This window comes from Heloderma suspectum, chromosome 5, assembly GCF_057233095.1.
Source record: "Heloderma suspectum isolate Gila_16-S chromosome 5, 16-S_ref, whole genome shotgun sequence".
Taxonomy (NCBI): Eukaryota; Metazoa; Chordata; class Lepidosauria; order Squamata; family Helodermatidae; genus Heloderma; species Heloderma suspectum.
This window is the reverse complement of record NC_139462.1, coordinates 46,962,009-47,034,097: the sequence shown is the minus strand read 5'-3', so window position 1 is coordinate 47,034,097 and position 72,089 is coordinate 46,962,009. Positions and strand designations below refer to the sequence as shown.

General features: G+C 43.4%; 1 protein-coding gene across 1 annotated transcript; it reads left to right on the top strand.

Annotated features, from left to right (window-relative positions):
• The first annotated feature begins 14,172 nt into the window (after nucleotides 1-14,172).
• ANXA5 (annexin A5) lies at nucleotides 14,173-46,370 on the top strand. The gene is made up of 13 exons (XM_084855943.1): nucleotides 14,173-14,333; nucleotides 14,775-14,815; nucleotides 24,233-24,317; nucleotides 26,174-26,268; nucleotides 26,544-26,657; nucleotides 32,329-32,419; nucleotides 34,247-34,326; nucleotides 35,828-35,884; nucleotides 40,601-40,694; nucleotides 42,193-42,288; nucleotides 43,238-43,296; nucleotides 44,355-44,477; nucleotides 45,138-46,370. The coding sequence occupies exons 2-13, from the start codon at nucleotides 14,807-14,809 to the stop codon at nucleotides 45,198-45,200; spliced, it is 966 nt and encodes a 321-aa protein (XP_084712069.1). The 5' UTR covers nucleotides 14,173-14,333; nucleotides 14,775-14,806; the 3' UTR covers nucleotides 45,201-46,370.
• The last annotated feature ends 25,719 nt before the right edge of the window (nucleotides 46,371-72,089 follow it).

The following is a 72,089-nucleotide window of genomic DNA, read 5'->3' as shown; positions in this document are numbered from 1 at the left end:
AACCTTCCCATGTTTTCCCACTGTTTCTTCCAACTTTTTTCTTACCACAGAAAATCCATTAAGGAGAAAAAGATGGAATAGCTGTACAAAGCCTTCTAAGTTCTAGTTGGCAACACTAAGAGCCCTCCGTCCAGAACAGGGGTGGAAACCTCAGGGGGTCAAATCTGACTTGCTTCTGTGTCTAACCAGCACATTCAGCGAGTTTCTTTAGAGCAGGGGAAATGTGGCATTTAATTGTGAAAGCTAAGAAGGGGCAATTTCTTATGTATTCGCGCTATTCCATTATACTACTGTGCCACCTAGAGGTTATGTAGTGGAAAAGCAGGAAAGGAAAGCTCCTCATGTAGTGCTCAGATCTACATTCTGCAACGAAAAAGAAAGTAGAGTGGATTAACAGCAGATTAACAGCCTCGTGTAGAAAAGCTTGCACTGCTCACAAGAAACAGAAACACTGAGAGAGCCATTCCATGTAGGCCAAGTTTGGGGCATGTCCATTATGTTGTTGTTGTTCAGTCGTTAAGTCGTGTCCGACTCTTCGTGACCCCATGGACCCCTAATGTGTAAGAAATGCAGAGAACCAGGCAGAGGCAGCTGTCAGGAGCGCCCTAGCTGCCTCTTACAGTCCCCTCTAATAGCCAACTCAGGACACAGGTGATGAGGATTCTTTCCAAGGCTTTATTTCTTTATTACTTTATGACTCTTTCAGATACTAATCACTAGTGACTAAGCAAGGAACTGCACTGGGGATAGATAACAGAGTAGCCTAAGCTCCAGGTAAGGCAGTTGGTCCCTGTTTGAAGGAGAACCACAGGAAGACCCTGAACTTATGGGCTAGGGAGAGTTCCTCCCTCTTTCCCTTGGGTCCTTGGGACGCGACCGTTGTTTGCGCACCAAACGAGCGCTACGCCTCCTTTCCGCGCCCTCCATCTGTCGTCGCCCCCTGTGTCTGCGCTGAGCATCCAGCAAGCCCCCCCTCCAGTGCTCTCTCGCTGCCAGGGTCACTATCTCTCCCAGGAATGCTGGCAGGAGGAATCTCTGCCAGCTGCTGTGCTTGTGAGAGATGAGCGAGCTCCTCTCCCACAGATTGCTTTTCCTCCTCAGAATCAGAACTGCTCTGGGGCTCTATGGGCTCAGTTTCCACCCTGACAGCAGCAACCAAAGCCAACGGTACCCTATGGGGTGCTCTGCTAGAGCACAAATACACATGATTTGAGAGTAGCTGTTTTCAATCCCCCCATGGACAAATTATTTTTACCTCTCCCCCACACGCCGCCACTGTCCCATGGAGGAAACAGAACATACAACCATGGAGGAGTGATAAGGTGCATGGTGTGCTCTGCTAAAATACATACACTCCATGGGAGACTGGTTTGGACTCTCCCTGCCCATGGACAAAATATTTTTACATCCCCCACCTCACCCCAATGGAGAAAACACAACCGGGCAGCAACAAGCAAGAGAACCCTGCTATGCCCTGCTAATGCACCAAAATGTGATCAGTTTCCTTTGAAGTCAGTAGGGGGAAAATTTCCTGCACTAGGTTTGGTGCTGGTGTAAAGTTGTGCCATTGATGGGGGTCTGGTTGAAGGGAAACAGTATCTGGTGTAAACATTTTCCTCTCGTGTGCCACCCGTGTTCCACCCACGATTCTGAACTGTGTCAGGCATTCTGCTGCCACATCTTCACCAGAATGGTTCTACCAGTGGCTTCGTTGTGCTGGCGTAGCTGTCATGGTGGCAGTGAACGTGGCATTCCTCTAGAATAGCAGAGTTTCTGCTTATAGCCCCCTCAGCTGGTGAATCTTCAGTATAGGATTGTGTCCTTAGATTTGCTTATCTTTCTTGGGAAGATTTCTACAAATGGAACAACTATGGAAGTTTCATTGTGGTTTACTTGAAAATACAGATTCACTGATTTATCCAGGCTTCATCACACACAATTTAACAACTCCTTGCCTCTCTCCTTCCAACATGCCTCAATCTATTATTCATTCTTTCCAGGCCTCAACATATATCATTGATTCCGTTTTACTGAATTACTGTCATTATTTCGGGTGATTTTAAAAGCCTATTTTACTTCCCTTTTAAAAAAGCAGATAGCTGTGGAAAAAGAGAAAGAAAATGTATGAGGAATGGTACTTTTAACAAAATGTGCAGCAGGATTAAAATTATTTCTATTTGTTTGATGTGTACAGTCAAAACTGGAAGCTTCTTCTTTGACAAAGATAACTTGCATGTAGAACTGGTAACTTGGGAGATGGCCACTGCAGATTAAACCTCTGTAATGGCAGCTGTAATTTCCTATATGGAGGAAAATATATACCATATACCCAGACAAAAATGACACAGAAGCGAACGAAGTATTAAAGATGTCTTATTCAACATATCCAAAATCCAGCAAGATCTAGTGAAATGTGTAGTAACTACACCTAAAAGATCTCACCTATATCTCAATCTTACAAGTGGCTATTTAGTGTTAATTAATCACCACCCAGATATAAGTAATTTTGATGCAAATATAGAGGGATACATAGAATGAAAGAATATGGCTAGATGATAGCTGGCTGATTATTTCAATTGGGATTATTTGTATAGAGCTCCATCACATTTTAGAACATTCTCTTCCCCTACCTATGCTCATGCTATCTACAAGAGGCAAGGACTGGATATTTGTTGATCTATTATTATATACAGGATGAGAATTAGGTCAACACAAGGTCATGACACTGCAATCATAATCAATGGCTGGGATCATACATGACAATCCAAAATACAGATTGAGAATAGGTTGTTGCTGAATTAATTGTGGATTGTTGTGTTGTGTGAACCCAGCCATGCGAACACACCATGGTTTGATAACCATGAACAACCCATGAAAAGAATCCATGGTTTGTTGTTGGGTTGTGAACTCTGGGTTGTTTGTGGTTAACAAACAGTGGTTTGTTAGAGCAACTGGGTTCACACAACACAACGTAAGATTCAACAACAACCCACAGTTCAACAACAACCCATACTCAGGATTGTCATGTTGCGTGAACTAGGTCAGTGCTTGCATTATAGGGAAAGGGAGGGTAATGAAATCCACAACCCCTATACCTGACTCCCCCAAGCTTCAGTCAAATGAAGACCCTCAATAGTCTTCTTCAACATTTAGCTAAGGGGGCGTAACAAAAGTTAAGGGGGCCATGGCCCCTCTGCCTGCCCCCCAATAATTTGAGCACTGATTTCAATAGCAATGGATATGGTATCTACTACTATAGATAATACCTTACCGTCTGGTCATTATCCTTTCACTTGCTACAGTATTTTCCTTTGCATTTCCCTGATAAAGGGCCATGTTGTTCTGAGCTTACTTCTATTTCAGAACCTTGCTTCATGTTGTTCCTGTAATTTAATTTTTTTCAAGGGCCAGATCCAGTGACAGGGCGATTACAGAAAACATGAACGTTTCCCCAATAAGATACCAACAAGGTCAAGTCATTTGACTGTAGGGTTTTTTTGTTTGTTTCCATTAGCATTTGCTTTCAACACCAGGGATCACAAGAGAATTCAAGAATCTTCCAGTAACACTCATTTGTAATAAGCTGTGTGGCTGAAAAGGAACCTAAGTAGTAGTTTTTACTGGGACTCAGACTGGCATTGCCAGCTTTCAAATTAAGTGTGGGGGTGGGGAAGTAAACCCTCTTTCACTAACAAACATAATTAGTCTGGACAAGCTTTGAGTTCTGCTATATGGAATTTGATACAGGCATATCTTCTTTCTGCCTGTCATTCTAAAATGAACCTTTCTGATACATCTTAGTTCTCAGTGTGAAATAGCTATTCCTAGGGACTACTTCTGATTCCATAGAAATGAATGTAAAGAATTCCCATAATCTGGTAATGCTCCTTTTGTATATGGATTTCCCTGAGCAAATAACAAGCTATTCAATGTGAGAACATGTTTAGCAGCTCTGCATTTAATATGCATGACAATTCAGTGGAGAACTAAACACCCCTTCTAGTTAGAACCAAAAGTTCTCACCTTGAGGGAACTCGTTTTGGGTCCAATCCAAAGGGTTATTACATTTTATGAATGAATGTAACTTGGCTCATTCTACTCTGGCAAAGAAACAGCCACAGAGGTTAATATAAGGGTTTGACTGGCAGAATCCAATGAACGCTTCTTCTGTTAACATACCTCACAAAGCAAGAACAGGGAAGAGTGTGCATTCCTCACTGTATGCTTGCTTAATGACTGTATTTTGCATTTTGTCTGGTATGTTTTCTCTAACATTAGTGACACAGTGATTTTTCAATTATGGAAAACGGTGTTGTCAACAAGAATTTTTCAGAAGCCACCAAATGAGAGGTTATCTGATTGCTAGCATATTTATATATTCATTTATGTAGGAAATTTATATATGTATTTATTTACCATATTTATATGGCTGCCTTTACATGGGCAGCTTATGGAACTGAGAATAAAAATATAATACTAAGATATAATACAGTATTTAATACACCAAAAACTATAAAATGCAGCAACAAAACAAACCCGACAACCACCCGTCCCTTTTTTAGCAGTGGAAAAGTAAGACCAATCGGCAGTTCAGCCTTTGAAAGCTTTTTAAAAAGCAAGCTGCTTAAAAGTCCTGGGTAAATAAAAAGGTGGTGGAAGAGATGATAAAGAATGAGATAGGTGAGTATCTCTGGGGAGGCTCTTCTACAGCCATGGGGCAACCATGGGGAAGGTCCTCTGCTTAGAAGCCACCTACCACACTTCACTTGGCAGGGACATACATAGCAGAGGCTCTGGAGAGGATCTTAAGGTCTGGGTATCCAAATCATGGAACTAGAAACTGACAGCTGAAACAAGAGTCAGTAAACCAGTTTGGAACACAAAATACACACAGTAATAAATTGCTGCTAAGATTCTATATAGTTGACAGCAGCCAACAGAGACAAACCTATAAAAGAAATACAAAACAGAACATGCGTCAATATGGTGTAAGTAGATGAATACACTTGAATAAAATTGGAGAACCATATGTACCAATAAAGGACCTAGAAGGCCTGGCTGAGATGAAAGAAACTCCGTTCTGTCCCTGAATTATTCCACTTTTTGCTACCTGATCACTAGAGTACCACTGAAATGAATGAGGTTTATGTTGATGGAATGGTAGGAGGGCTGCAGACACGCTTAAGCAAATAAATGTTACAGAGAAGCTGAGCAGGGGATTCACACAACCCTTTGAACAGGAGAATCCTGAACTTCTGAATATTTAGCTGTGGATCCAAGCTTTGTACTTTTTTCCTCCCACCAAGAAAAAGTGTTACACAAATAGCCATAACATTATCCGTTGCATTCTTCTTCTCTCTTCTGCAAGGCTTCCTTTAGCAAGGGCCCAATAGGACTTTTAGTCCCAGAACCTATTTTCAGTGTTACCTGAGGCTATATAGAAGGTGTTCGGAAAATCACAGGCGGGGGAGGGGGGAGCCATTGTGGCTTCTCCCCCCGCTCTGTGCATGCTCCATGTGCTCCACTGTTTACATAATTACCCACACTGCAGCACAGGTTGGTGTCTCACCCCAACCTGGTGTGCAGTGCAGCTTTGTACCCACCCTACAACCCACAACTTGTAGTAGGGGTTGTAGGGTGGGTACAAAGCCACATCCATTGCACTGTGCACTGGGTTCAGATGACACGCCAGCCCACGCTGTAAATGACAGGCATGCATGTGGCACATACAAGGGTGGGGGGAGAAACCATGATGGCTTCTCCCCCGCCCCCCTGCCCATGATCATCTGAGCCTGTCTTTGAGCACGTACTGAATTTTGAAAAATATGATAAACCCAGGCCAGGGTTTGCCTGATAAAATTTTCCTATATTGCTTGAGCTATTGTTATAACTACATGAAGTGAAAACCCCAGGTAACCATGTACAAGCCAGTATGCTTGTTTTTGTGGCTCAGTCACTCCTGCTATCAGTGGGTACAGCTGAACAATCCATCCCTGGGTTGTTAAGCATAATATTTCTCCCCTGACAAGCCAGAGTTGGAACCCTGGATTACTGTAACATGCTCCGGGTGGGATTGCCTCTGAAGAGTGTTTGGAAACTTCAGCTGGTTCAAAGAGCTACTGCCAGACTGTTGACTGGGGCTGGCTACAGGGAGCATACAACTCCCCTGCTAAAACAGCTTCACTGGCTCCCAGTCTGTTTCCGGGCACAATTCAAAGTGCTGGTCATGACCTATAAAGCCCTATATGGCTCGGGTCCAGGTTATTTGAAAGATCATATTCTCCCCTATGAGCCTGCTTGTGCCCTGAGATCTTCAGGAGAGTCCCTTCTCACAGTCCTGCCACCATCACAGGCTTGCCTAGTGGGGATGCGGGAGAGGACCTTCTCGGTGGCTGCTCCAAGACTCTGGAACTCCCTGCCCAGGGAGGTGAGAGTGCCACCCTCCTTGGTATGTTTTTGCAGGCAGGTAAAAACCTTTTTGTTCTGGTGGGCCTTTGGGGACAGTTAGTCTGGACCTGTGAGAATATGATGGATTGATACTATGGTTTATATTGTTTGTTGTCTTTTAAAATTCTGATATTTTATACAATTTTAATATTATTAATGATTTAATTATATTTTAAACTTTTGTATATTTCTATTTATATGTTTTAACTGTACAAGTTTTTAATGTTGTAAAGCCGCCTTGAATCCCAGTATTGGGAAAAAGGCGGGATACAACAACAACAACCCAGTGGGATATATCCAGCTGTGTGAATGAGCACAATAGCTTGTTCATGGTAACCCAGAGTTTTTGTTTTTTTTAATGGAATTGTTGTGTCATGCAAACTGGACCACTGTATTGGTTAGAAACTTTTATACTATTGTATCAAAATACATTTATTCAGCCGGGCACTATGAGAGAACATGAATATTGGTCACTGCAAATTGGCTCAGCATAAATTTACAACTTAGCATACTTGTCTAGACAACGAATAGTGGTAGTGTGATAAATGACTGCATCACATGAGAGATATAAACTAGCAGACAATGTATTCTTAAAACAAGTTTGTTAAAATGAACTTAAAACAATTTGTATTACTTTCCCAGCTGGTACATTGGTAAGGATTCCTGGATAATGTATAAACTTGCTATTACAGCCAAGGCATAATGACATTCTAGGTCAATGTGAGGTTATATCTCTTCACACCTTGGTTTTTTTAGCAGGATCGTTCTTCTTTAATCACTGGTTTTCACTGGAGCTTTAAACAATGCTGCTGCTCTCCCACAACTTTCCTTCCCTCTTCTCGTGTTATCTGAGAATGGGGAAAACCCAGCATTTTCTGTGCTTGCGATTGAAATCACCATGTCCCCCCTGTGTATTTCCCCTTTAGCGCTTTGTCCTGTTTTGTCTTGCTGGGCAGTGTTGAGTAACATTGTCATGACAACAAATCGGTGGGAAGTGGGGGCAGGTCACTGACCACACTTCCAGTGACTGTTTCTGCCTCTCTCCCATTCCACTATGGGTGCTTGAACTGTAAAGTGGTTAAACATCCCAAATGCTTCTCTGAGATCCCCCTGAACACAGCAATGCTTACGTCTGAGCAAACTCATTTGCTGTAAGGCTTTTCTTTCCTGGGAGTAAGTGCCATTGAAATTTGTGTGGCTTGCGTCTGAGTAGGCATGCATAGGAGTGCATTGTAAGTCTACTTAGAGTAGCAGTCTTAAGGTATACCATCCCCTTCAGTGCATTTACTTCGAACTTCCCCCTCCCATTGACTTCACTGAGTGCTTCTTCTCCCTTTTGCTCACCAGATGGATAGGCTTTTTTCCTCCCAGGGTGGATGGGGGAGTCTCCCTTCTTGGCCACCCAGGAGAAAGGCTTGACAGTTAGGATTTCAACAGGTATTAAAAGTGCCTTTTCTCCTCTCCTGAATAAATTCATCATGCAGAGTTTGGAATGGTAATTTTTAATGGTTTCCTTTTTGGATGTGGAGTTGTTTTAGATAAGGCAGTAATGCTGAGGTGGTTTTCCATAGTACTCTGTTCGACCTAGCCAGCCACTATCTCTTCTCCTAGCCCACCTTGCAGGGTCGTTGGGAAGCCAGAATAAGGGGAAAGAGCTACAACAGCATCGGGGGTGGGCAGAAAGCCAGCCACTATCTCTTCTACTAGCCCACCTTGCAGGGTTGTTGGGAAGCCAGATTAAGGGTGAAGAGCAACTGCAGTGCAGGGGCAGGGGGAAGCAAGCTGGGTCTAATGAATTTGTCCCCGTGAAGGGGTCGCCTGCAAGGGGGGGGGGCTGCTGGGGATGGCTTGATGCACTGACTGTATAGAGGTCTGTTTGTGGATTTCTTACTTCTGTAGCTGGGAACACGGAAATTGGTATTCCCTTCAAACTCAAGCAATTTAATTCCATCACACACTGACATATTTAGCAGAGAAGGGCTAGCAGTGCCAGCAACCTCAGGGTAAGCCACGGAGAAGGTTCTCTTTCCCTCGGAGGAAGGAGGGGACCAAATCCCACAGCCCCCTATCCAGGTCACTAGAAGGGCTTCTGACTGTTCAACCCCCTCTCTGCCCACTGAAGCCCAGGTTTATAAACTATTTTCCTACAGTTATAGTTGTCTTATGATGTCAGGATACTACTGTGTAAAGCTTGTATCTGAACCAAGAGCCACATTCAGAATTCTAGGTAATTTTCTCAGTCTTCATCTCTGACCCAGTGGGTATGTCTGGGCAGATACTTCTCCATTCACACACTTGAGATGTGACAAAAAATAAATCATTTACTGAAGACATTTTGCTGCCTGTGGTGATGGACAAGATGGCACACCCTCCCATTCCATGTACAAAAGCCAACTGGTCTGGCAGTTAAATCTTCCTTCAACATTGGTGATGGGACAGCATCTTCCACTGCACCTCAAGGCAGCGAGCTGACTTAGAAAGCACATAGCAGGCTGCATGGCACTCAAGTCTTTCCTCCAATACCTGGCTGTTGTTTCCCAGCATCTGCCACCTGAGGCAACTGCTTCACTATGCCTAATGGTAGGGCCAGCCCTGCTTCTTCACATTATAAGAATTAACAGACAACTTTTCAGCAGCTCTAGAAAACCAAACCTTGTAACAATAACCTATCTTTAACCAGCTCTAACATTCAAACACCAGGACTCTTTTTTCTTGACTCAGTTCTTCAGAACCTGAACTGCCACATATACACACTATACCACTTAAGGTAGGGGTGAGTGATCATAGGCCAATATATAGTTTCTTCCGCTGATAGTTGAGGAATAGCTACAAACATTACAAACTTAATTCCAGTTTTAACAATGCTTTGTGTTGTCCCTGCATATCAAAACATCTCTGCAAGCAAACATGCAAGTAAGTCCCACCCAGCTATGCTAAATAAGGGTACAATCCTCTGCATGCTTAGACAGAAAAAACTCCTACAACTCCCAGTATGCATAGGATTGCACCTTAAGAATCCTTGCAGTCAGTTCTTCAGGTAGTATTTGCTTCCCACCTCTTAAGTGATTACCATTTTGAGGCTTACAATTTCCTAAAGGTTTACAACTAAGTCCTTCTGATATATAGTTTTTCCTCCCCCTTTCCAGGGATTCTGCCATATGAATCTGACTCATGACTATCTGACTAATTTTGCTCCACTCCACCAGATTTTCGTTCTGCCTCCTTTGTGCATGCAGTCATGCAAATATCCATGCTCAGTTCTGCCTTGGGGATTTAGCAAATGTTTTACTTGGCCAGCTTGGATTCTGTGTTAGATTTCCTCACTTTCAGTTATCAGGATGTTCACAGACTGATTGCAAAGCTAGAGAATCTTGAACAGCATCACAGATCATATTTTATCTGTTTGTGTTTTTATGATGTGGCTTGGGCACATATCTAGATTGATTTTGGCTTTTGAAATGGTCAACTTGAACTCTTTGGGTGTTTTTGGAAATAACAGTTTCACAATTTTTAACACACCACAAACCTCTGCTCTTATCATCTGGGGCTTCTGCACATGGAGCTTTTACCCTGCTATTGAGGGTAAAAGCTCCATGTGTATGTATAAGTTAAACATATGGAAGACTCAGATAATGGGGAGAAGGAGGAGGAAAGGGGAGGGGGGAAAGGAAGCACATGTAAAGGGAGTCCATTGTGATCCTGCATTTAAAACAGAAGCAGAAAGCCCTGTTTTAAATGCGGGATTTTAGGCTGGTGTAGAGATGCTCTTGATTTATGTGACTTCAGTTTGAATCATATTAATTTGTCTGGAACTATACATGATGAATCTGTATTTATTTTTAAGTATCAGTTTTTCTGTGATAATGCACAATGTGGCATGCAATAATTCAAACAATACATGGGTGTCAAAAACCCCCCTTTAAAATCAAACTACGAGATCAAAGCCTTGTGATATATAATTGAAATCAATTACAGCTACACTTCGAAGTTTAAATTTCACTATGGAGACTTCTTGTATTGGTGGAAAATTGTACTGAACAGCCATAATCCAAAACACATTTTGAATTCCATGGGCTTAAATATATTTAACTCTGTGTTGTACTGTGGCCTACGGGTTTTGACAGATATAGTGGGGTTTGTCAGGGTGTGTGTGAGCTCTCCTCTTGGAAGTACAGGAAATTCCTAAGAAATTAGGAACCTGTCCGGTCCAGGTCTAGTTTAAAGATAAAGAACCATAAGAAGGGAGAGCAGCAGGAGCAGTCAATTGCCTATCAACATTTAGCACCTGGACAGAAAACTACTGAGCAGGCACTCAGATCTTCTCCACTATGGTGAGATTGTATTTCTATTTAAATTGTAGTAAATATTCCTAAATTTGCATAACATATGCAAATTTTATGCAAATCTGTGTCCTCTTTTTTGGTGATGCATACATGATCACCCTATAATAAAGACCTCCCTGATCACTCTCTAGCCCCAGATTTTATGTAAGTATCCACCTCCTCCCCACCACACAATGTCCTAATTACTGGAAATGAACATGGCTATGAAGATCCTCACTTTTGTTGGCCAATATTGCTGGAGACCAGATGAATGAGTGTTGTATTAGGGCGCACTGCCTTGCTGCCTCTTTCACAGGCTGAATGCATACTTACACAGCACATCTGCCTTCCCTTGCTATCTATACGTGCAGCAGGGAGGTGAGCCTGTGGTGTTCCCCTGCCTGGCTGTGCTCCTGTGCTGCCAATCGCAGCTTCCCATGTAGGGATGTTGGAGAAATCTGCAATGGAACTAAATGGGTTCAGATTTTGATGCATCCGACTGGCAGATTCTTCAGTGGACCAGCTTTTCCCCTGTAGGGTGGAATCTGCTGACTTGTGGACTGTTTTTGAACTTTCACGATTTTGTGCAAATTTTGTCATCAAAAAAATGTGTTGTTGTTTTTTTACAAACCTGGCCAAAAATGCACATTTCCCCATAGGCTAAAATGTGAAAATGCACATTTTGGGGGATTTTATGCATTTTAGGGGAATTTGTGCATTTTTGCAGCTGCAAATTTGCACATTTTTGCAGCTGCAAATTTGCGCAAATGTGCTTTCCCGCAAATTCAGGAACCTCCCTCCCAATTCCATCGATGGGTGGACTGCGGAATGAAAGGCACCTGACAATCCATGAAACACAGATGGAACGGATTTTACACAGTCCATACAGCCCTATACCCATGCAACTCAAATTGCAGCAATTCTGATTTCTTCCTGTGGCTGCTATTTAAAGTAGAAACATTAAGCATGCAAGGTCAAACTATGCATGTAACATAACATGAAGACCATCTTTGGGTGCTCCCACCACCTGAGTTTAGGCTGCGGACTGGAGAAAGAACCTTTAGTTGTGGCATCCCATCTTGGGTGTGCTCCCTCCCCAGGGAAGCTTATCTAGTGCCAGATTTGATGACCTTCAAGTGCCAGGCAAAGACCTTTTGATTTGCCTAAGCCTTTTATCCATTTTTACCTTCTGCTGCTTGAACACACACACACACACACACACACACACACACGTACAAAGACCAGGGCAGATATTGTGGCCATGACAGCTACACTAACACTATCTTACCATTAAAAAACAACAACCCCCCAAATATTTATTTATTACATTTCTGTACTGCCCAATAGCCAAAATTCTCAGGGCAGTTCACAAAGCAAAACTTAAAATCATACAATACTATAACACAGTAAGACATAATATAAACACCTTATGTTTAAAATAGAATAAAATCAAAGTAAAAACCAGAGTAAAAGCCAGGGGCAGTGCCAAGATCTAAAAATGCACCAACACCATTTTTTAAATGGAAGGACTAAAAATCCTGGAAAAATAATAAAGTTCTTTGCCTGGTGCTGAAAAGACCGTAATGTAGGTGCTTGGTGAGCCTCTCTGGGAAAGGCATTCCACAACTAGGTGCCATCACTGAAAAAGCTTTATTTCACCAGCCTCACCTCATTTGGCAGGGGTAACCAGAGGAGGGCCTGCCTGGATTTTAGGGTCCAGGCAGGTATATATGGAAGGAGATGAAACAGCTACAAGCCATTAAGGGAGCAATCCTATGGCCGCTAGACAGTGGCTAGACGGCCAGAGGCTATGCTGATATGCACACGCTCCGAGGTCGGTTCCCAGAAAACTGACCTCCCCTCATGTCCGCGCTGGCTCCGAGGCCACGGGAGCAGCCCTGTCCTCCGCGCTTGGAAGAGGAGTGCGGAGGAGCCGAAAAGGGGCGGGGCTGGGGGCGCGGACCTGCCTGTACGACACATCCTATGTGTTGTACAGCAGCTTCCCCTCCCACTCCCCCCCGGCGGCTAGACAGCAGAAAACAGCTGTCTAGCAGAAAAAGCAGGGCAGGAGAGGCGCGGAGGGAACGATCCCCCCTGTGCTTCTCCTGCCTTGCTTTGGATAGGCAGTTGCCTATCCAGATAGAATTGAGCCCTTAAAGCTTTGTAGTTAAAGACCAGCATTTTGAATTGGGCCTGGAAATGGACTGGCAGCCAGTGCAGATCATTAAGCACTGGTGTAATATGATCAAGTTGGTCAGTCCTCGTTAACAATCTCACTGCCCTGTTTTGGACTAGCTGAAGTTTCCAGGCCATTTTCAAAGGCAGCTCCATTTTTAATACATTATTACAGTAATCCACACAAGAGGTTACCAAAGCATGGATAACTGTAGCTAGGCAATCTCTGCCCAGACAGGGTCCTAGTTGGTTTATCAGTCTAAACTAATAAAGGGTGCTTCATGCCACCAAGGCCACCTGTGCCTCCAGGTTGTAATACTGGATCCAAGAGCATCCCCAAACTACAGACTTGATCCTTTAGGGGGAATGCAACCCCCTCCAGAACAGGTTGAGTATCACTCAGCCAGGCAGAAGAGCCATCTAGTACCTCTGTCTTAATTGGATTCTCAGTTCATTGGCCCTCATCCAGTCCATTACTGCACCCAGGCACTGATTCAGAACACCCACTCCCTCATCTGGATTGATGAAAAGCAGAGATGGAGTTGGGTGTCACCTGCATATCAGTGACACCTCAGTCCACATCTCTGGATAACTTCTCCCAGTGGTTTCATGCCTACTAGTAGGAAGCGTGTCTGTTGTTGGGGTTTACTCACAAGTAAATCTCAATTCACAGCCTTGGTTTTAAAAGCTGGCATAGGATGTGCAATGAGATAAAGGAAGAGAAAGTATTTTGCCTACTAAGAAAGCCAGTGTGGTGCAGCGATTAGAGAGTTGGCCTGGGAGACCCAGGTTCTAGTCCCGACTCTGCCACGAAGCTCACTGGGATACTTTGGGCTAGTCGCTTGGGGCTGTATGCTCTCAGCCTAGCATACCTCACAGGGTTATTGCCAGGATAAAATGGAGAGGAGGAGGAGCGTGTATGCCACCTTGGGTTCTTTGCAAGAGGGAAAAAAGGCGGGATATTATTAATAATAACAATAATAATTGGATAGAATGAAATGGTTAGTAATGCTGCTGCTGATGATCCAGAGAGAAAGAAAGTAGTTTCGTGCCCGCGTTTCCATTATTAAAACTTAGCAAGAAACATATGGGCACACAAACCTCTCTGCTTACTCTAGTGATGAGGGAGCAGAGAAGGAACGCGCTGGCTGGGATTCAGACGGAAACAGAGCTGAGCTCCCCCGCCCTGCGCTGCCCTGCCCTGGCTGTAACGGAGAGTTACCGGGGTGTGGCTAGAGGCAGGAAAACGCGGGGTTGGCCTCGGCAGGCCGCCGGAGAGTAAGTCTGAGCCCAGGGCGTGGCGCGCAACAAGGGCGCTCGAATTTTCCTCGCCGTGGCATTCGTAGCGAGCGGCGTTCGCGTCTGCACTGCGTTAGTTCTAAAGCTCCGGTGAGTACGGGGGGCGGGGCGGGAATCGTGGCTTCTATGTTGATCCAGAACTACGTGGCTAGAGGCCACTAAAGCATCGAGTTTCTAGAAAAGCGGAGGCCATTGTGGGGTGCTCAAATTAAAAAAATAAAAATCCCACACTGTGTGTGTGTTTAAAATATATGTTGTGGTTGCGCTGGGGAAGATCTTGTCTGCCTGGGACCCTCCCCTGCGCTGCTAGTGCAAATTGAGGTGAAGCCGGAGGAAGGGCGACACGTTCCCCGGTTTGGGGCGTTGGTCCTCGACGGGCGTGTCCCGAAATCGCGAATGTGGTGCTCCGGGTTCTCGCGTTTATACGGCCGTTTCCTGGGAAGCCCCGGAATTTGCCGGTAACTTTTCTGCCTGCATTCTGAACGATCCGCCGCTCAACCCGAAACCCTTGTTATCTCTCCTCCCTTGCAGCTTGTTTTCCTCGCTGATCAGGCCCCGAAGCCATGGCAAAGGTGAGTCATATTTTGCTTTCTCGTCTTCTTACGTTTTAAAAATTAGGGGCGAAAAGGCAGCCAGCCAATTGTAACATTAGCGCCACTTTGCGGGAAATTTTTTGATGTGCATTTCTTCATTGATTGCACTTTTATCCCCGCGTTCTCCTTAAAGAGCTCAGAGCGGCATGCATGGTCTCCGCCGGGCACGTTTATCCTCACACCAACCCTGCGAGGTAGAGTAGTTTGCGAAACAGGCAACCAGTGTTCTTGCAATTGCAAAACAGAGTTTTTGAATTGTTCTTGTTTTAAAACGATACTTGTGGGAACATAAGCCCCCCTCCCCCTAGTTATGGTACTCAGTCAATGTCCTCTGTAGTCATGATGTCTTCCATCCCTTTCCCACAATTTTTCTTAGCCCCTGGTCTCAAAGAAGGATGAGCTGTGGTGGGTGGGAAAGTTCGGCATAACCACTGGGGCGTGGAGACTTTCACTTCTGCTCTGACTTTCTTATTGCTCAACGCTAGATTTTGTCTTCATCCAAATATTTAAAGAGAGGTTGAGTCAGGAACACAGTGAACTCATCCTAGTCATGTGAAATCCACGTCAGACTTTTTCCATTTTCCATTTTTTTAGCCACATTTCCTGCACTCAGTAAATTTGTGCTGTGAGTGGGTGTAGCTTATTTCTAGTGGCTAAACGTCCAAAATATATTTTTTAAAAAGTCTTGATTCCCTTTTTCTTCTCTTCCATTTTCCACTATTTACTCTTTTGTGGTCAGGCTTCCTGCTCACTATATTTATTTAAAAAACCAAAACCATCCCCTGAATGGCCGTTTTGAGTTTTTCCCCCTCTAAATTTTTGAAGTGGATTCCTTCAGAGTATTTGAAATATCTTGGCAAGACTTTCTTGGTGTGGGCAAGAATGGAAATGGAGGATCGAATTCCTTCACTGGAACTCCTAATGTCTTTTAATTTTACCAAAATCTTGGATGACACAACTTGAATTGGGATGTTGGTAGACAAGGATGCAAAACTCATTCAAATCTCCTCCTTCCCAAGCTGCTGTTAGCTACTGAGGAGGAAATATATGGGCTGAAGAATTTAAGATTGTAAGGTTTTTTTTTTAACTGCTAATAGCAGCTCTGGGGGATGATTTAAGTTGAGGTATTAGAGCAGGCCCTCTCCTCCCTTGCACCACAGCCTCAGTCTAAATTGGGACTTCCCGGGGCTGCTTTTTCTAAAATAAAGAGATGATTGATTGGCATTCCAGTTCTGGAACTGCCACATCAGATGTAGTTTGACACTGAAAAAGCTTAGTAAGTTCAGTCAAAAGAGAAATCTCTTCAAGCGCAGGATGTGATTGGAAGGAGTACACAGCTTCGGAGCAGTATACGACTACACAGAAGTTTTTTCTTAACCAATCCTTCCTTCATGGTTTCACAACCTCCACCACCTCAGCATTGGCTTTGTGATACAGCATGACTGGCTTGGAGCTTGGAGTCAAAACACTAAAAGCCGTTGTGGCCATGTGCAGCTTTTCTACCACTTAGAACAGGGGTGGGCAACTTGTGGCCCTCCAGATGTTTTGGCCTACAATTCCCATATCCTTGACTATTGGCCATGCTGGCTGGGGCTGATGGGGGTTGTAGTCCAAAACATCTGGAGGGCACGGGTTTGCCTGCCCCTGACCAGTCACTGTGTCCCAAATCTGACCTTCCCAGATGTCAAATATGTTCTTTTAGGTGCTGTACTTGTGCTATTATAGCTGGTCGGGCAGTCTCTTCCTCAGCACAATGGCAGCCTTGATGAAAAACATTCAGATCCCACTCAGCAAACCAGTAACGGCTGTGCATGTATTGCATGAAAATAGGACCATGTAAAACAACTCCTGAACTCATTTCCCAGTCCTGCAGCAGTGTATTGGTATTTGAAAGGGGTTAAGCATCTCTTCCATCCCCACCCAAAGGCTGCTTTTCAGTTTAAAAATCAAATTGGAAGACTGTTTCCTTCCTTCCATTTGCCCCTTTTAAAATTACCTGCCCAGACATCTTTTCTTCCTGCAGGGTGAAAGATACAGGACCCCTTATCTTTTTCCATGCAGGTAGGAAAGCAGGATGATTTCCAAGAGGAAAAATGGCAAGGGAGAAAAAAGTTAAGGCAGCAATCCTATACCTACTTACCTGAGGAGTAAGCCCTATAGAACTAAATGGGATTTAGTTCTTAATAGACATGTGTAGGGTTGCAGTGTATGCTTCTCTTCCCTTGCTCAGTCCTTCCCACCCTGCTGCACTGTTGCTCATGAAAAATACAATTGGGAGGCTGTTCATGTATATCCTACATTGTATACAGTTCAGCTCTGTTGTAACATTCAAGCAGTATTGCAAAAAACATAAAAGGTATGAGGAATGGATGAACAGGAGCTTACAACAAATATAATTCTTCAGTCTTACAGAAAATGCCCAGGATAGTAATAGATCTATTGTAAAAGTTGCTGGCACTTTGTATATGTGCTTGGTCTTGTTCTGCCGTAGAAGTGCCTGTGTGGTTTGTTCAATAGCTGTAGTGTTATATTGCAGTGCCTGCCCTTAGCGTCTAGAGTAACCTTCTTGCTGCCGTGCTTACCTGCTTTCTTTGTAATTGGAGGAGTTTCCTTGACCTGACTGACTTGCCTTTCCTAACAAAGCTGTCTCTATAGCAGCACTTGCAGATGCCGTGTGTGTGTGTATGTGTCATCCAAAGAAACCAGAAAACATGTTGCATCAGCTATAAAGGGCACATTAGGGATTTCCCTTTTAAAACAACGATAGGCAGCAGTTTGATCCCTGCTGCTCATGTATGTATGTATTTATTTCATTTCTATGCCGCCCAATAGCCAAAGCTCTCTGGGTGGTCCACAAAAATTAAAAACACAAAGTACAACATAAAATATAAAATATGAAAGGTGGTTGTTGTTGTTCAGTCGTGTCCGACTCTTCGTGACCCCATGGACCATAGCACGCTAGGCCTTCCTGTCCTCCGCTCTCTCCCGGAGTGTGCTCAAGTCCATATTCATTGCATCGGTGATGCTATCTAGCCATCTCATCCTCTGCCGTACAACCAGAAGAAAACCTAGCAGCAATGCAGAGATTTAAAATACAGATTTAAAAGAACAGAGCTAAGAGACTAGGAAGCTAAAATGCTGGGAAAATAAAAAGGTCTTCACCTAGTGCCGAAAGGAGTACATTGTAGGTGCCAGGTGAACCTCTCTAGGGAGCTCATTCCACAGCCAGGGTGCCACAGCAGAAAAGGCCCTCTTCCTAGTAGCCACCTGCCTCTCTTCCTTTGGCAGGGGCTCCTGGAGAAGGACCCCTGAAGATGATCTTAGGGTCCAGGCAGGTACATATGGGAGGAGGCGATCCTTCAGCTAACCTGGCCCCAAGCCGTTTAGGGCTTTGAATGTTAATACCAGCACTTTGAATTGGGCCTGGACATAGATTGGCAGCCAGTGCAGCTGGAAAAGTACTGGTGTAATGTGATCTGGTTGGCTAGTCCCCATTAACAATCTCGCTGTCCTCTTTTGAGCCAGCGGAAGTTTCAGGACCGTTTTCAAAGGCAACCCCATGTATAACGCATTGCAGTAATCAAAACAAGAGGTTATGAGAGCATGGATAACTGTAGCTAGGCCATCTCTGTCAAGATAAGGGCATTGTTGGTATATCAGCCTAAGCTGATAAAAGGTGCTTTGTGCCACAAAGTCCACCTGTGCCTCAAGTTCTGGGTCCAAGTGCACCCCCAAACTATGAACCTGATCCTTTAGGGGGAGTGCAACCCTCTCCAGAACAGGTTGAACATTACCTAGCATCACCACTGTATAACTTCTGTTACTCATATGCTGTATAAAGAGAAACAGAATTTACACAGTCATGTACCCTTCATAACAAACATTTTATACTCATATTTTATTCTTGAGCATCTGTGTCCTGTTGGAAGAAATCCTAAGAGCACACACCTTTGTACATATTTAAAAAGCAGACCCCCTCATAACTGTGACTTGTAAGGCTGTACATACGGATGATAACATTTCAGGCCAGGGCACACTTGAAACAGTACAATAGGTCTGTTGTTGCCCATGGTATGCATGCGGCTGCTGTTTTTGGTTACACAGGATGTGAAGGTTTTTTGAAGCATGTGCTGGGGGACGAGAGGAGTGGGGAGAAGAGTGGTTTGGGGAGAAATGGCCAACTGGCCACAAAACAAAAAAGAACCATAAAAAACAAAGGGTCAGAACAAGGGCTGGAAAAGAGTACCACGAGAAACCTCTTTCCCAGATTAATTTCACAAACACTTGTACCTCAGAAATGAGTTCCAAGTATTTGAATGCAAAAAGGTGACAAAGTGGAGGACAGATCTTGGAATGGTGTGTGGATTGTGCTACCTCTTCATACAATTATTTGTAACAGATCATGCAATTTTTCCACCAGATTGCTGGTTTGGGTGCACCCAGTAAGAATGTTTTCACAACTTTAGTCTCTTGGACCAATGATCAAAGGAGATAATGGGCAGACTTTTAATTTCTCTGGGTTTTTCTTTTTCTTTCACTGTAGGGACATTGTATCAGTATGATAACAAATGTTGCAAAAGAATAAGCAAGGGTGGCAGATGCTTAAAGAATCTGTTTAGGAATAGAGGGTGTAAAGGCCAAAATAGATGTAATACAAGGGACAATCTTCCAGTGTTTTGGTTTAAAAATAAAGTGAGAAGCTGTGGAAGAGCACTGGATGAAGAGGCTGCTTAATAGCTTCTCATCCCATCATTGAACACTAAAAATCCCCCACCATATTTTTCTCGTCATGGAGAAGAAAGATAAAGTACTACTCCATATCATTTCCCTCTGTGATGAGTAGAAAAGCAGCTGGGGAGATTCTTAGTAGACAAATGGCAGCAGGGAAGAAGGTTAAGCAGTCTGTCTTTGCTGAAATTATTTATTTATTATTTAAAGTATTTCAGGGGAGGAGCCCTTCCAAGGCAATGTACAACAGTAAAACTCGCACAATAAAAACTGATGCAGTACTAAAAACAGTAAAAACATCAACTGTAGCAAGCATTCTAAAAAAAACAAATACCAGCACAAAACAAGACCTACAACACACAACTGCAGCCCTGTCCAATAAAACATAATCAGGAGTATTATAGAAAACCCAGAGTAAAATTATGGGTTTTCAAGGCTTCTGCTTTAACTGGTGGACAGACTCCATAACTGCTCTTCATTTAAAAACAAACATAAACAAATCCCTTTGCACTGAGAATCTGTGCTAAGCAGGTCCTGTGTAATACTTAGTTTGGCCCTAATTTGCCCCCCCCCCTTACATCACCCATGTAGGCCAGGAGTAGGCAACCTGGTGCCCTCCAGATATTTTGAACTACAGCTCCCATTTTGGACTATAACTGCCATTGACCAGCCCCATCTGGCATGGTCAGTGGCAGTTACAGTCCAAAACATCTGGAAGGCCTTAGCCCATCTTAACCCATAGTTAGACCACTGTGCAAGGTTCACACGTAGTGACAACCCAGTAGACCTCCTGCTGCCTGCTTCTCTGTTTTCAGAGTGCATGCATGCAGTAGTGTAGTGGCAAATTCAGAAGTGCAGGATCCCTTTGTGACAGTCACAGCCACGCCCCCTTCTCAGATTGTACAACCTTGTAAGATATACAGCTGTCAACTGGGATCCAAAAACAGTGCAGCTGAGAGTAACGCAGTGGTATTTCAATTGGACGTCTGAGAAAAAATGCAGGGGTGTTAATCTTTTTCACCCACTCACTCAATCCAACACAAACATTTTAGTTTTTCAAAATATGATAGTCTGTGGAAGCTTCACCCGCTCAACTCAGCCCTCATGGACAGATCCCTTCTCATTTAAACAGCCCCCTTGCACACTCCCTTAGTGCCTCAACATTACCCATTAGCTGTCCCTAAGCTAATATAATATAATCTTCATTATATCTCTCTTATCCTGCAACAGAAACATCCACACACCCATCTGGATTGAATCACACACACACATACACACACACACACACACCCTTCTTTCTCCTCTCTCTCCAACTGATTTTTTTCTGTTTCCCTTCCCTCTACCAGGGTTTGTTTGCCCAGATGCATGCCAACCTTGAACCAAAAAGTGTAGCTGATAGAGCAGGTTGCATTTGGCAATTCTGCTTGCTGTAGAAATTAATGTTCAAGAATTAACAGTGCAATCCAATGGGCGTTTATCTCGAATTAAATTTACAGAGATCTAAGGGAAGGCAGCTGCAGTCCTAAGCACACTTACCTGGGAGAAAGCCCTATTGGCAACTGAACATAGTGGGACTGACTTCTGAGTAAACATGTATAGGATTGCGTTATAAATCCTAAAAACTGGCACAAACCAGCCACCTGCCCTGCCCCATAAGTAAATAATGGTGGCAGCGGCCCCTCCACTCTCCTGCTGCTGCTGTGGCTAGCAGCAGCCCTGAACGGGTGGCCAGTGTTGCAGGAGACAAGGGCAGCGCCGGGCGCACAGGCATGGACGGATGGGCGGAGAAGCCAAGAGCTGAGGAGGAGAAGGGGGTGCGAGAGGAGTCTGCAGAGCTCCCTCTTTCGCTCATTCACTTTGTCTGGCCGGCTCTGCATAGTAGATGAGAGGCAGCTGCCTGAACTACCTCTGCTCTCTCCTCCTTCCCTAGCAGATTGCGACCCAGCTGGGGGCTGGATTCAAAAAAAGTGCCGGAGCAACGCCCCGCATGACCCGCTGCCACTACACCGCTGCATGCATGTACGCGGAGGGCCTGGTTGTAGTCTCTTCTCTGTAGCTTCATTTACATAGTTCAGGTCCTGGCAGCTGCCCTGGATAATGAAATCTTAAGCAGGCTGGCAGCTTTCCAGCAAGGAGGAAGCCTGATCTGAAACATCTGAGCCCTCCTCTTGTAAAAAAAAACCCTAGTAGTTCACTGCATAATCAGTTCCACCATCTCTTTTAATTGAAATACTTGCATAACAAATGCTTGATGTGCATCTGCTTGCCAGATCAGGGTCTCAAATGATCCAGTATTTTTAATTGGGATTGTTTGTGTGCGGGTGGAAATTTATTGCAAAACTCTGCATGCACGATTGATTCTTCAGTCATTATATCATTGTTTCTTCTGTGCAATCTCTCCTTTCCTTCCTCCGTGTCTTTCTCTCTCTCTCTCTCTCTCTCTCTCTCTCTCTCTCTCTCTGTGTGTCATAAAACACTCTTTTGGAATTTGCCAACATGTTATGATAAGATCTAAGAATCAAGTTATCAGCACCCACACAAACTCTGTGTAACTCCTTTTAGCTACACAGTGCACTGCAGGCAACTTCCAATGGTAGTAATGAATAATCAGGATTTTCATCCCTCATAATTTGGTAGTGTTATTATTTGCCTTAAAATATGAATGAATAATAGGTTAAATGAGAAGTTGGTTAGGAAGACTACTATATGTGTAGTGACTATTTAAAAAAATGAAATTCTGATTTAGTCATTTTAGAATAGTCTTTTCATTAGACAAATTATAAAATGAACTAGAAAAAGGTTTCATGACATTAGTTTTAACTTGGAGCCCTCTTCAGGCATTCAAAAACCTAAGCATAGAGGGGACATGTTAGCTGCACCTCAGACTTTCCCATGTTGAATGCGATTACATTCCTATGTGTAGTCAGGGTTTGTGATCCTTCACAGGACTGTAACTGCATTCCACCAAGTATGGTTACGGTCTCCTTTGAGACCTTCTGATTCAATACTGGAAGGTTGCAGGTGCAATGGGGGCTGACACATGGATCCCCCGTCCCCTCCATGGTTAGGATTTTGACTGCCTGTAGAGGACTGTAGTCAAGGGGCAGTCAGCTTGTGGCCTTCCAGATGCTGTGGCCTACAACTCCCATCAGCCCTAGCTAGCATAGCCAATGGTAAGGGTTGATGGGAGTTGCAGGCCAAAACATCTGGAGGTCAACAAGTGGCCCATCCCCTGCTATAGTGTCTTAACACTGGGGAATCAAGATGGCTTATTTTTCTCTTGGCATTAGACACATCTGGGTATTAGCTTTTGTGACTGAATTAATGCCCCAGATCACCTAGTTTACTGGGGTTCCCTGTTTTTGAATATGAAGCACTTTGGAGGAAGTGCTATGTGATAGTAATAGCAGGGGTCTACAAAAAGCTAAAAGTTGTAGTTGCCATGTTCCTCCCCACCCCCTGCCAAGGATGCTCACCCTCTACTTTTCCTGTGTATGAAAGGCAGAAAGGGTGCATGCTGCCTTGTGTGTTGCGCTGTGTGTGTGTGTGTGTGTAGAGAGAGAGAGAGAGAGAATAGCATGGCAGCTGTCCTATTGGGATAGAATGATTCAACTTAGGCTTGAAATGACATGCATCTACTGCCAAGTAAAATGTGACTGCTATTCATACGCCAATTCTGCTTTGTCCTCTGCCCTTCCTTTGGCTTATGGTTGCCCTTCTGTGCCAATTTCTAGCAATAGAGCAGATTAATTGAAACTAGCAAGTAAATAGCTGTATTTCCTTGCTAGAGTCAAGGAACATAACTAGCTTAAAATAACCCATCGTGTAAGAATAAGGAGGTAGTTGTTGGTATATATTAAACTTGCTCATATCAGAACTGTGCCCAGCAGTGGAGAACAAATACTGAGGGTTATTTTGCAGGGAGAAACAGACACAAACAGAAATGTTCATTCACAAAACTATTTTCCTATGACAACGTGATATCTAAGGAGGTTTAGATGAACAGTTGAGGTGGTGAAGACATGAGAGGATTTTTTTTTTCATGTGGTGACTATTAGGCATGTTGGTTGGGGAAGGCTGCCTTAGGCAGTTGGCAGCTTCATTATGGAAGAGGGCTGACTGCCAAAGGAAAAGAAAAACAAAAGTTATTGTAAGAGCTGAAAATAACACTGTGCTTCTTATAAAATGTATAATAAAAAAATGTACTGTGAATTCTTAAATGAATCTACTGTGGAATAACTCTGCAATGATACATAATCATTCTTATGTTTAATTTTTCCATGGGTGCTAATGGTCCATTCTTTTGGTGCCTTTGTTGGCCGGATTTTGTAGGAAAGCTACTGGGATAGGTGTCTTCCTATTTGTCTTCTGTAGACCTCTAAATTCTACACATTTTTCTGAGTAGTTGATTGTTGGCAATGTTTCAGTTCATGGTTCTACGAGTTTTTCCTCTGCAAGAAGATACTTTCACTCAGTATTTTAGTCCTGCCATAAGAATTGAATTTGTGCCAAATCTTCTTGGCTAACTATCAGTAGACATGGACACTTCCCTTACTAGAAAATAATTCTCGTGATTCTGATCATAAGGCAAATGGGCCTTGAATAATGGCTTTCAGGCTAATATGACCAAAAGTACAGTGTGTTAAAGCAATATTGTTTTTCTTCTAGTATACAAGAGGTACCGTGAAGGACTTCCCTGGCTTTGATGCTAGAGCGGATGCTGAGGTCCTTCGTAAAGCAATGAAAGGCTTCGGTAAGCACTAGTTGTCTTATAAACTAGAGCCTTATTAAGAAAATCAGACAGGTGGAGTGGGGATAAGCCTTTTGACTCTGTGCCTCCTGTCATTCCTCATCACCCTTCCCTATAGCCTTCCACACAGCAGAGGGGTAGGTTTTGCTGCAGGGAGACTTCTCTACTCATGTAGGCTTCCCATATGATTCGGAACCCTGAATTTCCAGGTTCTAAATTGCATGGGGAGACTCCATGAGTAGAGCCTGCTGCAGACATTCCGCCACAACGCATGGAGGGGATGAAGATGCCACAGAAGGTGCGAGGCCAATGCACTTGTTGCCACTCTCCCCTTCATGCTATTTTAATTGTGTGCGGGGGTCAACTTCTGAATAGGGAAAGAAGTCGTGTTTTCCCATGTGATCAGTAAATTTGGGGCCAGGTTCTGATTCTTGCTTCCTCCCTTGACTCAGCATCTGTTCATTGATGTTTGCAAAAGGAAAAGTTAGGATGACATACTAAGAAAAGTAATCATGCATATTTCATGAGTTCCAGTAAAAGAAGAACTGTTAATACTGTCAGGACTTGACTTCCCAGAGACAAAGCCCGAATCACAGTAAAACCATTATTGCCGTAATTCCAGTCAACAGGTTTATGCCTTTTATGGCCCAAGTAAATATCAACAGGTGATGATTCTCAACAAAGAGTTAGACCAGGTTCAGTTCATGAACAGCAAAACCAAATGCCAAGCAGTCCTGCACCAAGCTGGTAGAACAAATCCCAATAAGTTCACCAAGTCCAATACGACGTAGGGAAGCTTTGCAGGTTATCCAAGTGTTGTCTCTAGCAAAGACTACTGCTAAAGGCTCCAGCTTAAATACAGGGGAGTGGCCCCTAGGGATCAATATTGGACAAATAATTGATCAAGAATTCAATTGTACTCTGTAGAACTCTTCAGAAGACAATGGAACTCTTGTTTTAAAATATGGATTAATAGTTCACTTATTTATTTGACTGGCATGCTTGAAATGTTAATGATTTTCTCATTATCTTATCTTAACTTTTGCTTATGTAAATATTGATGAACAGATGCCAGGTCAAGTCAGGAAGCAGAACTTGGCCCCAAACATGCTATTCCATGGTGTTCCATGCTTTCTCTCTTTGAAAAGTTGTGGCTAGGGATGAGCCTAAATGGAGGGGGAAACATGCATAAAAATCTTTGCCCCTGCAAAATGCATTTCCCGTTTTGATTATTTATTATTCTAGGGGCCCTGGAAAGTCAGGAAGCATTGCTTCAGTTTAATTTGAGTTCATGATGTCACCACCTAGACAAATCCGATTTGCTATATGGCATTGCCTGCGAGTGAGGCTAATACTCCTTGATCTCTCTCTGATCTGGTGTTGTGACATTAGTTGCCTAACTGTGTGATATCATAGTGGGATTATCTTGGGAAGAATACCATTTTAGTGTTTGTTTCTAAATGGTGCTGAAGCAGCAGATCAGGGGAAGCAACCACAAACAGAGGGTGAACTGCTTGAAAAAGGTAAGGGGGGTACATGAAACTTGTACCCTCCCCAAATATTCCTCTTGGTGCAAACATTTTCATGGGCACAAAATTGGTGCAACGCTACTAATACCACGCATTCTGATAGAGTCACACCCTTAAAGATGGCCTAAAAATAATATATTGTAGATCATAAAAAAATCAGATTGCAGATTGTAAAGAGACATTTATACAGTGTCCCCCCAGTAACAAAGGATTGCTAGAAAGTGAATGTTGATGCATCATATAGTCTACTTTCAACATTTGGCTCATTCATATGCGAAGTAAAGATGTTGTTCTTCTTGCAATAAGTGCTTTTAATTTGCATAATTTAAGGAACTGATGAAGAGCCAGTCTTGAAGATCTTAACTGGCAGAAGCAATGCTCAGCGTCAAGAGATTGCAGTCGAATTTAAAACCTTATTTGGCCGGGTGAGGAGACTGCTTTGAGTTGGGAGTTGGGTGTGTGTGTGTGTGTGTGTATGTGTGCTTATCCATATCTTGTGATGGACATTATTTTGGTTCTGCTGCTTTCCATGTTCTACATTACTTCATACTCTCTCTGTCCACCACCCCCACACCTGCAAGATACACACACCTTTCTTGAACATTTCATTTACTCCAGTGATGTCCTAACTGGTATGATTGGAGGATTAATTTTGAACTGTATTTCTCATTAATCAGGCATTGTTCATTCTGTCAATTAGGATCTCGTCAGTGACCTAAAATCGGAACTTACAGGCAAACTTGAGACTCTGGTGGTGTCTCTGATGAGACCTGCACGGCTTTTTGATGCCCATGCATTGAAGCATGCCATTAAGGTAAAATCAGTGGCACAAAATAAAAATATTGATAAAATGTTTGTTTTTCTAGGACTGAGTCTTCTTTCATTGTCAGATTTCCTATTACGATAATTGATCTGCTTGATTATTTATGGGGATTGCTTTAATTTTAATGACTTCATTAATTTTCCTATCCACCTGAGTAATTTCAGAGAGATTGTAGTGATCAAGTTTTCAATTGTCTTTTGTCTTCTGAAGGAAGAACATACAATGTCTGGCCGATAGAGTGTGTGCAATAAAGCCATGCATGCCACCACCTGAATTTTACAGTTACGTGTCCTTCATTTTAAATGCTCCTTTTATGTTAAATTTAGGATTGAACCTCAGTGTATGCTGTTCTGCTTCCGGTGGATTTTTTTTTAGTGGCTGCTAACAGCTTTGGCTTGTGATTAACTGCACCCTGTGCAAAGCTTTTAGGGAGAAGGGAACCAGCTAGAAAAGTACATAAGAAGAGCCCTGCTGGATCAGAACAACGCTCCATTTAGTCCAGCATCCTGTTTCACTCAGTGGCCAACCACAGTATAGTTGGAGTAAGTCGCCATCAGGGGTCCATCAGACCCCATCATTGCAGGTTTTTAAGTAGACCCTGAAAACATATTACTTTGGTCTTTCCCTGATATGTTTGCTGTTTTTATTGTGTTTTTGCTGGTTTACTGCGTTTTTATTACTTTTAAAACCTTACCAGTTTTTATTACATTTTATTACTGTACACCACCTTGGGAGGTCTTCTGCTCTGAAAAGTGGCCAAGAAATATTCTAGAAAAATAAAATTGCCATCTCCCAATGGGGCATATTCATCCTTGAGCCTGGAGGGTTTACGTAGCTACCATCTGGGTCTTCATAACTACCATCTATATCCTAGTACTGATTTCAAGTCTTCGAGGGCTTGTGCTTATTTAGAGAAAATGGCACCACACAGACACACTAGTGCTGGGGAGCTATAATCAGGTGCAGGGGAACCCTTCAGTTTGAAGAATACAAAAAAACCTTTAGGAAAAAGACCCCTAGGGAGGGGACCTCCCCCACTACAGCCCAATAAGGACTGAGCCTTCTCAGTGGTCATGACTGTTGAGCAGAAACATGTGGAAAATTGGGTATGGGGAGGCAGAATAATGGGATAGAGTAACCTGGAAAGGAGAGATATAGACGTGGTTCTTGTCTGGATAGGTTATTTCCAGGTGCCTACTGAAAAGCTATTTTTACATGTTCCTAGGCACAGAAATGAGAGCTGCCCATAGAAATTGATGGAGAAATCCAAGATTTTAATGTAGTGGATTGAGCATTAGTGTGCAGCCCCCCCTTCCCAAATGAGAATAAACAGCTCAATGACGACTGAGCATGGTCAGTGGGCACAGAATACTGAAGGTTGTGGGGAGTGGGGGAAACAGAAAACCAGAGGAGGAGTGGAAATGTAATGGGATATCTGGAATCCTGAACAGATACACTTACCAATGGCTTGTAGTTATGACAAACGTATCTTACATGAATTGGTGTAATCCCTTTAAAAAAAAAACAAACATCCTAGATAATGGCCATCACCATATCTTATTACAGTGAATTCCAGACATGTATGAAGAAGTGGACAACTCCAGGTTCTAGCATTATATGAGAGGTAGAAAAATCCTTCTCTATCCACTTCTTCCACAATATGCATAAACCTTTATCATGTCTTCCACATTAAATGCCTTTTTTCTAACCTAAAAAGCCCCCTCCCCAACTGTAGCTTTTCCTTGGAGGGAAGGTCTTCCAGCCCCCTGGTCATTTTGGCTTCCCCTTTCAGATAACATTCTATAACAGCCTTCCCTAACCTGGTGCCGTCCAGATGTTTTGGACTAGAACTCCCAGCTTTCCTGATCATTGGCCATGTGGGCTGGGGCTGGATGGGAGCTGCAGTCCAAAACACCAGGGTGGGGAAGGTTCTATAAAGTATGCCAACGTTTCTCTGAACGCATTTTGCTGCTGATTTTCAAATTAAGTATGGGGCTCAGACAGGGTTGGAAAAAAATAGTTCTCTGAATGTTTTGTAGAACCTTTTGGTTAGACCAGAGAACACTGAGCTAGCCTGATGTAAGCCGGTTCACATAGACAAGGCCACCGAGGGTCCTGCTCTTTTCATTCTGCAATCACCCTGCCTCATTCACGGAATTTTTCAGGAGTCCAGGTAACTTCTGCTTCAACATGTAACTCTCCCATGTTTTCCCACTATCTTTCTTCTTTCTACAGAACATCCTTTGAAGAAGGAAAGGTGGAATAGCTGCACAATGCCTTCTAACTGGTAGCACTAGAAGCCGTCCATTTGAAAGTGACCCAAGATTCAATTTGTTTGCTAGTACAGTCACTGTTCAGTTATGTAAACAGCTACCATTCCAACAGCCTAATTGCTCTGAGCAAACTATTCTAGCCAAATATTGATTTTTTTCAACTTAGAATTTGGAGGAGGAGTGGGAACTGTGGTGTTTAACTTACTGGGGTGGCTGAGAAGACCAAAAGCCTATGACTTAATGTTGATTCAAGAGACAAAATCTATAAGCTGACAGATAGAAGCAAGGACAGGGATGGAGAAAGTAATTGTGGTGAGATGTAATTTTTTTCTTCCTCCTTTTGAAAGGATTTTTTTTTTTTTTGGTTAACAGTTCTGTGTGTTAATGATTAAAGGGCCTGTTCCTCTTGCCAGCTTAGTTGTATTACGCAGAACATGTCGATCTGTGTAGAGTTTGACTCCTGGTGAAAACAGCCATTGATGCTGCTCCATGCCACCCACCTTTGCCTCTGAGACTGGGAACAAATATTTGGCATCAGGCCCCAGTCTGGGAATCCACATCTCTGCCTGTCACCTGTGAATGCATGCAAACACTCTTCTGGAACTGTTACTGGGTGAAAAGCAATGGTTAACCTGGATATCTGAAGGACCATCTGTACCTTCATGAACCTGTCCGCATGTTGCATATCCCTCCGTGAGGTGTGGGGGTAGGGACGTGTGACCAGGCCTTTTCAGTAGTGGCCCCCATGCTTAGAAATTCACTCCCTAGGCCAGATGTCCTTAAGTTCATGCCCTTCAGATGTTGCCAGACTTCAACTGCTATCATCCCTAGCAGCATGGCCCTGCTGGCTGAGGTTGATGGGGGTTGTAGTCCAGCAGATGTGGACAACACCAGGTCGGGAAGGCTGTCTTAGGGAGAGTTAGCTAGCCACTTCTCTATGTATGTTCAGACAGCAGCTGAAGACTTTTTATGATGTTTATCGAGGGATGGTTTGGGTTTTGTTTTCTGCAGGACCCCTGTTTGGCCTTTTGCGTCACTTTGCTCCATTAGATGTCTTAAGATACTTCCAGACAGAAGGATCCTTGTACTATACTGGTCAAAAGACATTGTGCCATTGTTTTTCCTTAATGCATTTCTTGTGGAAGAAAAAAAGAAGAAGAAGCAGTAGGAAAACATAGGAGGGTTATAAGTTGGACGATGTCGCCTGGACCTTCCATAATTTATTTATTTATTTATTGCATTTATATCCCGCCTTTTTTCCTCCAAGGAACTCAAGGCAGCGTACATGATCCTCCTCCTTCCTCCATTTTATCCTCACAACAACAACCCTGTGAGGTGGGTTGGGCTGAGAGTCTGTGACTGGCCCAAAGTCACCCAGTGAGCTTCCATGGCCGAGTGGGGACTAGAACCCGGATCTCCCGACTCCCAGTCCAGCACTCTAGCCACTACACCACACTGGCTCCATAAAATTCTGTGAACGAGGCAGGGAAATTGCCCAATAAAAGCTTCGCCTGGAAGCATTCTTATTTTGTCATTTAAAAAACGTAGATCGTTATGGTAAGCCATTCTAGGTGCCTTACCCTAGGCAAGAGAGGTAGGATAGAAATAGTTTTAGAAATATATTATTAGAATGTGCCTGGTGGAACCAGGTAATGGAGAAAAAACAGAGAAAGGTTAAGCACCCTCTTCCCACAGCTGCTTCTCCATCCTCTTGCCCTATTACCCAGTGGAGACTCAGATTTCCAGACTTCGCTCTGCAACTGAGCCTGTAATTCCAGACAAAGTTGCTGGAAGTAGTTGAACAGTAGCCCAGTGGTATGAAACAGTTACATGAGCTCTTCACTGCATTGCCAAGTTCTGCACAGATTACCTCAGCCAGCATTCTCTCCACCCATCAAACTGATGGTAGGAATTTGCCCCAGGTGTGAAACATCCCTGTGCATTCTGCCAGCTTCTTTTACTTAGAAATGTTGTAATTGCATGGTGGATATTTTAGTTTTATTTAATAAGCTCCAAAAGTAGGGAAATGAATCTCAGTTGGTTGTCAGCCATGAAGTCACGCAGACATTAGGCAGAGCAAATCTGGACTTGCAACAATAAGGTAGTGAAAAGATTTGTTTCTACAATATAGTTCTTGTAGAGTTGGATTATGAACATAGAGGTTAGAACAGGGACGCTACTAAACAAACTAGCAATTAAGTAAATGTATTGTAGTGATAAAACTAGTTAGAAGCCTGGATATTAGAATGGCTGAGGATGGTCAGTTGTCTCAGGGAAGATGTCTACACAGTAAAAATAAGTATAAATTCAATATGTAATCATAACCTAGATGTAGAGTAATGCATTTTAAGAATATCTGTATATATGCATTTTATTAAAGTTACATAGAATGGGAACCAACGCATGGTTGAAAACTAATCTCCTTTGTTAAACTCCGCAATGGCTTCCTCTTTTCTATTTTAAATGCTGAACAAGGATGCTAATTATAGTTAAAACATTTTTTAAAAAGCAATCTTGAAATCATTAGCAGGCATTCTATTTCCTGCTTGTATTCACTAGTTGTCTTAGGCCGTAGCAACTATTGAAATGACGACCCAGAGCTTTTATGGGCACACTCCTATGCATGTTTAGACAGAAAGAAAGGCCTACAACTTCCAGCATGCCCCAGATGGTCATGCTGACCGGGGCATGTTAGGAGTTGTAGGCCTTTTTTCTGTCTAAACATGTATAGGAGTGTGCCTTTAATACACCTCCTATTTGATTCTGTTACCAACTTTGTTGGAGGAGAGAGAGACATAGGGGGAAAAAGAGAAAGGTAGACTCAAGCATGTAAAGGTTAGAGAAAATGTTATGAGCTCATTGTCTCCCCATCACAGCTGGAAGTTTGCCATCTTGTAGTACTACTGGCAAGACAGAAAGGTGACCAATCTATACTTTTTTTAATGAAAACCAGTCAGTCTGCAAGTCAACTGGGAGAGAGGATTTTCTATTTAGTTTTATTAAAAGGACGGTATCACGGGAGCCCTTATTTCAGCTGTTAACTCTGCCACAAATTTCCTGTATGAGTCAGTGTATATTCTATTTATGCATTTTCATTCATCGGTCATGTGGTATTCAGGAAGCAGAACTTGGTAGCCTTGAGTATTACAGATTTCTTTCAAGTGCATTGAAGCTACGTAAGTGTTTTATTATATGTTAAAGCATTAAATATTGGGTACAAAGTAAAATAAAAATCTCGATTTTGATATTGCAGAGTAGAAAAAAGAAAAGAGGCTGTAGAAACTGAAACACCCCCTCCCCCCCATCCTTCAACCTGTAGCATTATGCTAGCTGTGTGTATTGAGAAAAAAATGGTCTATAATTCTACCAACTGATTCCACTGGTTGCAGGGAGCAGGAACTGATGAAAAAGTCCTGACTGAAATTCTTGCATCTAGAACGCCTGCCGAAATCCGCAATATCAAGAAAGTTTATCAGGAAGGTAAAATATAGTATTCTGTTCTTTGAAAGACTGCTATATTTGTCAGAGCATCTAGAGAACATGGAATATTAGAATGATGGGAGTGGAAAATATGTAGAATATGGCATTAGTTCAATTCTTGCTGAGATGGGTGTTGTGAAAGCCGTTCCTTCATGTTTTGGATACATGTTCTGGTGCAGGGATGGGCAACTTGTGGCCCTCCAGATGTTTTGGCCTACAACTCCCATCAACCCTAGCCAGCATAGCCAATAGTGAGGGATGATGGGAGTTGTAGGCCAAAACATTTGGAAGGCTGCAAGTTGCCCATTCTTGTTCTAGTGCTTAGCACTATATAACTTAATTTGCTTCCTTTGATGCTTTCTGAAGGATTTCATCTACTCAACAAGGACAATTTTAACAATAGGTGAAAAAGGGAATTCGTATCACTTAGTGATCTGAAAAGGCTAATCTTTAACCACTGATTGTAGATTAAGCCTTTACATCCTTGATAACTGTGTGGCTTGTAGGTATCAGATACTTTGAATGACTGTTTTTCACCTCGGGGGGGGGGAAAAGTCTTGCCTGGAAGTAGTTGTAAGTAGAGTCTCAAAAGCCCTATTCACACATGATCTGTACGCAGGGCTGTTGTATGGAGAACAGGGAGTGACAGTGAATACCCTATTGGCCCTGGTGTCTGCTTTTTCATATCTGCTATGGGGTGCCTACATGTGAGTATCTACACATGCAGATGCTTCACATGATTGTGACCCTGATCATATGAAGCCCCTATGCATATTCATCTACTCACGTGTAGGTGTCCCTTTGCAGATATCTATGTTAAACTTAGGGTCATTGAGGATGCACATTAATGGAGTCAGGGCCAGTGGCATGGTTCTACTCCCACTACACCATGTGGTAGCCCTACACCACATGGTTGGGTTCATACAACACGCTAACCCACACTGAGTGGTTGAGTGTGGGTTGTTGCTGAACTGTGGGTTAGCGTGTTGTGTGAATCCAGGACATTTTTTGTGGGGTGGCATGTTAACCATGCAATGTGGCTTATTTTTCTCAAGCAAGCATCTTGAGACCCCATGGTTTTCCATTTGGTTGTTCAGGGCATTTAACAAGCCACACTGCACGTTTAACCAGCCACACTGCACGTTTAACAAGCCACCCTGTGGAAAATGTCCTGGGTTCAGGCAACTCGCTTAACCCATGGTTCAGCAAACAACCGATGGTTCAACAACAACCTACACTCAACCACGGAGTGTAGGTGCTATGTTGTGTGAACAGCCCCAGTGTGTGAATAGGCTTAGTAACTCTTCTTGTTCTGGGTTTACAAATAATGCACCATCGTCTTCTTCAAGACCTCGCTTGGCAGCTGCCTTCGCCCTTCTTGCCTGTTGCCCCTTCCCATTCCTCTTCCTGGTCCTCTGAAGACTGATTTATAGCTGCTTGTGCATTTTAAGAGAATAATGACATCATACCAACAACTTTAACGTTGTGCACACCCTTTCATATGGCATCATTGCTCTCCTTGCTGATGCCTCAAAGAGCCAGCTCCATTACATATAGTTTGCTCTTCAGAAGTCTACACATTTGTTCATATGACAGGTAGAGTAGTGTGAAATTAGGTATTCAGTCTTTAGTCCTGTTTGCCCATTTCCCACATATCCTGTGTTACAAGCAGGAATACTTATTTCATTCTGAATTAATAAGTGACTGGTTCCTGAGTAAAGATACCCATCCACCACTTCTAACTCTTAACAACTAGAGTACCATTTCTTTCTAGATTAAAGTAGATGAAATTTTGTTCACTGATGGATGTGTATTGTCTTGTTGCAGAATACGAAGCTGACTTAGAAGATCATATAACATCAGACACCTCTGGTTACTATCAGAGGATGTTGGTAGTTCTTCTTCAGGTAAGTTTTTACAGTAGAAGACTTGAATATAAAATTCCAGGCATGGGCTGTTTTATTCTACAACATTATGGCTCCGGTGTACGTGCTTTTTCTTTGTTGATTTATTGGCTCCAAACCCGATACGTATGCAGATGTCTGCTTCTTTAAGGTCCAGAAATGTCAGGTGGCCTGGGGGTGAGGCAATCAGATCATATAACACCTATGCTGCGCCAGCTGCACTGATTACTGATCTGTTTCCAAGCCCAATTTGAAGTGCTGGTTTTGAGCTTTTAAAGCTTTAAATGACTTAGAACCAAATTACTTGAAGGACAGCCTTCACCCATATCACCTTGTGGGCACTTTAAGATCAGCAACAGAGGGCCTTCTTACTTGGACACCTTTGAGGTGCAGTTAGGTGGGCAAGTATATGAGAGGGGGTCTTTTCTGCAGTGGCCCCATACTTCTGGAATAAGTTGCCATTGGCAGTCCCCAGACCCCATTATCGTAGGCTTTTAGGAAAGCCCTGAGAACTTTACTCCGGTCTTTCCCTGATTATTTCATTCATTCATTCATTCGATTTATTAGCCGCCACCGAGTTGTAGCTGCAACTGCTGTTGCTGTTTCTGCTGTTTTTATTCGTGGATCAATTTTTATTATGTGAATGTTAGTGTTGTACTTTACCTTGGGAAGGCTCTTGCCCTGAAAGGTGACCAAGAAATATTTTAAATAAATAAAGCCAGGGTTCAGACATTCACCCCTTCTGGTAATAGCCTATGTACATTGGATTATGGAGGAAGGCCTTGGGATTATGCATGCTTGCCACTATGTGTAGGAAATCAAGGGCAAATGTCAGTTTGCCCAATTGAGATGAGCCTTTTCCTTTTCAAAATGGGTGGAAGGAAAGCCTGAAAATAGCAGCATGACCATGGTAAGTTCCAGACACTAAGACCATCTTCACCCTTACCTCTTACCTTGATATGAGTGCCTATCATTCATTCATTCATTCATTTATTTATATTAAATTTCTTAATTGCCCATCTGGGTGGTCATCCGGCCACTCTGGGCAATGTACAACAGTACAATTTAAAACAGTAAAATTACACATTAAACATTATTTAAAAATACCCTAACCCACCCCAAATTCATCTTAACCCAATTCCCATTACTGTTCCAAGATGGGCATCTCTTGTCCAAATGTGCTGTCCTTTCAATAACATTGACACTAAGGGCACTTTCCCTTAAAGGTCTTGGGCGTGTTTATTCAGCATCCAGTGCTCAAGAGCTACATGGCACTCATGCACAGCATGGTCCCATCTCCTTCCCATCTACATATTGGAGGCATGGAGTTGCATAGCCCATATAGAGACTATACAGAAAGCCTAAAGGAAAGACAGCGTGGGTACAAAAACCTATTTCCCACATCATAACCCTTTTTGATGGCAGTGATTTTTATAAGAGGTATAATAGTTTTTATTCATATATTCACTAACCCATACGTATGTTTGCTTTTTATCCCATTTAGGCTAACAGAGACCCTGATGGTCCGATTAACGAGAGCCTAGTTGAGGCAGATGCTCAGGTAGGTAGAGACTCCCTCTGCTCTTCCCACTCAAATGTGCTAGAAACAGCATCTTAAGATACAAGCCATTGGAAATTCAACTTGAGGGCATGATTCCAACATGGAAATTATATTTGCATCTCATTCAGTTATGTGTGCATTATGACTCTTGGAGGGAAATTCTGAGAATCCATGATTTTCAGGTACGCTTTCGCTCTTATAAAGAACACCATCATTGTACAATTATTGCATTGTACAAACCTAGGCATATAAACAAACCATTGTTTGGAATTAGCGATGGTTCCAAATACCCTCCTGAATGTCATGGTCTCATTCTTAGGCTGTGTAATGGGGGCCATTTTGAGTCTTTTTGTGGCTGGATGGGAATTCCAGGTGTGTGTGTGTATGGACGGGGGTTGGGGGAATGGCAAAATATATTGCAGCTTTGCTAGGATGGCAGCCATTCACCATTTTAGTTTTCCTGGAATAGCCTGTTCTGAGTGGCATTTGGAGAAAGAAATGGCTTCCACAAAAAATGGTGACTATCACTTTTTTGTGATGGCTGCCATTTTCCCCACAAGATGGCCCTTGGAATAGGGCATTCTTGGAAAACTAAAGTGATGGCCGCTTGATAGAGCTTGAAGAGCTTCAGTGAGTCCCCTCGCCCCTCAAAAAATCAGAAAGATGGAATGCAGTTTCACCCACTGTTTCGTGCCTCTAAACCCACCCAAGTCAAGCTGAAAGTTCCCTCTTGAAAACTTTTGACCCAGCATTATTTGAAATGTTAGGATAATATTAAAGGGGGCATTTTGCAGCATTACATCTGGTCTTCCCACTCAGTGGGAAGACGCTTGCCGTAGCACTTCTCTGTTGCTGTTCAGCTGTTATATGTCAGGGGTTGACCATGCATCAGCTTCATTCTGATGCTCAATAAACCTGGAGGTTCCAAATGGCAAGCTATCAATTCCTCTGACTGAAGTTTGTATAGGCTGGCTTATCCCTCCACTCGTTATTCTTGTTTTGAGGTAATTGAGATAATTAGGTGTCTTGTAATTCCCGTTTCTGCTTTCCCTGCATTGGAGGAGAAAAGCAAGGGATATTCAGACCTGCCTTAGTTGTGGAGAGGTTGTGCCAGATACAACGTTTTCATACCTATCTGTGCAGAAGATCTTGTGCTAGGCCTTGCAGTGTGTATCATTTGTTGTCCCATTTTTATTCAAGAATTTCAGGGCACTATACAAGGTTAGTCTCATGATAACCCTGTGAGGCAGGTTAAGCTGACCACACTTTGTCCTGGCCCAGTGTCTTGCAGTGAGCTCATGGCCATACATGGATTTGAACTCTAGTCTCCCTTGTTTCTAGTTCACCTCTGGCCAATACACAGACTCATATCTCTATATATCAGCCTTCCCCAACCTGGTGCCTTCTGGATGTGTTGGACTGCAACTCCCATCATTCTGAGCCAGCCATTGGCCATGCTGGTGGGAATCATGGGGGCTGCAGTACCAACACATCTGGAGGGCACCATGTTGGGGAAGGCTGGTGTTTGCCATAGTATCCATGTTACTGATATTATAGGGATGACTCATAAGAAGGTGGAGTGCTAAAACCACTCATGTAATATTACTTCAAGTAACTATATTGCTGAGCCTGCCAGCCACAGATGTGACTGTGGCAGGAATCTTTTAGGAAAGCAGAAGTTTCTGGTGTGTGACTTTTTCCATGGCTCTCCTTTTTGTGTGTGCTCTGAGTTGGTTTACAAACAGGAAAAAGGAGTGGTAGCAATGAAACAGTTGCTTAGCTCATGCTGTATTTTAGATCATACTGGCTGTGTGGTTAATTATAGTAATCTTAGCTGTTTCCTCACAGGATGCCTTCATCAAACTTTATGACTTTTGCAGTTTCAAATCATAGAAGTGTAAGACCCAGATGCGTGAAAAACCTAGGTTTTAAAGAAAAGAGGAGACAAATGGGAACATAAAATATGAGATCAGTTTTGGAAGACTAGATTGCTTGAGAATAATGGGAAATGTGTGTGGCAAATTTGATGCTGGCTCCTGTAGGCAGGATGAGAATTTCCTACTGCTAAACCCCAAATTTGACTCTACAAAATACCTGGAATCTGACTATTAATTTAATCAGTGGTTTAAGTAACATTCTCTTCCCATGAACTTAAACTCCATGTTGGAGTTCTCCGCATGAGAACTCTATGTTCTTACAAGCAGGTGGACCTGCCGGTCTTCAGAAATGGGTTCTTTTGAACCTAAGCTAGTTCTGAAGAAATGCTACAGTTACAGTGGCAATGACTTGTTTAAATAGCAGCATGGTATGAGCTGATGCTTTCCCCGAAAAGGCCTATACGCTTTTAGGTTGGATCCACAGGAGCAGTTCTTTATTACAAGAATGGTTGTCTCTGACAGAAAGAGCATCCAAAAAACAGCCATGCAGTTTGCCACTCGTGTGATCACCCAGATCGAGTAGAACTTATCCTGAATGAGTGGAGATGGCATAAGAACATAAGAAGAGTCATGCTGGATCAGACCAAGGGTCCATCTAGTCCAGCATTCTGTTCACACAGTGGCCAACCAGCTGTCGACCAGGATCCCACAAGCAGGGCATAAGCACAACAGCAGTGTCCCACCCATGTTCCCCAGCAACTGGTGTACATAGACTCACTGCCTCTGGTATTGGAGGTAGCACATAGCCATCAAGACTAGTAGCCACTGATAGTCTTTTCCTCCAGGAATTTGTCCACCCCCCTTTTAAAGCCATCCAAATTGGTGGCCATCACTACATCTGTGGTAGCGAATTCCATAGTTTAACTATGCATTGTGTGAAGAAGTCCTTCCTTTTATCTGTTCTGAATCTCCCACCAAAGCTTCATAGGATGACCCCGGATTCTAGTATTTTGAGAGAGGGAGAAAAATATCTCCCTATCCACATTCTCCACACCATGCATAATTTTGTAACCTCTATTATGTCTCCCCTTACCCTCCTTTTTTCCAAGCTAAACAATCCCAGCTGTTGTAACCTTTTCTCATAGGGATGCTCTTCCTCTGTGGTGTAAGTAGAAAAAAAGTCTTGCAGCTACTGTTGATTTTGGCCTTGCAGGTACAATCGGTTCAGACTTCTGGCAAGCATGATCTGTACCTTCCGTGGGCAGGGAGGAAGAGGAGGGGGAAAAGAAAAGGGGTGGCCCCACCCACTTTTGGCTTTGGCCCCACCCACAACCAGCATGTGACCCTTGACAGATTACTCCTAAGGGAATGCATCTCTCAGACAGAAAACTAGGTTCCCCGCTCCCACACAGCAGCTAAATGCTATGCCAACACTCTGTAATTGCTTGTTTACCCCACTGTTCAGCCCTTACTCCTCTGCTGTCACTGCTTCCTCTGGTGCTTGTGCCAGTCATTTAGATGTGGAACTGGGCCAGCTGGGATAGTCCCATTCCACCATATTCCCGATGGGAAAAAAACCCACTGCAGTGTTTCAGTGACCTGGACAAGCATTCCCCTTCCCTTAAACCGAGAGAGTGAGCACACACATTCACCATAGTGTTGTGCTCTATTTTGCCCGCTACAAAATGGCACAGGCCTGTCTTGGTGGTCTAGTCCCTAATTTAAAGGGCTGAGATAAACACTCCAGGTAGGTGGTATGTAGTGTAAGGGCTGTGGAGGAGCTGAAGAGCCAAATTACATGCTATACGAATGGTGTTGTGTGTAAGCAAGGCTTGTGTTTTTTAAAATCTCTAGTGTAAGTGTACATGGCCATGATTCGGATTGGGACCACCATGCTCAAGGGGTGTGTGTCAAACCTTCCCCTTCATTCCCCTCTCCAAAAGATCTCCATTGATGTCAGAGATACCTCACCCCCTGGAAGTAGATGGGGAGCACACATTTTGGCCTGCTACCAAGGCCTGCCATACTATGTGGATCCTTGCATATAATTGTCTTGACTCTTCATGGAGTTTAAACCTGCAAGCTCCAGCAAGATATCACCTTTGAAGCCTAACCTCTGAAATGTTGTGTCGTTTGGATGAGCATGTTGGATATTTTTAAAGTTGAGCAGACAGCCATGAAAATATAATATTATGATTTTGCCACGTCGACTCCATGTTCCTTTTTCATACAGGGCTATTTACCTAGTAATTAATAAATGTGGCCAGGAAGGTTTTAAAGTGATCTTATAATTGCATCAGGGGCCTTTGCATAAAAACCAAATAAATTACAATTACATCCTAACTGTATAAGTGGTTTATGCTAGCAGATGGTTTTTTTTAAAAAGTTCTTTTTAACACAGAAGGGTAACATCTAGACTCATGGATTTTCTTTATGAAATATTTTAAATGCTGGTTGTGAAATTCTCATCCAATGCCCTATCCATGGGAAACCATAAGTGAAGCAGGTGGTTCCGGAGGAAGTTAGGTGGTGCCAAAATAGTATTTTCATTTTATGTTACTACTTGTGTCCTGTATTATGATGGTATTATAAAATGGGAGCTGTGTTGAAGTACCCAAAGGAATGAATGTATAGTACTAGTTGTGTTCAAAGGTTATCTGGCGAAATGGTATAGGGTCTTAGTCAAGTCCAAACTCTTAAGGCACCCCTCACATATATAACGGCTTTGTGGCTCAATATTTTCACCTCTGATGGCTTTATTCAGACTACGAAAAACCCCTTCGTATCTGCTTTAGGGAGATAAAACTTACCTTTGTTTTTCTTCTTCTGATTATGACAGGAACTGTTTAAAGCTGGGGAACTGAAATGGGGAACTGATGAAGAAAAGTTCATCACCATCCTGGGAGTTCGAAGTGTGCCTCACTTAAGGAAAGGTGAGTATGACTGAAAATGTTATGAACTGTGTTTTTAACTGAGGCCTGTTAATCAGTGTATTGTGGATTCAGCTTTCAGGGTAACCCTTGAATGAAACTCTGGCCTTCTAGTTGGGCTTTCTATGCTTGGTGCATCAGCTGTGATTGAGTCCTGCCATCTTTAGGGCCATTTCACACATTAGACAGTAACAAACCTGGGGTTTGCCACTGAATGTATACTCAACAGAGTCACAGATGGTGCTTGTGTGTTGCATTTTCACTTTTATGTTTTAAGGTGTACCCTTTAAAAAAAAACCCATAGGTGTGTGCCTGAGGCAGAAAATTCCACAAGCGCCCTTCCCCCTTCTTGGCAGTACAAATATAACAATAATAAACTAAATAGCTAAGAGTTTTACCTCTTATGACACTGATAATTGCGTGCCCTCACTCTACTGATGGAAAGGCCACCCTTTCTCCCTGACATACTAGCTTTCCACTGACAGTAGTGGGGGAACACACAGGTATGCAACCTCCCGTAGTAGAATGGTCCTGAGAGGACTGTACTATGTGCTTTGTCTAAACCAGGAGTAGGGAACCTCAGGCCAAATCCTGCTGGCCACGCCCCCTTTCTCCAACTGCTGACTGTTTGGCAGTTTCCTGGGTGTTGCCGTTTTTTCCCTATAATAAAAGCTTGAAATACCTGTCCTAAGCCTTAGTTACTGGCAGTGAGAGCATTAAGCAAACATATGCTGGTATTTTTGGCCCTGCCCCTTTTGACTTTGGCCCCACCCACCATTGGGATGCAGCCCCCAAGAGTTTCCCCAAAAACAGCTTCGTCCCTCTGGCTGAAAGAGAGTCTTCACCCCTGTTCTGAATGCTTGAATTCGTTACGTCTCCACATTTTTCTGCCCATGTGTTGAGAAATGTGCCTTGTATTTGCATGGCACTGTGCTTTATTATACTTGTTTGGAGAAGCTGGAAAGAAACGATATATAAAATACCTGATGGAGCACCTCTTCCTAGATGTGCCTACCTGTACTCTAAGGTCATCTAAGGAGGCCCTCCTCTGAGTGTACCCTCATTCTAAAGCCTTCTTGGTGGTGGCTTCCCAGTTCTAGAATCCCCAGGAAAATTCCACTAGTACTAACTTGACTTTTTTGTCATTAGGTTAAGGCTTCTGTTTTATTCTCTCAGGCCTTTGAAATTTTTGCGATTATAATCTGTATTACACGTTGCTGGTTTTAACTCCTGTTTTATTTCTTGGCTGGCTTTAGCTTCTTGGTTTTACTGTATTTTATCTGGTTGACTTTGCATTATGTTTTTTATCAGGTGGGCTTTTGCATTGTTATTCCTATTGGTTTTGTATTGCTGTGTTTTTAGATCTTTGTATTGTACTGTTTGATTTTAAAATAATTGTACAACGCCTAGAAAACCTGTTTTATAGGTATCTTATAAATATAAATACATACATACATATTTAAATAGACATAATTGCCATATATATTTTTTTGTCTTTCAGTCTTTGACAAATACATGACAATCGCTGGCTTTCAGATAGAAGAAACTATTGATCGTGAAACATCTGGTCCACTAGAGAAGCTCCTTCTTGCAATTGGTAATGGACAGTCCTATTCCCAATTCATAAGTTTTGTAAGCAAGCTCTGTGAGTGGAGGGTGGAGTGAGCAGCATGATGAGTTCATTAAAGGATGAACAATAGTATATTGGTTATTCTATTAAGAACCTGAAAGTACGTGGTGTGGAGGCAATGCTTGCTTTCTAATTTTTTTTAACATGTTGACCTGAATTCTAGACTTCCCAACAGCACAAGGAGGTAGCAGTGCAATCCTTTGCCTGTCTACTTGGATGTAAGTCCCATTGCATTCGCTGGGATTTACTTCCAGCTGGATGTACATAGATTTACAGCCTAAGGGTGCAATCCTATGGCCGCTAGACAGCAGCTAGATGGTCATAGGATTGGTCAGTTTCCAGGAACCGACCTTGGAGCCCGCACTCCAAGGTTGGTTCCTAGAAAACTGCCTTCTTGCCCCCGCCCCAGCTGCTTCGTAGGTGGCACAGATCATCCCCACTCTCTGCGCTCGGAAGAGCAGCATGGAGCGGGGAAGAAGGGGGCAATCCCTGGGGCGGGGTGGGGAGTTTGTAAGTGCTGGTACGACACTTCCTATGTGTCATCGGGCCTCCCCACCCCATGCTCCGACGTCCCACGGCTAGACAGCCAAAATCAGCTGTCTAGCCGTGAATGCAGGGTGGCTAGAGCATGGAGGAGACGATACCCTCCGCGCTGCTCCTGCCCTACATTGGATAGGCGGTCGCCTCCCAGTTTGGAGGTGGCCGCCTATCCCCATAGGATTGCTCCCTAAGTCATTCTTTGGTCCCACTTGATACCCAGTCTAAGTACAGCTAATTGGTTCAAACCAATTCCTAATTCTGGAAATCCTAGAATTTCCCAGAGAGGTGAATGCTGTCTGTGTGAAGCAGCTTGCCATCAGGTGAAGTAATTTTTCACTCTGTTTTCGAATTCAAATCGATTGTTTTGGTTCCCTAGTGAAGAATGTCCGAAGTGTTCCTGCATACTTTGCTGAATCACTCTTTTATGCGATGAAAGTGAGTACTTTATTTTACCGTTCATTATATTAAAAAAAGAGAGAATCATCCCCAGGTATACAATTTAAACAGTCCCGAATTAACTACTGTTGAGTGTTTCTACATGAGGCTTTTATCCCACACCTTTACCAGAGCCTCTGGATGCTGTGGGATTAAGATCAGCTCCTTTACATGTGCTTTTTTACAGGGGTTTTCTTTCTCTGCCTTTCTGTATGTTTCATTATACAGCCACTAGATGGCACTGTGGTATAGTGGAATCGAGTAATTACTTGCTATAAATATAGTGCCATTCAGAAAAATACTGCACTTTCCTTGATCTACCCCCCGCCCCCAGTAATGGTTGCAAACCATGGGAGAGGCCCTGGAGGACAACGATCTCATGTAAAGGAACCACAAACTACTGTGAGTGAGCAACCAAGAGCACACAATAAAACCCTCGTGTAGAAGGCTGTTTGTCTCATTTCCTTGAATGTGAAGCTTTTGACTACTTGACGCCCCTATCCTATGCATGTTTACTTGGAGTGAAGTCCCATCATGTTCAGTGAGGCTTACGCCCAGGTAAGTGTGCATAAGATTTCATCTGAGTTTGGTACTCAAGATATACGAGAGAGAAAACGCTCTAAATGCTGAGCAGAATATGAAACAAAACGAGGGTGGCAAAAGGCTGGAATTTCTAGCTCATTCAAGGCCAAGTTTATGTGAGCAATCTGAAGGCTCATATTTAAAGGCTCATACTTAACGTTTCATGTGGTTGTAATAAAATCCCCATATTTCAAAGTAAGGAAGCAGGAATATTAATCCTCAAGGTATTGTATACATTCTTTAAATATCTGTAATATGTATAAGTACCCTGTGTAACACTTTTATATGCGTTATACATTCTTCGCTTAGTGCCCAGTTTAAAATTTCAGACCTGAAGCAGCCAGAGTTAAGTACTTTTTATGTTCACTGACTTTAGTGGGAAGAATTAAGCCATAGGACTTGAAAGTGTTTAAACTTGGCTAGATTATGTCCTCAATGGATTGTTAAAAAAAGAGGTCTCCTTTTGTTTTTACCAGGGAGCAGGCACCGATGATGATACACTGATCAGAATCATGGTTTCAAGGAGTGAAATTGATCTGCTGGACATCAGGAAGGCATTCAGAAGGGATTTTGCAAAAACTTTGCACCATGTAATTCAGGTAGGCTTTACTTTATAAAAAGCAATTCTCCTTCACTCTCTTTTTGAATGGCATATGCTGCTGGCTCATGTGGCCATTTTTGTTAAAATATGGGGGTGTTTCTTTGTATTTTTCAACAAAACTGTTACAATGAATAAACATTTTCAAATAGGGAGGAAAAGTTCACTTTGTATCAGTGGCTTGTGTCCAGCGTTAGTCAGACTTAAGCCCCATTCCTTTCAGTGGGTCCATTCTAAGTAGGACTAACATGGGATACAACGAAATATGTGTTAAATTCACAGTCATGGGGTTTAAAGGCTGCCAAGGTATATGCTGTACTTGAGACTAAATTGACTTCAATAAATTGATTTGTGGATAGGGCATCCGATTTTGGAGCTAGAATTTGCTAAAGCGCATATATATATAATGTTCAAATCCTTCTTGTAAAGCTGAGAGTTATGACTTGGTGGCTGCAAGTAGAAGATAAGTAGATGGTATTGCTTTTGCTTCTCCAGACTTTTGATATATTGTAGAAAATAAATAACCTTACTGGATAACTTTCATGCTGCATTCCTGACTGGGTAGTCATACGAATGGATTTCCTGTGGTGGAAAAACTGTCCTTTGTCAGGAATTTCTCTCGGAGTCATTACTGAGTCAATGCCTGTGTTTTGATTTGTAGAAAGATACATCTGGTGACTACAGAAAAGGCCTTTTGCTCCTCTGTGGTGGAGAAGATGACTAACGCCTGCAGTGACATGGAGGACAGAATCTTAATCCCTGCTTTGTGCCCCCCTCCCTCTGTATGGCTAAGCTGTCTATTGGCATTTAGAGCTGCAGCCGCCTTTGCATCCTTACCATCAAAAGTGATGTGCATATCGGTAGTAAAATGATATAGTAACACTTCTTGTTGAGATCTATATCAGACCCCCTTCATAGGATTGCCACTCCTTACTGCCTGTTTTCTTTTTATTTGTGTAGTTTTATGTAAGTCTAGTTTTACAGAATGTTAACATACAGGCTGCTCTTAAAATTCAGGCTGGCCAGTTGGAAGTCATTGGGTTGGATCCAGGCCAAATTAGTTGCACTTAAGCCTCATTGAAATCAATAGGACAAATTGGCTCCAAAACAGACATTAATTTAAAGGCTAGTGAAGGTCTACAGTGCTACAAATGACGTAATGTTCATTTTTACTGTCGAGTAGAGTCAGAAGGCCTGATCCAGCTTTACCCATTTCCCTCCATTATGGGCCTGATCTGGATAGGGTTCCCCGTGCCTGCAGTTTCTTTTGTGAAGTAGTGATCCATAAAGTGAAGCTATTTCAGAATAGCAGGTGTGGCCCTCCGACCTGCATTCGGCCCATAGCGGAGGGGGCAGGGGAGAGGAGGTTAAAGATCTATCCCCCATGGTAGGATCCCAATCCAGATTGGACCCCGGAATCTACTCTAGAGTAATTTTTTAAAAAGAGATAACTGCTAGCTACTACTTTAATGTCTGTTTTGGCTCTTAATCATGACTTAAAGCCATTGATTTAAATTAAATAACTTAGTCTGGATCCAGCCTCTTATGTAGACATTCCTAACTCAAAGAATTTCACAAAAAGTGCCTCTTACATAAATGTACCGCTCTTTTGTTTATAAAATAGAAAGTTGGAAGTCCTGTTTCTCTTTTGAAAAACAGAAGTAAAATACATTCCAAGAATTAAAACCAGTTTTTCTTAACTTGAATTTGCACTTCATTTGTACTAATTTGAAGAAAGCTTCTGCTAATTGCTTTAAAATTGTAAACTATGCATGAACTTTCTCCATGTATCGTATGATTTGGTGCTATTAAAAAACCCCCCTACCAAATGATTGAGTTGTCGATTTGGTACATAAAGGACCAATAAAGTGCACATACAACTAGGAGCATTTTGAAGATCTGTGATTTTGTTATGGATTCCCCCCTGCCCCTGAATTCTCTTATTTTGCATAATTTCTTCCAGTTTTGCTATTCCATGGGTAACATAAGAACATAAGAAGAGCCCTGCTAGAACAGACCACATACCCACAAGCAGAACTTGAGTCTAACAGCTCCCTCCTGCTCCTTTTTCCCAGCAACTTGCATACAGAAGCATACTGCCCCTGATACCGGAGGTAATATATAGCCATCGTAACTAGCAGCCATTGATAGCTGCTAGCCAGGATAGGGTAGGAGAAAGGAGCTGCCTCCAACCACCAGAAATCCTCATCAACCCATCTGACTTTTATAATTTCACTAGAGGGTACCTTCACACTTTGGAGTTTATCTTCACACTCTTTAATGACTAGAAACATGCTTTTGTTGTTCTTTTGGGCAATTTTCAGGTTATTGAATTATGTGCCCTCTTCCACAGCTGATTCTTTTGCTGCTTCAGTGGAATTTTGGCCTATGCACAGCAGCATACATAGTCCTCCCATCTTTCCCCCTGCAAGTTATGGAGACTAGTCCAGTGTAGATTTGTTAATAGTTGGGAGTTTCAGCTGCTTCCCATCATGACATTTTTATGAATAAATGCTTCTGAGAACCTTACTCATATTTACATGAAATCTAAGATTAACAGGAAAACAGTTTTGGACATCAAAATGGCTCATAGGGCACTCCCATGAACAGGCCGTCTGCCAGGTATCTAAGGGTGGGAGGAGAACAGTCAGAACATAAATTACAAATAGGATTTCAAAAGGCATTGAAAGGGCATAATCCTAAGCATGTTTAGACAGAATGCTAGGAGTTGTAGGACTTCATTTCTGTCTAAATATGCATAGGATTGCAGCCAAAATGTATTAAATATTAATTTAAAAAAATCACTGTATACCATTTTTAAAAAGAAAGGCCTAGTGATTGTCATTCTTTCCAGTGCCTTTGAACTTAGTAGCTTGAACACTGGAAGGCCAGAACAAGCTTTCTTTGTGCTGAACAGTTGGCTAGGATACTGTCTGCACCTTTCCTTGTTTCTCTGAGTAAAAGGGTTGCAGACTTGCTGTGGTTTTTTTTAAAGAACAAAAGCTGTACATTCAGAGAGGGGGCCTGGAATATCCCACTGGGGCTATAGCTCTAACCACAATCTAAAATTCTAAAGCAGGGGTAGGTGACCTGGTGCCCTCCAAATGTTTCAAACAACTACTACCATTATCCATGCTGGCTGGGGATGATGTGTGTTGTAGTCCAACACTTCTGGAGGCCACCAGGTTGGGGAAGGCTGGCTTAGACTAAACCTAGCAACATCTTTGTCTGATAGCCTATAACAGGTGGGCAGACTTCAGGCCTGTGATATACTTCGTGTTCTTGTTTTCACTGAAGCCCCAAGGCTTACCAGCCAGAGCCAGGAGCAAAATGGTAGATCAGAGGGTGGAGCCTCATGCAAAATGATGGATCGGTGGGTGACGTCGGATGCAAAATGGTGGGTCGGTGGGTGGGGCCTGATGCAAAATGGTGGATCGGTGGTTGGGGTCTGGTGCAAAATGGTGGATCGATGGGTGGGGTCTGATGCAAAATGGTGGATCAGGGGGTGAAGCCTGTTCCCTGTTGAATCCCATAAGTCATGCAATAGGATAACCTGCACATACCAGTACAAAATCTACATTGGTATGACTACACATCAGGGATTTAATACCAAACTCTTAGAACTGGCCAGCAGAGCTGCACAAAGACCTCTGCTCAAAGGCAACAAATTAATATGCATATTTAACAGGTGAGGATAAGGGGTAGCACAATGCCAGCCTACAGCCCTCTGCGTAATCTTAAAAGCCCTCTGCATGCCATCAGTTCTGTCCTCTGTCACTTACCTGACAGCCTGCTTTTGTGGGAAGGAAGGAGAGATAAAAGGTGGTGGGGGGGGAAGGAGTGGAAAGAGAAAAGGGGTGACCCACCCACTTTTGGCTTTGGCCTTGCCCACCAGTGCTTTTGGCCACTCACTATCAACATGCAGACAGATTACCCACAAGGCAATGCAGCCCTTCAAAACCAGTCTTCCCTGGTTGCAACAGTCCAGAACACGCTAAGATTCTGCTGGTGGCAACTAAGAGCAAAATGACCCTGGCTAGCTGATTAAAATGCCGTATAGTTTTGGACCAAGCTTTAAAAAGGTAAAAAAAGGTAAAGGTGTCCCCAACCAGTCATGTCCGACTCTAGGGTGTGGTGCTCATCTCCATTTCTAAGCCGAAGAGCCAGCGCTGTCCGAAGACGCTTCCATGGTCATGTGGCCGGCATGACTGAACACCGAGGTGCACGGAACGCTGTTACCTTTCCCGCCGAAGCGGTACCTATTTATCTACTTGCAATTTCTTGCTTTCGAACTGCTAGGTTGGCAGGAGCTGGGACTGCAGACGGGAGCTCACTCCGTCACGCGGCACTTGGGTCTCGAACTGCTGTCCTGCTGCCCTTCCGGTCTGCAGTTCAGCGTCTTAACCACTAAGCCACCGCAGCCCCTGGGACCAAGGTTTACTTGACCCAGGTTTAAGCCACCGCAGCTTTGGACCAAGCTTTACTGTCACTTAAATGCTCCAGACAGTAGTTGGCTTCCAGGCAAATGTAGCTTGCTTATGGTTCTGGTGCCACCTAGTGGCTGCTAACCTTATCAGTGTTATGCTGAACTGTGTAATATACTGTAAAGTCTTGAAAAATAGCCAATAAGCGAAGGTAGTGAAGAACCAATATGAACAACATTTATTCTTGCTTTGTACTCTACTGTAATAGTAGGATATTTCCTAAATAAAAGCAAAATTATCCTTTCTAAACCTCTTTGAGGGATTTTTTTTTAAAAATAAGGTAATTTATAAGTTTGTCAAAAAGGCAGTATCAGAATGAATCTGTCAGCATTTTTTTACCCTAGGGTTCCATGGACAGTCATAATATGAATAACAGCACAATCCTATACAGCTTTACTCAGAGGTAACCCCACTGAGTTCAGAGAGATGTACTCTCACATAAGTGTGCATAAGATGTAGCCTAAATAATTAAATTATGTGATCAGTGATTGCTGAACTCTGTTTTGAATATACATTGAGTTGGATCCAGACATAGTCATGCTTTGAATAGACCCACTGAAATCACTTCAGTTAATTCCATTGATTTCAATAGGTTTACTCAAAGTATGACTAAGGGTGCAATCTCATGCATATTTAGACAGAAAAAAGTCCTACAACAAAAGTCCTACTTGCCACCTGGGGCATGCTGGGAATTGTAGGACTTTTTTCTGTCTAAACATGCATAGGATTGCGCCCTGTGTCTGGAACAGTCTGCTCCCAAATTCTGCTCGTGAGTGTCAATTAGTGTGCTACAATTGTGCTAAAACTAGGGATGGTCAAATCCGTCAGTTGCACTTCCTCCCATATTCAAATGCTTTTAAAATATCAAGCTCTTTCCATCCCGTTTATTTATTTTTATTTATGATTCAATTTATATCCAGCCTTTTTTCCTCTTGCAAGGAGCCTAAGGCAGCTTACATGGTCCTCCTCCTCTCCATTTTATGCTCACAACAACCCTGTGAGGTAGGTTAGGCTGAGAGTCATGAACTGATCCCAAGTCACCTAGTGAGCTTCATGGCTGAGAACTTGAGAACTAGAACCTGGATCTCTCGAGTTCCAGTCAAAAATTCTACCTGCTGCACAACACTGGTTCTCCAGTGTGTGAAGGAATTTGTGGATTTGGGTAAGTTCTTAACAGAAAAAGAACCAAATGCAATTCTCACCCATCCCTCATTAAAGCAGAAAAAATACAGTAAAAAATGATCTAGCTGTTGAGAGCCTTTCATTGCTGATATTGACTCTGGGATGGAGGTTCAGGAGCACCTCCTGTAGCATAAGTAGTGCTCCAGTAATGGGAGAAGCCATACTTGGTGGAGTTGTCCCTTCTATTCAGCTCTTTAAAGTCCAGAGCATCTGCTTTCTCTTGAACTATACTGAAGGATCAAATGGTACAGTGAGCATGTCATCTAGAACCTTGCTACACAAGGCTTTTATTGTGCGCTCATGATTGCTCACTCACGGTAGTTTGCAGGTCCTTTACATGATGTTGTCATCCTCCAGAGACTCTCCCACTCTTCACAACCGTTCCTCTGGCTTTTTTGAGTTCGAGGAAAGTGCGGTATTATTTAGAAATGGCGGAATGAGACTTTCGTGTAATTGAGCAATTCTGCTATACCACATTGCCATCTAGTGGTTATGTAATGAAACATATAGAAAGGCAGAGGAAGAAATCCCCTAGGAAAAAAACATGTAAAGGGGCCGATGTTAATCCTGCAAAGAATCCAGAAGCAGAAGCTTTGCTAAAGTTGCAGGTTAAAAACCTCATGTAGAAATGCCCTTAAATCCAAGCTGGCTTGTATTTATTAAGGCATTGCTGTAATGAAGGAAGGGGGTAGAAATAGAGGCAGAAAAACTGGGATCTGAATGCGCAGAAGAAAAGGTTTCAAAATACTGGTGAGTCCAATTGCTAAAGGGCTCCTTACGTATTTATGAAGGACGTCATCTGGAACCCCCCCCACCCCAAAAAGTCCATTAATGAGGCAGGGTGATGGCATGGTATCATCCCAGGCAGTCTCTTGGGGCCTCAAACTAGCATTCCAGAAATAGACAGGCAAGATGCAAAGGACCTTTCCCATCTTGCTGCTTCCTTTCCTCTTGCGTACGCTTCTCTCCTCACCCCAAGCTCTCTGTCAAGTGACTCATGCTTCTTCTTTTCCTGTTTCTGGCAAGGTCGGTGAGCCCCAAATGACTTTTGGTTTTCATGGAACTCTCCTCACTTGTATACTGGCTACCTTATAAAGGAGAGTTTGATGGCATGTTATAAAATTTGTTTATTCGTATTTAATTATTTATATACTATCCAACTGCTGAGGCTCCCTGGGCAGTTCACAACCATTAAAACCATAAAATACAATGCGATAAAACGTAATATAAGACTTTAGAAGTTGAAAAGTAGCATGTCACACCCAACAGCCATTGCAGCAACTCAGGGAAAGCCTGGGTGAAAAGGTGCTTTTTTAGGAGGCACTTGGCAGATGCCACTTTTTCTGCCTCCTGAACTGCTTGGGGGAGGTTTTTCCTCCCCCGTGCATCCAGCATGGACAATAGCCCATGTTTGCACCTTCCGCTGCTACAGCAGGAACTGTGCAGAAGAATCATAATGCATGTTGTACCTCCATAAGTTGAAGCAGTGAGCAGAAAAACTGCTTGACTACACTGCTCAGTCCTGCATCCAAGAGCAGCTGTGACCATTCTTGGTAATGAATCCTGCTATTTGTACAGCTGGGCCATAAATTAGTCCTCAATGCAAATAAGAATCAGCTCTGACGATACACCGGGGCCAAAGTACTACAAAACCTGCTTGGCCAGGCAAGTCTATCTACGTGAGCAGTGAAATATATTCAAGACTTTAGCTCCGCTTCTGTGAAAAGTCACAGCTTCTGCTTTATCAGTTTGTAGAAGGGGAACTTCACTTTTGCACAAGTTGCCAACTCCCACTTTCCTGTGCTCATGTGATTAAGGGCACAATCCTATGCATGTTTAGACTTCTTTAGAAAGAAGTCCTACAATTCCCAGCATACCCCAGCTGGCATGTAGGACTTTTGTTGTAGGACTTTTTTTCTGTCTAACATTGCATGAGATTGCATCCTTAGTCACAAGGCTGGCTGGGGAATGCTGGGGGTTGTAGGACTTCTTTCTGTCTAAGCATGCATAGGATTGTGCCCTAAATCGCTGTGTGAAGTTTTCTTCCTCAATATGTCCAGGGAAGCTGGCTCTATGTCTTTAGAGATACCAAGGTCAACATCTGCTTTTTCAGGGTAATGCACATTCCCATCTGCATCTCAAAACAGATGGGAATGGGCATTTCTGTCCACATGATGCAATAAGGATGCAAATCATGTTAGGGTGACTCACTTGCAGATGTTCATCACAATATGGATTTGTCCCAGGCTCCCAGCCTAGCAAAAGAATCTATATAACAGTCTTTCCCAAGCTGGTGCCCTCCAAGTGTTTCAGACTACCACTCCCATCAGTCCCAGCCAGCATGGCCAATGGTCAGAGTACATCTACACTTTAGATGTAGTCTAAAACATCTGGAGATCATCAGGCTGGGGGAGGGCTGCTATATGCAGCTCTTTCTTGCTGAGTCAGGGTGATAGTTTTGTGTAAAGAGTCTTAGGCTGCAATCCTATACCAAATTACCTGGGACTAGGGCCCATTGAACTCAATGCGACTTACTTCAGAGTAAACAGGCGTAGGAAGCTGCTGTTCTTCTCTTCAAGAAGGTGAGTATATGGCTGGAAAATATGTCAGTGGATGTGCACAGTTTGTGCCTACAAATTCAGCATAGTGAGTGGCACCATTGCTATGTTACAAAATAACGTGATGCTTTGCAGCTATTGCTGGCAGATGTTTCAGTACAAATGTTTTGAACTGAATTGCAAGTTTACCCATTCATGAAGGCCAAAATGTTCTCAGAGTTGTAGATGATGTACTGTTTATGTCCCAAATGTAGGTTATTTTAAAAAGCTGTAATTTGATCCTCTCAAAATCAGCTCTCATTTGAATGCCCCAAATCCCTGACTAACGAGGGCTATTCTCTTAACAAATTTCAGCATTGTCTAGCAGTTTCAGTGCCTGGGTTGACTTTTGTCTTGTTTACAAGAATGTTTTCTACTGAGCACAGTGTTCTTCCCAGAAGCCCTTTGTTTTCAAAAGATCATTTCATTCAGTTTGACTGACTCCAAAAATGAAGGTAAATCCAGAGTACAAGGATGGAAGGCACATTAAGATTAGGTATTAGACCTATTTCGGGGACTGGGTTCAGCACCTTGGATAGCTCATTGGTTCTGACTGACTGGTTCTGACTGAAACCCGGAGCGGATTTACTGCCCCACTGACATTGGAGCCACCAGCCTCCACTGCTGTCCCAGTGTCATCAAGATAATCACCAGCCACCCTACTGGTTTCATTAGCCTTCCCTTGATCAAACTCCAGAATCCCAGGGCTGCAAGGGTCCCTCAGATAACATCTAGACTAACCCTGCTGGAACAAAGTGATCTGGCAGGCAACTTACAACAATAAGTAAAGCAGCCAGCAGGCCAATTTGCATAAGGTCTCACCCTGCAGTAGTTGACCACCCTGGGATTGTTTGACAATGAAGGGTGGAATATAAACAGTGTTATAAATAAAAATAAAATGGGACTTTTATTTGGGAAAATAAAAGTTGAAGAAGGTGGAATTTCAAGGCCTGTGACAAATAATTCTCCTGAGAGCTGAAGAGTTAGATCGTGTGAGGGAATGTTTCATGAATATACACTCCACCTGTCAGCTTGTGTTATGCTTGACCTAGGCCAGGATATCTCTCAAGAGACCATGGAGTCGATGGTCTTATTAGGCCCCTTCCAACCCTACTATTCTATGACCCTGTGGTTCCTTCTGACATCCCTTTCACCTCCAGGGAAGCTCTACTGGTGGACTCTGGGGAACCCCTGAATAGGTCCCCAGAGAGCTGTAAAGTCTGAGGAGACTGAACATCTGCCCAACCCTAGAGTGCACCAGTGGCAGAAGGTGGAAGCACAGGCCCCCACTCAGAGGTGAAGCCTCAAAGACTACAGTAACCAGGCTACTCAGGAGTAAAGGTCTATTTGAGAGCCAGGGTCTCCTTGGAGGTAGGGAAACTCTGAAGCTGGTACTAATGACTTGCAGCTATACCTGGGTGTGGGCTGGAAGACTTGGTTATATAAGCCTTTGGTTGAGATTTGCTAGCTATTGGAGCAACACCTTTATTTCAGCTCCCAGTACCTGAAACCTTGCATTGTCTTAGAAGACTCTCTCATGCTGTTGACTTCTGCACTCTTGCTAAGTCTCTGCTTTTGGACTGCCCTTTTTTCTGGACCGGTGGTTCTGTGCTTTTGAGCTTTCATTTGCCTACTGACTTTGCTAAATGCATTTGCTCCTAGTTTGTCCTAGGGCTGAGTCTGACCCAGCCATAGCAGGACAGCTGCAGACAGAGAGATATTTCATGAGAGCAAGAGAAGCAGAGCCTTCTCTGCAATCTAATAATTCTCAGATGAAAGTTAAAGACTAACTGGGAAGCTTTAAGCTCCTTGGATGTGACCTACAATGCCTGTATCTAAGACTGTATCTAAGACTAAGAGTTTTCCCCTCTTTCTTTCTTTTTTTTTCTGGTGGCTTCACTCTACTCTGTAATTCCATTCCTCCAAATTCTGGTTTTGCCAGGAGAATTTTTAATGAGCATGCTCAGTTTGCCATAGCTGTCAATTCATTGAGTTCACTTGGGTCTTTTCCCATCCTTTATGTTACTGATGCATTGATTGTTGTTCAGTCGTTAAGTCGTGTCCGACTCTTCGTGACCCCATGGACCATAGCACGCCAGGCCTTCCTGTCCTCCGCTCTCTCCCGGATAAAACACTGCAGAAAAAGTGATGAATGTGACTGTATGTATGATTGTATCAGGATTCTTTTTGTGCTGTGTTTGCCTATATGCACATTTGCTTCTGTGCCATGGTAAAATAACACGCAAAAGTATCTTGATAAACTATAGAAGCCCTAGGTCTCCATAGTGGATTGGGGACTGGTTGACAAGGGCCTGGGTATAAAGGATGCACTGAGTCTAGCAAAAGCTCTTTGTGCACAAGCTGTAGAAAAGCTCCTTTGTCAACAGATCAGGGTTTGCATAGGGATGAACTTCTGCTAATGTGCTGAGACAAATATATTAACAGGAGTTCCGCCATGACCATGAAGAGAGGGCCTGAAGAACATAAACCATGAGGGAGTGAAACAAGATACTACTAAGGGGTAGGGTGGAGTAGAACTGAGTTAAGATGTTGCTTGAGATCCAAGTATTATTGTAGTCACACAGCATATGTTGGAGGATGAGATGGCTAGGTAGCATCACCGATGCAATGAATATGAACTGGAGCACACTCTGGGAGAGAGCGGAGGACAGGAAGGCCTGGCGTGCTATGGTCCATGGGGTCACGAAGAGTCGGACACGACTGAACAACCACAGGATATGTTGGTGAGCTTTTGAGAACTCATTGATTAGGATTCATACATTATTCTGCCATATTCACTAGATTGCTTTACCGCTACTGCTGGATTGGTTTGCTGGTATCATTACATTATTTGAACAAGAATAGTGTTACAGTTTAGGGACTTTGAGTTATCTGTCTACAGTCAGTACTTTGGAAGCACTTTGCTGCCTGTTTACTACCTATAGTAGATTAGAATACTTCTAAATGAAGTGTATATTTAGGATTATGTGGTGGGGTGTAATACAGCAGTAACAGTAATTATAGTACAGGAATCTTTGAATTTTTTCTTTCTTTTATTAATACAAATATAAGTTCCCAATTAAAATACAAGTAGTGTGGTATTTAAAAACAATTAAAGGTGCAATCCTATGCATGCTTATACAGAAAAAAGTCCTACAACTCCCAGCATTCCCAAGCCAGCATGTCTGCCTGGGGCATGCTGAGAACTGGAAGACTTTTTTCTGTCTAAAGATGCATAGGATTACACCCTAAAGCGATATTTCTTAAGCATTTCTTGCTGTTACAAAAGAGAGCATTGCTGTGTCCATTTTGTTTACCAAGACTTCTCTATAGACAACACTTCCTCTGTGTCATCAGCCTCCCCACCCCACGCTGTGATGTCCCACTGCTAGACAGCCGAAATTGTCCATCTAGCTGCAAATGCAGGGTGGCTGGAGTGTGGAGGAGGTGATCCCCTCCACGTTCCTCCTGCCGCGCATTGGATAGGTGGTCACCTCCGAGTTTGGAGGCGGCCACCTCTCTGCATAGGATTGCTCGCTTAACGTTTATACCGTACAAAATATTTTTTGCTCACTAATTGATAAGTGAAATCTTCAAGTTCACTCTGACCCTGAATAATACAGTTTGATGTCTCTCCATTTTCCACACAATCCTTTTTATTTCTTGTGATGAGTTAAAATTCAGCATTCTCTCACTGGATATTATCCAGACTGCTTTACATGTTGATAACAATTACCTAAAGTTCATTGTAAATTCACTTTGTATCTTCCCTCTTGGTACCAGTTACCTTATTTATTTAATTCTCTGGATTCTAATTACCTTCTGTGCAACATGCTTAATTACCTGGGGCTTGCAGCTCCAAAACCAGACAGCTTTTGCTTTTTTGTGTATGTGGGGGGAAATAGTCACTTTCTTCAGTAATCATTATGAGCACATTGAGAAATGTGCCATCAACCTTTTGCAGTAGAACTATGACAGTAGGATTACATAAGGAATGACTTGTGTTTCTGCATACTGGTGTCAGGAACCAACCATGTCCTGTGATGCTTCCCCGATCCTCCCTTTCATGGTGCAGGCTGGGGTGGGGTGCCTATGTGCCTTGGCGCTAGTGGATGATGTCAGAGCTGGGCACCAGGATCTTGCCTGTTGACCCAAGGGCCAGCCTGAGGTATGGGAATAGAGGAAGCAAGGGTGGACAAACTGAGCAGCTGCAGGCCATTTAAATTGTCCAAGGGGGACAATTGGTGCTGATGAGAGGTAGATAGCAGGAGGAGAGAGGGAAAGAGAAGGAGGGAGAGGAAGAAGACAAGGTGAGGTTCAGAGAAGAAGGCAGCGGTGAGACTGAGCAACAGAGGAAAGAGGAAGAGGAGAAGCCTGGTACGTTGAGCAGGAACTAATGATTTGGTCAGGTGGGAGAGGGTAAGAGAGATTGCCTCTTCTCTATAGAGGTGTGAAGGACCCCACTTTTATCCTTGGACTAACAATGGGTCAGGAGGCCCATGAGAAGACTAATGGGAAGGCAAACAGAAAGCACAGAGTTGGGAACAAATTCCCAAGTGTGCCAACACTTTTTACAGAAAGGCCTAATTTCTCTGCCCTCTACCCTGGGATGTTTGGCTCCCAAGGCTCTCCCACTTCCTCCTCCCTGGCAGAGGTGGCATCCTAGTTGGGTAAGATCCAGGGATGCTGATGCTCACCTGGGCTGGACAGGGAAACATGAAAAAAGAACAGTGTCTGACTCCACAATGCAATGGCATGAAGGGGTGTAAGCAGTTGGTCTCCTCTCAGGCAACCAAGCCACCAAAGAGACTACTTAATGTACCACTTGCCAAGTTACCAGTGGACTGAAGGTAATAACTTGATGACATAGTGCTGTAACTAGGGCTCAAACACACATACGCACACTGATGGCAAGGCCTTCAAAAAGTCTCCTTGGTCAGTAGAGTCCAGGACAGTTTGCCTGTTCCATCACTGGAGTTTTGCCTTAGGCTAACTGGAAAAGGTTTAGGGTTAGGTTTAGGTCTCAATTCCACCTGAAGATTGGAGGTGCTGGTCCCCCCCTTTACTAAAGTAATTGATTGTGCTCTTGGAGCCATCATTGTTTGGTAATTTATTCCCTGTTGTGATTGGAATTTGTGATTGACTTACTGTTTAAATTAAATCAAGTTGTGCCTTTCTCCCTTTTGTGGTCTGGATTCCTGTTCCTCTTAATCCCTTAAGCTGACCCATGTCAGCACTTACATCACATGTAAGTGTTTTCTCAGTGTTCACATGCACATTGGCGATGTGGTGGGGAAAGAAAATGTGAAGGAACTAAAGGCTCTGTGGAAATGTGCATTGCCTGGTGCTTTATACAAAATTCAGTGGGGAAGGGTGGAAAGGAAGGTCAGTGGAGAATTTCTAATGCTATGCAGCCTTCCCCAAGACAATGCCCTCCAGATGTGTTGGACTTCAAGTCCCATCAGCCCCAGCTAGCATGGTCAGTGGTCAAGAATGCTGTGAGTTGTAGTCCAAAAGATCTGGGGGTCTTTAAAGTGCTTGGTTGGTCTTTAAAGTGCTTCAGACTATTTTTTTTGTTTGGCCATTTATTCAACAATACTGTAATGGGGCCACATCATACATCTTCATACGTAGACACAGTATTAAGGTGGTCCATATTCTTAGCTAAATCAAGCACTTTGCTGTGACCAGAAGAGGGTGCTGGAGAGTTACCTATCCCTTAGCAAGCTTTTAAACATAGTTGATGTGATATTTTGCAACATGAAACTCTTAAATTACCGTGTATTCATTGAAACTGTTTTATTTTCCCCTTCCTTAACAGTAAAATTCATAATCACCTAGTATTAGTCTGAAAGTTGAGCGGGAGGAATATTTTGTTGTTGTAATTTAAGGGTTGGATCCAGATTTATGCTGGATCAGCTGCGCTGACTTCCCTGCCCCCTCCTTCCCATGCAGCCCCTCCAGCCCCCTGAAAATGCTACACAGAATCCTTGCTGAATGGGGTGAGCTGTGGTGTGGGGGCAGGGGAATCCCAAAACCTGGGCAGAGGGGCAATGGAGCTGGTGGCGCCAATGTCAGTGGGGCTGTGACTCCACTTTGGGTTTCAGAACTCTAAAGGATCTATGCAAGGTGCTGACCTCATTTTGGGGTTTGGGTTCAGCACCTTGGATAGCTCCTTTAGAGTTCTGACTGGTTCTGACTGAAACCCAGAGTGAATTCACAGCCCCACTGATATCAGAGCCACCCAAACTCTTCCTGGAAGGCAGATCCTGGATACAAAACTATTATTTCCCTTTGAGAGCTAAAACGTGTACTTGCCTAGAATCCACACTTTAATTTTATTTTTCACTCCTCTGTCTTTTTAAAGTCCCCTTTTAAATTTGGGAATGAATGGCCTTGCTTCATAAAACACTAAACTTGCAACTAATGCACATCTTGTTTTTGACAGGTGCATGTTTCTCATCAAAGGTTCATATAATCAAAGCTATGGTTTTCCCCAGTAGTAATGTATGGGTGTGAGAGCTGGACTATAAGGAAGGCTGAGCGCCGAAGAATTGATGCTTTCAAACTGTGGTGCTGGAGAAGACTCTTACGAGTCCCCTGGACTGCAAGGAGGTCAAATCAGTCCATCCTAAAGGAAATCAACCCTGAGTGCTCATTGGAAGGACAGATAATGAAGCTGAAGCTCCAATATTTTGGCCACCTAATGCGAAGAGAAAACTCCCTGGAAAAGACCCTGATGCTGGGAAAGACTGAAGGCAAAAGGAGAAGGGGACGGCAGAGGATGAGATGGCTAGATAGCATCACCGATGCAATGAATATGAACTTGAGCACACGCCGGGAGAGAGCGGAGGACAGGAAGGCCTGGCGTGCTATGGTCCATGGGGTCACGAAGAGTCAGACACGACTTAACGACTGAACAACAACAACAAATGTTTCTCATTCCTGTCTGAGCATGGACCCCAGAACTGGAGGGTGGGGGTGGCTCAAGCCCCCCCAGACTAACTTGGGTGGGCTGAGCCCCTTCTGAAATGTCCAGGCAAAATTGATAGTGGTACAGCAGTATTCTTAAATTATGGCAAAAATTAATGGCTTCCTGCACTGCCACTACAAAGAGCTCTCCAGAACATGAGCATCCCTTCTGTAATGTACGGAGATCACACCAGGAATGCTAACAGATAACTGTGTTTATTTTGTTTTCATCAAGGCCTTTGCCTGGCAGCCATCTTAGGAACGGTTCCATCCAGCAAACTGGGGCATGTTCAGTCTCCCTTTGCTACAGCGATACATCTGCCCTTTAGTAATTAAGTGGCAACACACTTAAACTACTCAGAATATTACACTTTCCCCCAGTTGCCTAGAGATCTGTGCTGGGGCATTTGCCCCCCCCCCCCCGCATTTCTGTCCTGTTATTGTGGGTGTATTTTTTTTTTTTCATAAAAAGGGGCTCACGCCTAGGGGGCCCAAACACCTTAGAAAGGAATACCTTCTTTTCAAAAGTACTTTCATTGAGTGAACAGGGGGCCTACATCTTGGAGCTGGGAGAACTCAGGGAGGAGAGCTTTGCAGTAGCCATTTTTAAACTGTATGTTGGAGCCCTACTGAAGAATAAAGGCCTGTAACACAGTGACTCAGACTTGTCCTTGAGTGAGCATAATGCTTTATACAGATCTGTTTGAGCTAAATGCTGCTCACATACTACAGTTGAAATTGTGATAAAGAATCAAATATACAGGATTCTCAAACTTTTAAATAGTTTAACATAAAGCAGGTTCAGTAACTTAATGCAATTAGTTTCATAAGCAGAGATTGTGCATTGTAGCATATACTACAGTTAAGTTGACAAGGGCAACCCCCTGGCTTTCTCCATTATCCAGCGGATATTGGCAATTTAGTCTCTAGTTCCTCTGCCTTTTCTAAACCCAGCTTGTACATCTGGCAGTTTTCATTCCATGAATTTCTGGAATCTACCTGGCAAGATCTTGAGCACTACCTTACTGGCATGTGAAATAAGTGCCACTGTTCGTCAGTTTGAACATTCTTTAGTGTTTCCCTTTTTTGGTATGGGGATATAAGTTGATTTTTTCCAATCTGATGGCCATTCTTGTGTTTTCCAAATTTGCTGGCATATGGCATGCATCACCTTGACGGCATCATCTTGCAAGATTTTAAACAGTTCAGCTGGGATACCGTCGTCTCCTGCTGCCTTGTTATTAGCAATGCTTCTTAAGGCCCATTCAACCTCACTCTTCAGGATGTCTGGCTCTAGCTCACTGACCACACCATCAAATCTATCCCCGATATTATTATCCTTCCTATACAGATCTTCCGTATATTCTTGCCACCTTTTCTTGATCTCTTCTGCTTCTGTTAGGTCCTTGCCATCTTTGTTTTTGATCATACCCATTTTTGCCTGGAATTTACCTCCAATGCTTCTAATTTTCTGGAAGAGGTCTCTTGTCCTTCCTATTTTATTATCTTCTTCTGCTTCCACGCATTGCTTGTTTAAAAATAATTCCTTATCTCTTCTGGCTAACCTCTGGAATTTTGCATTTAATTGGGCATATCTCCCCCTTTCACTGTCGCCTTTTGCTTTCCTTCTTTCTTGGGCTGCTTCCAGTGTCTCAGCAGACAGCCATCTTGTCTTCTTGGTTTTCTTTTTCTTTGGGACATTTTTTGTTGCCACCTCCTGAACAATGTTGCGAGCGTCTGTCCATAGTTCTTCCAGGACCCTATCTACTAAATCTAGTTCCTTAAATCTATTCTTCACCTCCACTGCATATTCATTAGGAATATTAGTGAGCTCATACCTAACTGATCTGTGGGTCTTCCCTATTCTCTTTAGTCTGATTCTAAATTGTGCAATAAGAAGTTCATGATCTGAATTACAGTCAGCTCCAGGTCTTGTTTTTACCAGCTGTATAGATGTCCGCCACCTTTGGCTACAAAGGATGTAGTCAATCCGATTTCGGTGTCGACCATCTGGTGAAGTCCATGTATAAAGTCATCTTTTGTAGGGATATCAGAGAATTTCTCCATGAATCTCGGGGAGGCCGAATGCCAGCGCATTCGGCCCCCCGAAATTGGTGGAGAAATGGTCTGCCCCCCCTGCCCCCCCCAGGACAGGACTTATCTTGTGCGAATGTCCCTGGCGGCGGCAGCGGCACCGGCGGCCGGCCTTCCGACCGGATGCCGCCGCCACCATTTCCAAGTTAAAAAAACAAACAAACGTGATAGGCTACGTAAAGATTTACGTAGCCTATGACGGCTAGATTTTTAAAAAACACCGTGATAGGCTACGTAAATGTTTACGTAGCCTATCACGGCTGAGTGAAAAACAAAAACAAAAAATGCGCGTACACAAATGGCGGCACCCATGGGCGCCGCCATTTGCGTACGCGTGGTTTTTTTTCCCCACTCAGCCATGATAGGCTACGTAAACATTTACGTAGCCTATCACAGCTGACTGCAGGGACGCAAACGGTGGCGGCTACAGCCGCCGCCATTTGCGTCCTGGCAGGACAGGATTCGCGGCGGGAGGGATGGGGCGCCTACCCCCCGGCCAGAATTTCAGGGGGGGGGAGGGACGAGGCACCTTCCCCCCAGCCAGAATTTTGGGGGGAGGGACGGGGCACCTCCCCCCCTGGCCAGAATTCCAGCCACCACGAATCAACTTTCGGGTTCAGGTAAGTGACTTTCGTACATCCCTACTTTTAGGTTGTTGGAAGAGAGTGTTTGTTATGCACAGTGAGTTGTCTTGACAAAATTCTATCAGCCTATGTCCTGCTTCATTTTGTTCTCCCAGACCATGCTTGCCTATAATTCCAGGTGTTGTTTGACTACCCACCTTAGCATTCCAGTCTCCTATAATGAAACTAACATCTCTTTTTGGCGTATTATCCAGTAGGTGCTGGAGATCCTCATAGAACTGATCTACTTCTGCTTCTTCAGCATCTGTGGTTGGGGTGTATAGTTGGATCACTGTGATGTTAATGGCTTACCCTGAATTCAAATTGAGATCATTCTATCGTTTTTTTATTGTATCCAAGCACTGCTTTAGTCACTTTATTATTAATTATGAAGGCTACTCCATTTCTTCTGTGGTCTTCTTGTCCACAGTAGTAGATCTGGTGGTCATCTGATATGAAGTGGCCCATTCCAGTCCATTTCAGTTCACTGACACCCAAAATGTCTATATTTAATCTTGACATCTCCTCAGTAACCACATCCAAAAGGCCAGATTCCCTACCCAGAGAGCTTACAATTTATAATTCAACACAAGCAAGAGAACAGAAGGAGTTCCAGAAGGGAAGTCGTGATGGAGGTGGTTAGGGGAAGAATAGTATGTGATTATTTCAGGCTGTCACACTACCCTTCCCTTGCCTGGTGCTCTACAGATATTTTGGATGGCAACTTCTGTGTGAATGGGGCTGGGGCATTTACTATCCAGACAAACTGGAGGCTCAAGTCAGAACTTACTATAAAAGAAAGAAAAGAAGCCCTAGACCCTGAGCCGGGCCCTGGGCATTAGTCCCAAGGTTTATATATTATGAATTATTTGCCTGTTGATTTCTTAAATGCAGTTTCCCTGCCAAGTTCTAATTTCAAAGGTTATTTAATATTAGTAACGCAACTGGGGCCCTGCAACAAAATCCTGGTGTACCTTTGTTACCTGAACATGTGGCTGAGGGGGCTGAAAAAACATAGTATCAAAGAGAGGAGTCTCTGCTCTACCTTGGGTCTTACTTTATTTTAAAATTGTTCTTAAAAACAATTTTAAAATGTGCTTGAACATTAAAAGCACAACTGTTCTGCATACAAGTCAATGGAGCAGGATGTGTGCAACTGAGTGCTAGATTTGGCCAGGTAGGAGAATATCAGCCCTGCTGGTTCAGACCAAAAGCATATTTAGTCCAGCATCTTATGTCTCACATTAGCCAACTACATGCCTCTGGGAAGCCCACACACAGGACATGAGGGCAATTGCCCTTTTCCACTGCTGTTTCCCAGAGGCTGGTATTCAGGGACATGCTGCCTCTAATCCTGGAGGTAATATATAGCCATCAACACTAATAGCCAAACGTATAAACTAGGGCAGGCAGCCTGGAACCCACCAGATGTTTTGGACTACAACTCCAATAAGCCCCAGCCAGCATGGCCAATTATTCAGGGATTATGGATGTTACAGGAAGCCAGATTCTGGCTGAACATCAGGAAAAATGTCCTGACTGTTAGAGCAATATGACAATGGAACCAATTACCTAGGGAGGTGGTGGGCTCTCCCACACTGGAGGCGTTCAAGACGAGGCTGGACAGCCATCTGTCAGGGATGCTCTGACTTGGATTCCTGCATTGAGCAGGGGGTTGGATGCGATGGTCTTGTAGGCCCCTTCCAACCCTACTATTCTATGATTCTATGATGTAGTCCAAACATATGGAGGGCACCCAATTGCCCACCATGAACTGGGGCATACTTTGGCCCTTAGCTAGATATAGTTGCATGAGTGACCAACATCTACCTGGTAGCAGCAGTTGGATATACACATTCCACAGGAGGTAGTGGGAATGTGGATGCCTCATATCCAGCAGGGAAATCCACATTGAGGCTGCTTCTTTGTTCATATCTTTGCTGGATTGGACAACTGTTTACTATATTTAGGTCACTTCCCATAACTAGAGCACTTCACTTAACATTGCTTCATTCTAAATATATTAAGGGTGCAATCCTATCTGTGTCTAGACAGAAAAAACGTCCTACAATTTCCAGAATGCCCTAGCCATGGGGAATGTTGGGAGTTGTAGAGCTTTTTTTTCTGTTTAAGCATGCATAGGATTGTGCCTTAAGCTATTAAAGAACAGGGAAAAGCAGAAAATGTAATATCCTGGAAAAATATTTCACATCTTTGAGCATGACACTTCAAGTATAATTCTGCCTTTGGCCACTACTGTGCTATCAATTTTGGGAAAAGGTAACTGCTGAAGCTAAAAGAGGATTTTTTTTTTAAATGATGGGATATCATGACTGATGATTAACATCTATATATTTTTTAAAGAATCAGAGATCATGACTGTGCATTTTGACATTTTTCTTATGGACCAGCATGGCTGACTTTGTTTAATGTTTTACTTGAAATGGATATCTAGACACCAATCAGCAGAGTAAAAGTGATAGAATACTGAATTTTAAGCCAGCGATTTTCAGCATGACTGCCACTTTAGCAATAGGAAGTATCAAATGCTACCCTTCCCAAGTGTAAATCATTAGCTATTGATGGTCAAGCCTGTGGATAATTCACACAACCACCTTGAACATAAGGAGAGCCATGCTGGATCAGACCAAGCTCCATCTAGTCCAGCACACTGGTCACACAGTGGCTAACCAGCTGCTCACCAGAAACTCACAAGCAGGACATGAGTACAGCAGCACCCTCCTGCCCATGTTCCCCAGCAACTTGTGTACATAGGCATGCTACCTCTGATATTGGAGGTAGCCCATAGCCATCAGGACTAGTAGCCATTGATAGCCTTTTCCTCCAGGAATTGTCTAACCTCCTTTTAAAGCCATCCAAATTGGTGGCCATCACTACATCTTGATCCCATTAGTAATCTGTTTGAAAGGATTTCACTGTTGGAATGCATTTGTGGGAAGGGTCAGCATGTGCTGGAATTACAAGCCAACATGAATTCAGATGTGAGATGTAATATTTGAGATTCTCCCAGCTTGTGTTGGGTGGCATGCTATCATCCTGATTTAGCATGTTTAGCATGTCTTCAGTGCAAACATTGTGCTCATTCCAGTTGCTTTGCTACAAAAGGAAGGTTTAATAGAAGTCAATAGGGGAGCAGGGATTTCCCACTTTTAAAACAAAGTGAAGTTTTTAGGAAATAAGGAACAGAAGTGAGCCCACTGCAGATCCATGGGGAAATAGGTTAGTGTTTACCCATTTTTATAGGCCACTTAATTCAAAAGCGAGAACCAGTGCAACTGATTATCAAGTGTAAATAACTGTTTGTATTATTGAACTAGAATTTTAAAGGAAGTCAATCTTTCCTAAATTCAAATGATTTTTTTCATATCATGATGTTTTTTCATACCATTCAAATGCTCAGATGTTGAGATATTTGGAAGAACCTTGTGTGCGATCTTACAGAAACAAATCAGTTTGTTCAGTTTAATATGGGATGTTATGCGCCCATGCTGGATAGATATTACTGAGCTAATTAACAATTAAATCACCTCATATATTTGCAGAGTGTTCTTATCAGAATTCATTAAAATGCAGGTTTCTAAAAGCTACTTACAGGAGATTACATTGGTTTTAGTGCTTCAGTGCTTAACAGCCAGTTATATAAGCAGTAGGATGGCTCATTATATAGTTTTGCTACTTCCAAGGCTCTTTTGGTACACAACAGTGGCCAAAGGCCCAATCACTTTTCTGTTGCAATTATCTCACAGAACTATGGGAAGAGATCTATGACCTCACTTAGGGCTTCTTCACACAGAGCTTTTATCCTGAGATTGAGATGGCTCCTTCCTTTACATGATGCTGTGAACCTGCCATGACCCTCCTGCACTAAATGCCCTTTGTTCTGTTTTTAAATAGATCGCAGATAATGAGCTATCAAATTACCCGGTTGTGTTCCATTTGAGTTCCCTCTGTGAAAAGAGGAGAAGCGGCAAGAAGAGGCATGAGACTAATGAAAGATAATGGAAGACTCAGCAATGGGGAGAAGGAGGGGGGAAAGGAAGCACATGTAAAGGGAGTCAGTTGTGATCCTGCACTTAAAACGGAAGCAGAAAGCCCCATTTTTAATGCAGGATTTTAGGCTGGTGTAGAAATGCCTTTAACAACAGTATTGTTAATCTAGATGGGAGAGCTGTGGGAAAAATGCAGAGCACTACATTAGAAGAACCAACGGTAGTTGCTCTAAAATTATTAAAAACATTCACTGCATTACACCAAACTATAGTTTGGGCTGATCTATATTGCGCCCACCATCGCAATGGAGTCGGTGCACTCTTGGGTTAAATGCACTTGCATTAAAACGTGATTATCCACACTCACCCTCTTTCCCCATTTCAGTACCTCCTCGAATGCGCAAGCACAGTTCACACTCCAGGTGTCGTGCTGTTTTCCTGCTTTCAAGGAAGGCTGCTCTCATTGGAGGAGAGGCTGGGGGGGTGTCTGCTGAGGCTCTTTTCCCCATGCCAGCCCTTGACAGCCGGCATGAGGAAGAGGGGCAACTGCTACTGATAGGCTAGCATAGCTTCCTCAGCACTGGAAGTTTTATCACCAACCAGCAGAGGGCTGGTTGTGCACACATTTGTCTGATCTCAGAAGCTCAGCAGGATCAGCCCTGGTCAGTACTTGGATGGGAGACTGCCTGGAAATCAGGCTTCCTGCACTGATTCCTGCAGGGGTGTTCTATCTGTTCAAATGACACTAAGCTTTACCTCCTTCTATCCCCTGCTTTGGCTTTTTTTTTCTTTTTTTTTTAAACCAAAGCATTATCTTCAAATCTTCGAAGAATCGTAGCTTCTCGAGCCCAATTGCTCCGCACACTTGCCCGGGCAAGCCCCGCAAGCGTAAATGTTTTCACAGTCCCCTCTATGCTTGCAGCATGGAAAGAAATACACACATATCCAGGCAGACAGTCATCACTATTCACAGACTAACATCAATAAAAATGTTCGCCACTCATGAGATGACGTTAAAATTGTCTACAGCCATTTTTATTGATGTTAGTCCATGGACACTGAGGACTATCTGCCTGGATATGTGTGTGTTTTTCTTTCTGTGCAATGAGCATGGATGGGACTGTGAAAACTTTTACGCTTGCCTGGGCTTGGGTGGGCAAGTGTGCGGAGCAATCGGGCTCGAGAAGCTACGATTCTTCGAAGATTCAAAAATTTGAAGATTTGAAGATAATTCCTTGATTTAAAAAAGAAGAAGCCAAAGCAGGGGATAGAAGGAGGTAAAACTTAGTGTCATTTGAAGGGATAGAACAACCCCCTGCTCAGTGCAGGAAGCCTGATTCCCAGGCAGTCTCCCATCCAAGTACTGACCAGGGCTGACCCTGCTGAGCTTCCAAGATCAGACAAGTGTGTGCACAACCAGCCCTCTGCTGGTTGGTGATAAAACTTCCAGTGCTGAGGAAGCTATGCTAGCCTATCAGTAGCCAGAAGACCGCATGGGGGCATTGAAAGCTGTGATTGGACAGGAGGGAAATCCAAACACCACCATATATGGGCAGGCGTGGGAGGGGACTATGACTTTATATGGTGATGAACACAGAAGAGCAGAGCACATGAATGGGAAATACTGGAATAGCAGGGTATTGAAAGCGGTAGCAGGGAAGCAGGAAATTTTGTTCCAATACGAACCAGGGACAGCGTAATGTGAAAAACAGGCAACGAAAGCTCATTGGAAGCATAAAAAAAGTGTAGATCGGCCCTTTGTCATGTTGAGGGGTGTGTTAAACAGGACAAGCTTTTCTTAGCAAGTACAGATTCTCAAGCTAGAGCTGAATATTAGGAGTTACGTTGATGTAATGGTAGTCTTTATGAAATGCTGATATCTAGCCCAGGGTGGCTATCAATTTCAAGTAATAAAGACAGTAAAACCAATCCTAAAAACACAAATAAAGTCACAAATCAACGACAAATACAATAACATCAACCAGCAACAGAATTAAGTAACTACCACCAACTTCCACTGTGTTCCAAAAGCCTGCAAGAACAAGTAGATTTTAAAGTGACATCTGTGGGAGCCAGTTGAATCTCTGCTGGGAGGGAGTTCCTTATTAATGGCTGGCCATTGGATAAATAGGCACGACAGCACAAAGGAAGTGTCGTAATGGTGCTTCTGCTGCCCCCTTTTCCCCCCGCTGCGCCCCCTTTTCCCCCTCTCTGTGCTGCTCTTAAAAGCACAGAGCCAGGAACGAACTGCACCACCTATGAGGTGGTGGGGGAAGGGGTGGGGAGTTGTTTTTCTGGGAACCGACCTTCATTTTTCAGAAAATGAAAAATCCTATTGCCATATAGCTGCTGTCTAGAGGCCATAGGATTGCTCCCTAAGGGCGCAATTCTATGCATGTTTCGACAGAGAAAAGGCCTGCAACTCCCAGCATGCCCCATGGCTGGCTGGGGTATGCTGGGAGTTGCAGGCCTTTTCTCTGTCGAAACATGCATAGGATTGCGCCCTAAGTCACTTAAAATGAACTGCAGTATCACTGCAGATATTTAACTGGTTGGGGGGGGGGTGTTCTATGTATAAAGCTAGAGATGTTACAAAAATATTTTGGAATTGTATCTTTCATTTCATGTATCATAGTAGGACTCGGTTCAATATTTCCTTGCCACATGCTTATTACGCTCTTTCCCCATGAAGCCTCCTGAGCAGAGGAAGGTCTGACTCTGCCACTGACAGGGTAAGTAAGCTGTGCCTCTCATCCAGGCTCCACCTGACTGGATTGGCTGCCTGAAACAGGAAGCTTAGGCTGCTTGGTTTGCTGGGGGAAATGGAACAGTAATTCGGGTTGCTTTACACATTAGAATAGATAATCTCCGCGAATGAAAACATGCGTTTGCCTTAATATGCGATCAACAACACAAGTATTTTTGTGCCAAGAGTACTACAGAGATGAGGCCGCGTAATGTATGCAATGGGGACCTGATCTGTGTTGTACTCATCCTGGTACGCTGCACATCACATATTATGGCAAGCATGTCTTTTCCTATGGCAAGAACATCTCAGCGAAGGATAAATAATGTGTGAAGTAACACTTTCAGCAGGCTTGTGATGTGACTCACCAAGCCAGATGCAAGTATTGGCAATATATGAAATTGCATACCATCAGTCTCCATTTTCTGAAGCCAATGTATTACAGCTGAATATGTGGCCATAAAGTATTAGATGATTTCTTCGCAGCTGAAAGTCATGGGGAAGTTTTCCATTAAATCCAGATATTGCTGGGACTTTTAAACAAATTTGAAGTGGATGAATAATTCTCTTCTCATTTATGGTCTGGCAGAAGTGATGAATTTGTGATCAGGAAGAACTAAATAAAAGCAAATATCTATTCAGTTGTAAGGGCTATACTAGAGATTATTTTAAGTTATTTGCTTTTCAACCCTTTTGTTCTCTAGCATAGTTCTGTAGTTAACTTAAGGCTGGTAGTCATTATGGGCTGATGATTGCTTTTATTACTATGTTTACTAAAACCAAACTTACAAAATGTGCTGTGTCTACTTAGATTCTGCAGGGCATAAATTAATGATTCAATAAGAAGACCACCCAACCCCCATCACTCATCAAATTCCAAGTGGTCCGGAACCTGGTCGGTCCAGTGGCTCCAGAAGCACTGGAGCATTCTAAGGCCTCCTGTGAGGCCTTGGCAAGGCACTTTCTGGATAAAATTGATCGGATTAGGAGTGTTACTCCGTGTGCTGTGGATACAGTTAGTGAGCAAGAGGCGGCCTGTGGCAAACCAGTTTTGTGGGATCGGTTCCAGCTTCTTCCTTTTGATGAAGTGGACAAGGTGCTTTCATCTGTAAGGCCGACCACCTGCTTACTTGATCCTTGCCCATCTTGGCTCATTATGGGCTGCAGAGAGAGACTGAGTGAGGGGATCAAGGCGGTGGTGAACACCTCCCTTGAAGAGGGAGTGATGCCATCAGCCCTCAAGGAGGCAGTGATAAGACTGCTCTTAAAGAAGCCCTCCTTGGATCCCCAAGTTCTGAACAACTTTCGCCCAGTCTCGATTCTGCCATTTTTGGGCAAGGTGATTGAGCGGGTGGTGGCGATGCAGTTGAAGGCACACTTGGAAGAAACTGATTATCTAGACCCATTTCAGTTGGGCTTCAGGCTTGGGCATGGGACAGAAACGGCCTTGGTCGCCTTGGTGGATGATATGAGCAGGGCTCTGGATAGGGGTGAATGCTCCTTCCTTGTTCTCCTCGACCTCTCAGCGGCTTTTGATACCGTTGACCACAGTATCCCTCTGGACTGCCTGGAGGGGTTGGGCTCTGGAGACACCGTATTGTGGTGGTTCCGGTCCTTCCTCTCCAACAGGTACCAGAGGGTAGCACTTGGAGAGGAGGTTTCAGACCCGTGGCCACTCACTTGTGGGGTGCCACAGGGATCCATCCTCTCCCCGATGCTATTTAACATCTATGTGAAGCTGCTGGGGGCTATCATCAGGAGGTCTGGGGTGCGGTGTCATCAATATGCGGATGACACGCAGCTCTACCTCTCATTCAAATCTTCACCAAGGTTGGCCATAGAATCCCTGTCCAAATGTCTGGAGACGGTGAGTGGGTGGATGGGGAGGAATAAGCTGAAGCTGAACCCTGACAAGACTGAGGTACTTTTGGTGAGAGACAAGAGGAGGCTGGGGGATGTTGACCTGGTGTTGAATGGGGTACGGCTACCCTTGAAAGACCAGGTCCGCAGCCTGGGGGTCATTTTGGACTCCCAGCTGTCCATAGAGCCTCAGGTGTCAGCTGTGAGCCGGACAGCACTGTATCACCTCCATCTGGTATGGCGGCTGCGCCCCTTCCTTCCCGACCATCTGTTCCCATCGGTAGTACATGCCCTGGTCTCCTCTAGAGACTACTGTAATGCGCTCTATGTGGGGTTACCCTTGAAGACGGTTCGGAAGCTGCAGCTGGTACAGAACGCGGTGGCTCGCCTGATTAAAGGCAGCCGCCGGCAGGATCACATCACTCTAGTGCTGAAGGAGTTGCACTGGTTACCAGTTGTTTTCCGGGCCAAATTCAAGGTGTTGGTTTAGACCTTTAAAACCCTATATGGTTCTGGCCCAGCCTATCTCAAGGAGCGCCTCCAGCAACACCAGTCAGGCCGCTTAACAAGATCAGCCTCGGATGGCCTTCTCTCTTTCCCATCAGCCAGGACAGCTAGACTGGTGGGGACAAGGGAGAGGGCCTTTTCTGTGGTGGCCCCCACTCTGTGGAACTCCCTCCCTAGGGGACTCCACCATGCTCCCTCTTTAATGAGCTTCCGCCGTGCATTAAAAACATGGTTGTTCAGGCAGGCATTTGGGGTGGGTTAGGGTATTTTAGAAAATGTTTTTATTGTAGAATTTTATTGTTTTAAACTGTTTTATTATATGCTTTGTACATCACCCAGAGTGGCTGGGTGACCAGCCAGATGGGCAATTAATAAATTTAATAAACAAACAAACAAACAATCAAATTGTCAAAATGTCAATTTGTCTTAAACTAGATCCTGATCCACTCATATCTGAAGGACTGTGCTATGCTTTCTGATCAAATTATGTACATTTACACCACACTCTTATTTGGATCTGGGGGAGCCAGATTTCTCA

Bases quoted from the DNA above. Each gene is read 5' to 3' on its own strand.
- ANXA5 (XM_084855943.1), top strand. The intron at 24,318-26,173 runs GTAAGCACTAGT...GCATAATTTAAG, and splicing joins TAAAGCAATGAAAGGCTTCG to GAACTGATGAAGAGCCAGTC. The intron at 26,658-32,328 runs GTAAAATCAGTG...CACTGGTTGCAG, and splicing joins CATTGAAGCATGCCATTAAG to GGAGCAGGAACTGATGAAAA.